This window comes from Anoplophora glabripennis, unplaced genomic scaffold (assembly GCF_000390285.2).
Source record: "Anoplophora glabripennis isolate ALB-LARVAE unplaced genomic scaffold, Agla_2.0 scaffold283, whole genome shotgun sequence".
NCBI lineage: Eukaryota > Metazoa > Arthropoda > Insecta > Coleoptera > Cerambycidae > Anoplophora > Anoplophora glabripennis.
The window spans coordinates 1-60,081 of NW_019416379.1; the positions used below are offsets into that span (position 1 = coordinate 1).

The 60,081-nt window shown below is 32.3% G+C and overlaps 3 protein-coding genes across 6 annotated transcripts; 2 read left to right on the forward strand and 1 right to left on the reverse strand.

Moving 5' to 3' along the window:
- Nucleotides 1-1,743: 1,743 nt before the first annotated feature.
- LOC108909064 (advillin-like) lies at nt 1,744-18,735 on the forward strand (the record flags this gene model as incomplete). The annotated part of the gene is made up of 12 exons (XM_018713295.1): nt 1,744-1,943; nt 6,502-6,715; nt 6,811-7,086; nt 7,480-7,693; nt 15,704-15,951; nt 16,200-16,380; nt 16,434-16,670; nt 16,727-16,858; nt 17,824-17,979; nt 18,077-18,183; nt 18,237-18,434; nt 18,499-18,735. Coding segments are annotated over 12 exons (2,277 nt in total), but the record flags the coding sequence as incomplete, so codon positions are not given.
- A 2,091-nt stretch (nt 18,736-20,826) lies between these two features.
- Nucleotides 20,827-51,189, reverse strand: LOC108909065 (rho-associated protein kinase 1). Of its 4 annotated transcripts, XM_018713297.1 has the most exons (11): nt 51,055-51,189; nt 50,527-50,776; nt 44,572-45,150; nt 42,220-43,569; nt 40,259-40,560; nt 39,446-40,201; nt 39,074-39,393; nt 38,656-38,951; nt 32,344-32,566; nt 25,773-25,846; nt 22,373-22,453 (listed from the first exon to the last, which is right to left on the reverse strand). In XM_018713297.1, the coding sequence occupies exons 2-10, from the start codon at nt 50,708-50,710 to the stop codon at nt 25,810-25,812; spliced, it is 4,047 nt and encodes a 1,348-aa protein (XP_018568813.1). In that variant the 5' UTR covers nt 50,711-50,776; nt 51,055-51,189; the 3' UTR covers nt 22,373-22,453; nt 25,773-25,809. The 4 variants fall into 4 exon arrangements, with proteins under 4 accessions (XP_018568812.1, XP_018568813.1, XP_018568814.1 ...); XM_018713296.1 differs by lacking the exon at nt 25,773-25,846 and having other exon boundaries at nt 20,827-22,453; XM_018713298.1 differs by lacking the exons at nt 22,373-22,453; nt 25,773-25,846 and adding an exon at nt 29,780-30,076.
- A 1,338-nt stretch (nt 51,190-52,527) lies between these two features.
- LOC108909066 (putative ATP-dependent RNA helicase DHX33) lies at nt 52,528-59,438 on the forward strand. Its single transcript, XM_018713300.1, has 6 exons — nt 52,528-53,134; nt 53,245-53,490; nt 53,545-53,729; nt 53,815-54,084; nt 55,467-56,262; nt 58,921-59,438. Exons 1-6 carry the CDS (start codon nt 52,694-52,696, stop codon nt 59,119-59,121), a joined length of 2,139 nt encoding a protein of 712 aa, XP_018568816.1. The 5' UTR covers nt 52,528-52,693; the 3' UTR covers nt 59,122-59,438.
- Nucleotides 59,439-60,081: the final 643 nt, after the last annotated feature.

The window sequence follows — 60,081 nt, forward strand, 5'->3', positions numbered from 1 at the left end:
CACCGCCCGTTTCGCCCTTCCACAAATAAGATCCACTTCTTATTTGTGGAAGGGCGAAATGGGCGGTGACTATTAGACGCCTTCACTATACCCATCCTTGTCTATCACATGGATTTCTATGGCTTACTTTATCGCTCTCACGTAACTTCAGATAGACCATCGGTACTTTCCTACCCTGTATATAATTCTTATGAGAAGTTAATTGGCAAATAAATTAGTGGTGGAAAAACCAACCCTTAGGTATTCCAGTTTCATAAAAAAAAGAAATTGGGTTCAATTAGGGATTGTGAAAAAGGCTGAAATTGGGAGGGGGAAATAGGGAGGCCTAAATTTTGAAGCTTCGTCACTGCTGAGAAAAATGAAGAATTATAGTAGGTAGAGTCAAAAAGTAGTAAAAGGTTAATAAATACAAAAGAAATTAAAAGGATATCAGCAAAAGCGAGGCCACTTGTGATTTGAATTGAAAATTGGGATAATGAAATGAAATTTTTGAATAGTATTTTAACAAAATTTATATAATCAAGATCACAATGTACAAACACAAATCAACAAACGGGAAAAAGTTTATTTAAAATAACAAACAAAGAGAATCTTAAATTTTCACGAACAGAAACTAAATTTCAGTTCTCTATAATTAAAACACTATCATTTAAAATCAGATTTAGAACCAGACTTTGAAATAAAAACATTATTTTACAAATTCACTTCAGATTCCTTGTTTTATGCTTCTTATTCCAAATCAACATTGCCGTAATCTGAAAAAACTGGAATTTTCAAGAAATTTAATAGATTTAGAAACATCAGAAAAATCTCAGGGGGTATCAAATTTCATGGGATTTTTTAAAACTCCAATTGTAATTGGTTTTTATTTATGAGGTGCTGTTACTGGGAGCTGCTTTGCTAAAAAATTCGTTCCTGCAACACTTTGATTCTGCAGCCTGCGTCGTTATGTTTTATATTTGATTGCATTAAATTAGTTTAAAGCCTAGTTTATACATTATTGACCAAAAACTTCACCTATTTTTCAAATAATGTTACTTTCAATGTCATTTTCTTGTAAACCAAAAATCCCACATGTTTATCCTTGTTTAGTATTCAGACAATTAAAAAATTACTAGAAGAAATTTCTCTCTAAATCCGTAAATGGAAATGTTTCCCATTTGGTGCAAATTTTATGGCGGATACTGTACTGTACTTTTGATATAATCATATTTTGTTGAATATTTACATGTAAGATACTGACAAATAAATAATAATTAGAGAAATGATAGTCCCTAAAACTTACCATTTATCTATATACATGGAAAACATGGAAACATCAGAGAATTTCTTGAACAAAATTTGCGGCATACCTTGTTTTGATCATCCTGAACGTAATTAAGATCTTTAATAGCTTGTTCTAAAAGCAGAAATGGTCTAATGATTTTTTTTTAAATTTTTTTCCCGTGATCAATTTTTATATATATTTTGGACCTTAGATTTAATTTTTTCACATTGATTGATTCCACATCGTCTGATTCATACATTGAGCATACAAAATTTCGACTCAATTCATTTACTTAGAAGATTTTTAGACAATCTTTTTTAACTCCACTATCCTTTATCTTAAACATCAAGGCTTCAGGGCAAATGCATCAATGAAACTATTCTCAAATTTGAAAAGAACGCTCTGTTATTTTTGACAAGTTGTTGTTTCACATCCTGTATACCTACCTTAGTTTTTTCTATATCTTCCATTATCAGACTCGAGAAGTGAAAGGTGGTTGTATGGAGTACCACATCCATTTTTGGCTGGGGTCTCGCACAAATCCAGACAAATCTGGAGTGGCAGCATACAAAACCGTCGAACTGGATAACTTCCTGAACTGTTGTACAACTCAACATCGCGAGACCGAGGGAAATGAAAGTCCTAGATTTTTAAGTTTCTTCAAGAATGGCCTCAGGTGAGTAATTAATAGCAAAATAAGAATGTTTATGTTTTAACATCTAAGTGTGTTTATATTTTAATGGTAGATAATATGTGTTTATGTTTTACTGTACGGCGTTTATAACTCTGTTAAAACGGAAATGCATTAAAGAAATGACACACTTGCAACAGTAACATGTTCTAAATTTGAATAAACCTGGTTCAGTCGGTCTAAAAAATCTACTAATATCTAGCACATAGGTATTAGGTATAGTTTAATTAAATGGACCTTTATATCGCAATTTGGTCAAGTTGCCTGAAGTTTTTTATATAAGTTAGTTTGAGGTAGGTATATAAAAAGAATAAGCGACAGTAATTTTTTTTCAACCCCTGACCAGGGGTGAAAAAAGTTAAAATAAAGTGGTTTTTTAAGATAACTCAAAAGTAGTAAGAGCTAGAAAGAAAAGTTTCTTATAAAAGTTGTAGAGCATAAAATTCTACATAAAAATGGTCAATTGACTTTTTGTGTACTATTAAAACTAACAAAGCTAGGGTGGCTAGGTTATGGTAAACATTATAAAAACAAAGAAAATTTAACAAAAAATTTTATTGCAATTAAGGTATAGCCAGTGGAAGTAATTCCAAGTTTTTATAAAGAACCTCAGAAAATAAAATAATACGAATAATTAACTTTAAAATAATTTATGTATTAATAAAAATATACCAACAATCAACGCAAAAACTGTTTTTAATTATTAGGTTATTTCCTGTGTCTTTGAGTGGTAGTGCCAGTTTCATTTCGATAATTATGTATTATTCAAATATATTCTTGACTAGAACTAAAGGATATGCGTTACTTGTTGACATGTTTTTGTGTTTCTTTGGAGCATTACACCCATATCTTTATTTATAAGGTATAGTGGTTTATTTGTGGATATATTTACTAGAACGTTTGCATAATATATAACAACCTCCTTTCACACATTATGAGTAGAACAGGAACATACGTACAGGGTGTCAAACATTATTGAGTCAGTGCTACTTTTGTCCAGAACCGAATGAAAAAGCTAATACAAAGGTAAACTGAAAAGTACACAGAAAACAATGTCACTGGTTACAAGCGTAAATTCTTAACAAATTTGTTGATAATAATTTCACCACTGTAAAAATAATCACAATGTAAAGAGCGAATTTTCACATAATCTGTTCTGTCTCCATTTTAGGGACAATTCTGTGAATTTTCATTGTTTCTTTCATAAACTCGTGTAACTTATCTAAAAACATACCTATTTAAGTTTCAGAGTTAATTGAAAATTGTCAAAAAAGCGTAATTTGACTGTAGATCATGAAATTCAAAAGCTAAAAGTAGGTGCAATTATATGTTTCATAAGCAAACTATAAGTATTTATCTTAACTGTAAAAAATCTTTACTCTTTCTAAAAAATGAAAATACACCTATAAATGGAGGTGTTTTAATATTAATTTGAAATACATATATTATGAATGAAAATATAGTGGCACTGTTTAATTATACAGGGTATTTGTAGATAAGTGCGAAATATTTTAGGGGTGGTTCCTGAAGCTATTTTGTGAAAAAAAGTTCATATAAACGTAAATCGAAATATACTTCGTTTCTGAGAAAAAGATTGCGAGAATGCCACAACCTTAAAAAAATGGTACGCCACTGGGTTTTTCCTGCTTTGATATTTTTTTTAGAAATCCGTCATCAATTCTGAATGAAGTTGGCGCTGTCAATTTTTTTCGTAGGATGCACCGTTTTTGAGAAAAAAAATAAAACATATTTGATTGTATGTTTTGTTAATCTTTTATTTAAAGGTGGAGGTAGAAATATTCGGATCACTCCAAAACATACACATTTACTCCTCCAAAGCGGTTTTCAAATTTCGAATCAATATCTTCAATCCTCTTTGAAATAATTGATAAAAATAAATAAAAAATTAAAATTTAAACACTGTATCTCGGAAACGAAGCATATTTCGACGTACGTTTAAATAAACTTTTTTTATAAAATAACTTCACCAACCACCCCCTAAAATATTTCCCACAAACACACACACTCCCTGTATAATTAAAGCACTTTTAATATTCTTGTCGTCAGTCTAAGTAGGTATACAGTACTTCTTCGTAAAATTTTTAATTATTATAGCAATTACCTTAAAAAAATCTCTTACACACGTTAAATGTTAAATGTTTTTTGATTATACGTATTAAATTCTATGCACACTGAAAAATGTAAGGAAATGTATTTTTTGAAAATAGATTTCAATGCTGAGTTAGAACAGAAACCTTTCATATAGGATGGTCCTTAACTACGTACTTTTAGATAATAAAGGAGGTAATTCAACATTACTTTGAAGAAAGAAAACAGGATGTTAAATTAAAAAATATATATTTTTGTCTTTATAACAGAAACCGAAAGAAATAATTTAATGAAATTTTGTACGTTGCAGTAGTTCTTAGAAACCTTCATTTCTGATTTATCAAATAATTTTGGAAACCGCCAATGGCGTAGGTAAGGGTATGTAAGTATATTTATTGAGAAAAAATGGTAAGTCACTGATTTTTTTCAAATTTTGAAGGCATATCCTTATTGTTTCATTAAAAACAAAAAAATTAGTTTCCCTTAAAATTTTGCTAAAATAATATTTAAAGGGGGGCTCTGAAAATTACGAATAGTATTTATTTTAACATCTTAAATCAGTATTTTTTGCTGTTTAGGAAACTAGATATTACTATTTTTATAAATTGATGCCACTCTTTACAAATTCAGAAGTGACAGATACAAGTTCCGTTTATGGCCTTGCAGCAAAGCACATCGAATTTATTAGCATAGATGTCCCCACTAATTTCACTTCGTGCAAACATCCACCAACGGCTATAAGAGACTAAAACTTTCGTGATTTTGTAATATGTACTGATGTCATTGCAAAACCTAAAACAGTCGCAACACCTCATTTAGAAAGTGCCGTACTTTAATGAACTATATTATGGCCAAACGGAAAAAAAGTATTTGAAAAATTGATGCTTTGTTGATTGTAGGTGACCAAACAATTTGAAAGATTATGAAATATTATCAGTTTTATCCATATCTATTCAGTGTGCACAGATTATTCCCATATGATTCCATATAAAATTTGCACAACCGTCAAAGGGCATATGAAAATTCTTACGCGACAAAAATCGTTTCAATCATTGGAGATTACCTTATTGGACCAATCTTTCTTCCATTAAGATTAGATGATACATACAGCGGCTTTATAGAAAATCAATTGCCGGTCCTTATTGCCGTTGTTCCACTTAATTTGCGATACCGTTTGCGGTTTATGCATGATGGAACACCACCTCATTTCAGTTTAGTAACTCGGGAATATCTTTACGAAGTTTATCAAAATAGTTGGATAGGCTTAGGCAGAGACGCGGTTCAGACCAGCCAACCGTGGCTCCCTAAGCCGTTGGACTTATATACTTCCTTAGGAACAGTCGAAAATTTTAGCATTGATACGAATACGTAGACTGACGATGTGTAGGGTCTAAGAAAGCACATAAGAGAATCGCGAGAATACTATTTGAAGCACTGTCGGTATTCTTGACGAGTACCTACGTCAGACGATAAACATATGTATATTAGGACTGTTAATGTTATTAGTGGACACTATCAATAATAATGTTTGGTAAGTATAAACATTTTAATTTCACGAGTTAATTCTTTCGCAACTCGTTTGAGAACGACTGTTCCTAACTAAATTTTAAAAGAGTTAAAATTAATTTTCTGTTTTTAATAAAACTATAAAGACTTGCCTTAAAATTTTGGAAAAACCAGTGGAGTACCATTTTCTTAACAAGTACTCCATTAGATAAAATATTTGATGTCAGAAATAAAAGTTTCCAGGAACTATAATAGTAGTGAGGGTTGCCTTCGCTGTACAGCAAAAATAAAACGCTCTCTCAACGGTAGAAATAAGGTATTTTTATTGAAAACTAAGCTTGTGAAAAAGACGTGTTGTCGGTTTGAGGGTTCGCTGGAGAGTCTCCCTTGGTGTGGAGTCGCTGGCAGAAGTACCTGGTCCTTGGCGCCAATCTGCCGGGGTCGTCTTCCGGGAACCTTGGTGCGTCTGGGCGGCGCCTCGCTGGCGCTCTTGATATTGTACTTAAAAAGGGGTCACGTGCGAACATGTGTACCCACAGTAGGTATACAATATTTCAATTAATTATCTCTTCCGGTTCATGTTACATAGACAAGAATCACTTTCTTTTTCTGAAATTTAACACCCTGCAACTTGGAAACTAAGCCGCATATGACATATACCATATTAACTTTTTTATTGAGATTAACTGAGGAATCACCCCCTGTATCATCGAAACGTACTTATGAACCACCCCAGGTATATACTTGAAGTCTATTGGGTAGAGTACCATTTTTACTTTATGTATATGTACATATATACTTTTTTTTCATATTACAAATATTTGGTATACGAAAGCTGCAAAAAATTTTAAATAATAGTGTAGAAAAAAATTTCGATATCAGTCTTTAAAAAATAGCCATCTAAGTAGTTATTTACACTGTTTTTTAGAATATTGAAACCTGAGCTTATTCAGAACAATCAAAATTTTCAAGCGAGGCTCTACAGAGTGAAGGGAAAGAGGATACCGGTATTGACAGAAATGCCAAAACTGTCGTGGGACTTTTTCAACAGTTCCGATGTCTTCATAATCCACACACCAAAAAACATCTTCGTTTGGATTGGTAGAGCAGCCAATGCCATCAAAAAATTACACGCAACCAAAGTGAGTGTTTGAAAATATCTTCTTCAAACGTTAGGAAGTTATTCCTTTATGTTTAATTTGAATTGAGTTGTACTACTTTTACATAATGCTTCCAGATTTCAACAGACTTGAAAGACGAATATAAAGTCAACAACATCATATTCCTAGACGATGGTTATGAAAAAACTTTATCTGATGATATGAGGAAAGAGTTCAGCAAATATTTGCCACTAGAGAAGAGAATGATCCTCCCAGAGAATCAGGATGGGGATGAAAATGGAAACTACCAAAGATCTTCTATAAAATTGTATAAATGTTCAGAAAATAACGGAAAATACAGAGTGGCAGAAGTCGGTGTCGGCCCTTTTCATCCCTCAGATTTAAATCCTGATGTGAGTAAGAGAAATTTGTAACTCAGTAAACAATTTTGTTATTCCTATGGGCTTATATGCTTATATTTTCATTTAATGTCTATTGCAATTCTCTTTTGTCATATAAATCATTGATATAATTACAATTGAACCAATTCAAACAAATTTTCATAAAATTCTCATGAAATGAAGTCATATGTGCTATTTGGTACCAAATATTTATGTATTTTAAAAATATATCTCCATTCAATATTTATTTAAAATCAACTATCAAAAACAAAACATTTTTAGGATTTATTCGATTCGATTTGTACACGCATATTTTTTGAAATCGTTAAATAACTACGTATAAGTACAAAAATATTTGTTATTTAAAGGGTGTACCAATCTTTAATCGTTGTTTCATTGTTTCAGGACGTTTTCATCGTCGATCACGAAGTAAATGGAATTTGGGTCTGGGTGGGTAAAAGAGCGAACGACAAGGAGAGAAGCGAGGCCTTAAGGAATGCCAGAGGTTTCGTAAAGAAAAAGAAGTATCCCAGCAACACGAAGGTCACTAGAGTTGTGGATGGATACGAGCCCGTTGAATTTAAAATGTTATTTTCGTCGTGGAAGGACGATCCCAAAGGTGGGTCGCATTTTTAGCAATTACAACACTTTCTCGTTCTTACACTTTTAGAGGAGCTGGTAAACGTTACACTGAAAAAGTACATTTAGTCCAGACGGTATCTGTTTGAAAAAGCCATATTTGGGTGAATCGTATATCCACGGAAATTTTTGGCTTTTTGGCTTTCAAATATCACTAGAAATGTAAATTTTTCTATGCGCATAAAAAAAAACGTGGGCTTAACTTTTGGCGGCACAATATGTTAAAAAAATGCGAAAAATGTCATATTTTTCTTCCTATTTAATTATGTATCTTTTCAAGAGTTGATTTTAGGCGAAAATGGAAGAGGAAAAAAATTTTTGCAATTAAATTTTTTACAAAACATGACAAATCGAATGAATCATGTTTATTATGGTAAAAATCAAAAAATCGCAAAAATGTGGTTAAAAAACAATAATTTTTTTGGGGTATTTAAATTGGGTATAGGACCTTTATACTTGGCTCAAAAAAACCTCATGATATGTAGAATTATCACAGCAAATTTCATCAAAATAGGTTCTATAGATTTTGCATAATAATTTTGCAATCCAGATTTTGAAAAAAATTGCAAATTTTCAAATTTTTGCACAGTAAAAACCAAGGCCGCTCGATGCTTGAAAATTTAATCACGTATAGAAGGGCTCTTAAGCTTTACAACTTTTTTTGAAAATTTCGAATCCGTCAATTAGGAGAGCTCTGGCGCTTGTTTAAACATTGGTAGAATTTTTGTACTTATAAGCAATTAGAACTTTGTGAATATTCAATCAAATCAAATTTTTTAAAGCAGGTTTTAAAAGTTTTTGGAAAGACGCTTCTTTAAAAAAAAACAGAATTAGTTACGTAGTTATAGCCGATACAATTTCGAGCAGGCCAAAGCGGCCGCGCTCTCTGCTTCCCCCACCACCACCACCCGTATGATTTTCTTGAATTTCTCGCTTGCATAAATAACTTTAAACACGTTTTAAAGTAGGTTGCCAATGAAGAAAAGTATTGTAATCTTAGACCTGGTAAGTACTCGGAATACCAAAGGTATTTTTCGAAAAATTAGCCCGGATGTCCCAGTACATTTAGTGTAAATGACGGCTATAACTACGTAACTAATTGATCAATCGATCTGTTTTTTTTTAAAAAAGCGTCTTTCCAAGAACTTTTAAAACCTGCTTTAAAAAATTTGATTTGATTGAATATTCACAAAGTTCTAATTGTTTATAAGTACAAAAATTCGACCAATGTTTAAACAAGCGCCAGAGCTCTCCTAATTGACGGATTCGAATTTTTCAAAAAAAGTTTGAAAGCTTGAGAGCCCTTCTATATGTGATTAAATTTTCAAGTATCTAAGGGCCTTGGTTTTTGCTGTGCAAAATTTTGAAAATTTGCAATTTTTTTTTAATCTGGATTGCAAAATTATTATGCAAAATCTATCGAACCGATTTTGATGAAATTTGGTGTGATGATTCTACATAACATGAAGTTTTCTTGAGCCAAGTATAAAGGTCCTATACCCAATTTAAATACCCCAAAAAAATTCCCTAAAAAGTATTGTTTTTTAACCCCATTTTTGCGATTTTTTCGATTTTTACCATAATAATCATGATTCATTCGATTTGTAACTAGTCATGTTTTGTAAAAAATTTAATTACAAACATTTTTTTCCTCTTCCATTTTCGCCTAAAATCAACTCTTGAAAAGATACATAATTAAATAGGAAGAAAAATATGACATTTTTCGAATTTTTTTAACATATTGTGCCGCCAAAAGTTAAGCCCACGTTTTTTTTATGCGCATAGAAAAATTTTCATTTCTAGTGATATTTGAAAGCCAAAAAGCCAAAAATCTCCGTGGATATACGATTCACCCAAATCAAAACAGATAACAGATAGTCTAATTAATAAAATTAAATACTGAACATCCCGCGAATTGAAAAAGTTTATATAAACACGCACTATTTTCGAGATATACGAGAAGACATTCAAATTTTGTGGAAAACTTTTTTTTTAATTTCAAAAGCGTTGATACAGTTTTTGCATTTATTATTTACATCATGCTAGTAATGTACTTCAATTATCAGTGGTGTAGATGGGGGGTTTATCTGTTTATTTAAAAAATGACTGACTATTTTGAAAAAACTTGTATACTCTCTTACAATAACACTTTTGCCTAAAAATATCTCGTCAAATCTCCCTTTTTTATAGTTTGGAGGTAATTATTGCATAATGATGATTATAGTTTTCTTTTGTTTTACAGAAGAAACATTCGGTTTTTAAACTCAACTTAATTAACAAATAGCTAAATTTGAACACGTCTGGTATATCAAAATAAAAACATACCTAAATTAAATATATAAATATGGCAAACATAACACAGGCCGACAAAATTTGGCCGACTCTAACCCAGAAACCGGAATGTACTTTTCCGAAATATTTTGATCTTAAAGTACTAAACTTACTCTTTAGAACGCACTTGATTTTATCTCGATATCGCTTTTGGTCTTTGAGAAATCGCATGTTGAAATTTAGTAGTTTGTCTTATTTCTCGATTTTTGAATATGACAACCTAAATTCATTGGCACCCGGTAGTAGGGATCTTACATGTTTTTGGGGTCGCTGATGATGAATCTGAACTCCAAAATACTCTATCACTTCAAATTTTGCGATAAACTTAAAAAAAATGTCTAAAAATTTGATATAATGGTCGATTTTATGCATGTACTATATCAGTTTGGAAATACATTAATACGCTCCCGAACTCATAAACCCTAAGCCTATAAACCCTTAGCCCATAAAATCCAAACCTACACCAACTCCAAAAATCGAGAAATTGTCAATCTACTACATTCCAACATGCAATTTATCAAAAACGAAAAATGATATCGGGGCAAATCCAAACGCGTATTAAATTAATGGTTTCAGCACAAAAAATAAAATACCTTTCCATGTAACATAACCTCAAATATGTCAAAAATCCTTTGGGAAAGTATGTTCATCTTGTTGGGTTAAAATCTTGTCAGCCTGTGTAATTTAACACTGTTGTAGTACGAATAAATAAACAAAAAATAGCGGAAATTGATTCAGTTTCGGGAGAATCGCACCAAACTCACATGAATACACGTCAAAATAATAAGAATAAACTTGTTATGTGATTTTCATCTGTTTTCAAGCTATGACGGATATTTCAATAAAACAAAAATAATTTTCTACTTATTCTGTAGATGAGCTCGTTCAGATGTTATACTAGCACTGGGAAGCTTTCTTGTTTCGCAGTTTTTTTATATGTATATAACATTTACAGACACTAAAAAAAAACAAACCCGTAATTGGAGTGAATACGGCCTAGTAACTGGGCATTCATGTCTTTGATATGAAAAGTCAACGCTAATCGCGGTTAGTAGTTGGATGGGTAATCATCCGGAGAAGGCTCGCGATGCTCGTCCACCTACTAGTGGTCTGTATGTTCACAGAAGCTATACAAATTTAGGCGCTGTTTGTATAGAAAAGTGGGGATTCAGCAAAATTTCCTGCGGGTTGCTCGTCTCTTGGCGTCGGTGTTTAGCCATAGTTGCAGAAATAGGCCGACGTAAAATAACCAAAAAGCTAAAAACTAACACCGTAATTTCGATTCCACCATTTTCAAAACCCGTTCATTCGATTAATAATTTCTAAAATAACGAAACGAAAACTAAACCATTTAGATACACAGGTTCCCATGGTACATCGGCCGCTGCGTGAGAGCGATAAAGTAAGTCATAGAAATCCGTGCGATAGACAAGGATGGTTACATTGAAGACGTTTCATAATCTGAATAGTCACTCCCACTTCTAACCCGAAACGGTCGGTGACTATTCAGATTATGAAACGTCTTCACTATAGCCATCCTTGTCTATCGCACGGATTTCTTTACTTTACTTTGTCGCTGTCATGTAAAGGCAGATGGACCATGTGGATTTTCCAGCCCTGTATATGAAGGTTAAGGTTACATTTCTTCATCAGATTAGCAGATCAAGTAATCCGCAGATATTTTTACTGCTTACCTGTATTTGCTCTGCCGACAACTCGAATATACTGACGGGATATTAAGTTTCACTTCATTTTTTTTTAGTCCTGTAAGGTTCACTGAAATGTGAACACGTCAATGACCGCATCCGTGTATTAAAATATCTAATTTCAATAAGCCGCAACTCGTGTATGAAGACATCGGTTGACGGCTGGTCGTTGTCGTTGTGATCCCTTTCTGTCTAATATGTCAAGCGTGAATAATGTAATGTGCAAGATCTCACGGAATGGACTATTGTTAGTGACACACTTAGGTGCTTTTTTCCATTATGAACTGCGTTGTTTTAAAAATAATGCTAGTGACCCTAACGAGGAGAAAATTGAAGCAATTCCACGCATTTTCACCGTGGACAACAATAGTGCGTTCTTTTGTTTAAAATTAGTGTTATTAATAAATTCTACTACTAAATCTAAATACTACTAATAAATTCTGCTTCCAAATTCTACACTTAGCTTAGATAGATTGAGGACAAGCAATGAACTGGTAACAATTACATTAAAATATGTTGTTTAATTTACTCATATTTTTCTATACCTTGAAATATCTATTATTTAGCTTAAAACAATAGAATAAAGTTAGGCCAATTATGTGATACAAACTGAAATTTGACACTTCCATGCTTAAAACGTCTTAAATTTAAATTACTTTCTTCTCTTAATAGGCCAGGAAATATAGAGTTGGACGCGACTTTTTGTTTCGACAAGCTGAATTTATCACTATAGATGCTAAATATTATGTACAATAACATATTAGTATCCACAGCCATAAAAATGGGGGGAAGATTGGTTACAGGGTGGTTAATTGTATAATTTTTACATAAATTTACATTTTCCGCTTATAACTTTTTCCGTTCATTTCCACGAGAAAACAGTAAAGTATTTTTTTTCATCTTCAAAAGACCTACAAAACTAGTCCTCGAACGTCTAAAAATATTGATTAGATCAAAAGTTATAATCAGAAGAAGTTTATTTATGACTTTTGAATGAAACATTTATAAACTGCGTTATTATTACCAGAACGTTTTGCCATCGCATCCTCTCATTCCTTATCACTGTCTAATAACTCATACGAAATCTGGAATCGGTAAGTTGAATAGTTTACTAGTTATGGCCTTATAAACAAATTAACTAACTATTAGTCTGGACGATCCCGAACATATTCCACAATCGCACTGATTTTTTTCAAGGTAGATTTCATAATAATACATTGAAATCTATCATTTTTTTTTTAATTTCAAATTTGCAACCTAGAAAGTTTTTTTTATTTTTTAATCTTAAACGCACGCGCGTGATATAGTTATATATTATTACATATTCGGAAAGCTTATGAAAAGAGCTTCGAGTTAAAAAAATCGTCAAGATTCGTTGAAAAACAACGGAATTACAGACTGTCAAATATATTATTTTCAAGCGATTTTCGCTTTTTTATCGTCATTTTCTTGGGACTTGCTGTCGTTCGCTTCCCCCACCCTTCCGCCGCGCCACGGTTCACGGAAAATCAAGCGACCCACTGACTTTTGACAATATTTCTTATGCACTTAACATACTTCCACAAATAAAATATTTTCTTCCGGGAAAGTACTCGGGATGCCGGTTATGACAGTATTTTTCTTTGCCGCTACCATCCTAATTTGTTTAACAATAGGCCGTCAACTTTGACAATCTGTAACTTCGTTGTTTTTCAACGAACTTGACGATTTTTTTAACTTAAAGCTCTATTCATAAGCTTTCCGAATATGTAATAAGATATAACTATATCACCGTGCATCATATATTTCATTTTGCAACTAATGCTAAAAAATAAAAAACTTTCTTGGTTGCTTTGAAATTTAAAAAAAATATATAGATTTCAATGTATTATTATGAAATCTACCCTGAAAAAAAACAGCGTGATTGTGGAATATGCTAGGAATCGTCCAAACTAATAATTAGTTAATTTGTTTATAAGGCCATAACTTGTAAACTATTCAACTTACCGATTCCAGATTTCGTGTGAGTTATTAGACAGTGATCAATGTTGCCAACCTCCAGAACGCAAATTTCTTCATGACAATCTTTAAAATACGTCACATTTCGTCACCCTCTGCAAATTTGAAATTTATTGCATATTGTTTAAATAAACTGATTTTAAAACATGTAATAAAATGTTCTATTTTTAGTATTTTTATTAACAAATTTGAAATAAAACAAAAATAAAACCGCTATAATCTTTATTAAAAGAAATAAAATATATAAACCTGAAACAAATAACAGTTTAAAATAGAACAAAAAATTAAAGCCACTTTTTCTATAGTTATATTGTAAAAAAAGGAAGGATATTTAAGCTTAAAACTGATTAAAAATTGCTTTTGTAAAAATTGCACAAAAAAATTTAACTCAATTCATTGGCATTAAAACAAATTCTTACTTTTTATGTTTATACAATTACCTACATCAATATGTTGTTGCGCTACATTGTAGTCACTCATAGACTGTGGTAGTCATGGTATTACTTATATTAGTTGATTGGTGCTTTGATCTAACTACACAAATAGAGTTCAATAGATCTTCTCCCATTCTATTTCTTTTTTTCGATTTAACATCATTCATTATAGAAAATATGCGTTCAGCCTCTACATTGGAATGGGGCAGAGTCAGAACTAATTTAGCCAAGTAGGCTATATTTCTAAATAAATATTTACCATTAAAATTGGAAACATTAAATAAAAATTCCCAAAACTCGGCAACCGGCATTTCTTTCATTTTATTTTTTCATCATCAAAATGATAAGGTAGGTTTAGGTTTCTCCATTGTCTTTCTATATCAATAACTACATGTTTTTTTAACAAAGGCGTAAAAATGCCAGATACAGAACCAACTAATAAAGTTGTTCTGTTTTCACTCCATGCCTCTCTAACATTAATAAAATACAATTCCTCAAAAAATTTGCCATTGCCAATGCAATTTCTTGGCATAATGTTGGGTTTTTTATGAACCACAACACAACAGTGAAATACAAATATTATAAATAAACATTAATGTCCACTAATGTACTTCGAAAGAAAAATCGTCACGAGAGTAAATTCTTCGTCAATTCGTCAATAGCAATTTTTCCTCATAAAAAAAATTATCACTTTGACGAAAGATCGTCACAGTTGGCAACACCAACAGTGATAAGGAATGAGAGAATGCGATGCCAACACGTTCTGGTAATAATAACGCAGTTATAAATGTTTAATTCAAAAGTCATAATTAAACTTCTTCTGTTTATAACTTTTGATTTAATCAATATTTTTTGACGCTCGAAGGCTAGTTTTGTAGGTCTTTCAAAGACGAAAAAAAAGTACTTTACTGTTTTCTCGTGGAAATGAACGGAGAAAAGTTATAAGCAAAAAACGTGAATTTACGTAAAAATTATATACAGGGTTGGAAAGTTCCCATGGTTCATCGGCTGTTACGTGAGAGCGATAAAGAAAGTCATAGAAATCCGTGCGATAGAGAAATATGGCTATAATGAAGGCGTCTAATAATCACCGCCCATTTCGCCCTTCCACAAATAAGATCCACTTCTTATTTGTGGAAGGGCGAAATGGGCGGTGACTATTAGATGCCTTCATTATAGCCATCTTTCTCTATCGCACGGATTTCTATGACTTGCTTTATCGCTCTCACGTAACGGTCGATGAACCATGGGGACTTTCCGACTCTGTAATTAACCACCCTGTAAACAATCTTCCCCCCACTTTTATGACTGTGCAAACTAATATGTTATTGTACATAATATTTAGCATGTACAATAGTGACAAATTCAGCTTGCCGAAACAAAAAGTCGCGAAATGGTCATTTCCCAGCTCTTTTTCCTGGCCTAATATCCAAAATGGGAATTGCGATTCCGAATTCTCATTAAAGTCTAGCATAGACTTAATTTCCAGATACCTTATTTTATAGGAATACTTCATTTCAGGAGCAAAGCCTTCGATCCTGGTGTCGAAATACGACGCCCTGACGATGGAGGACCGTCCTAGCCTCGCTGCTGAAACGCAACTAATAGACGACGGAACCGGAAGTCTCACAATTTGGCGGATAAAACAGTCGCACATCGTCGAAATACCCAAGGAGCGTCACGGCTACTTTTTCTCGGGCGATTGTTACATTATCTTGTACACTTATCAGACTTCTTCTGAACAAAAGCATTTGCTCTATTGTTGGCTGGTAAGTAGAAAATTGTTCTTCATCCCAGAAATTGACACGAAGTGAAAGATTTTTCCATTCATAATTCGAACGGATGAATTTTTAAGACGATACAAATGAACTTTGTAATTTTAAAACTGTAAGCATAAGAACAATCTGAAAATGACCGTCAAAATTGATCCTCCAGTCAACTTTTGCGTTTGTCTCAACGAGATACAACCCGTATCCTACCCTTACTGTCTTTCAAATTTTAATAACTGTATTTCCAGGGTTTACATGCAGGCCAAGAGGAAATAAATAGCACGACTCTAAAGTTAAATGAAATTGATGACGAATTAGGTCAGTTGGGATTTCAAGCAAGGATAATTCAAGGCCGAGAAACAGCGCATTTTCTGCAGTTATTCAAAGGAAAACTGATTGTTTTTAAAGGAAAGGGAATTGAATATGATGGTAATTAATAAGCTTTTCATATGAATTAACATAATGTCGGGTACCTTTCGCAGATTCGGGAAAAAACTTCAAGAATCCTTCCCAATATCTTATTCAAGTATTCGGATCCACTACATATTCAAGTAAAGCGTTTCAAGTCAGCCTTAAATCCTCCTCGCTTAATTCAAATTATTGCTTTGTATTAAAAAGAGGAAAGAAGTTGTTTATTTGGTCCGGCAACTATTCAACTGGTGATCAAAGAGAGATGGCTAAAGGATTTGCAGGAAAAGATTTTGAACTTGTACTAGAAGGTACCATATTTCAGCTTATCACTTGTATAGTTGTAATTATGAAAACTTATTTTTAGGAAAAGAGAGAGACGATTTCTTCAATTTACTTGGGGGTAGGTCCCCTTATACTACCCAAATGATAAAAAATGATAGTGATCCAAGACCACCAAGGCTGTTTCATTGTAGTTCCACAAGTGGAATATTCCATGGTATGTTTCAAAATTCAGGATGCTTTTTAAGTTGGGGATTTTCATTTCTATCTGTCATTGAACTCAATAAAACAAATTTAGCAAATAGAGCAATGCACGACGGTAATATGAGGTGTGTGTATGCAAAAAAGTTAACCTCTCTGAAAGACAAAGTTTGTGCTTCCTTATTCGTATCATGTTGCTAAGGAATTGTTCTGAGTCGGCACAAAACGCATATTATATGTTAAAATTAATAAACACAGTTTTGGTCCTTCGAGCCGGATTAAAATATCTCGTTTGAAAAAGTAATTACAAAATAAGTAATCGAGTCAGTAAAGAGATACTTATCCAAGACAAACTGCAAGAGTTTTAACAATGTCATAGCATTGCGATTGGAGCGGTTTTCTTTGCGGTTTCATCCAGTAGCTAGGTTTACTTATATCGCGCAAAGGGCTCAAGAAACAGGCCACCTACAGAAAAATAGGGATGGGAATGCTGGAAGAACAAAACCACCCAAGAGTGCTTGCAGGTCGAAGAAAATGCTTTAGATATTGTTGAAGAAAATCCTATAACAAGTACCGGATATTGCACAGCAAGTTCAGGCGTTTTATTTTTTGTTTGCAAAATAAAGTTTTCTAAACAACTTGAGGATATGCCTTTAAATATAACCCAATCCTTGTAATTTACAAATAAAGTCGTTCCATCTGCTCCCAACAAATTAAGCTAATACCATGGCTTCCAAAATCACCCCACTGTATTCTACGTGATTTTTATCAAAGAGATTTACATCTTACCTTAAAATAAAAACTCCTACCTAACAACATGCACAAGTCTAGGATACCCGAGTGATAGCTTGTGCGAAAAATAAATTCGATTAGTTTTTTATTTTCGTTATTTTTGAGTTTTTAATAAAATGTTATTTGAAAAATGTCCTTCCTTATTTGAGAGTTCTGTCGTGTTAAAAACAAAACACTTTTTTTTTCTAGCTGAAGAAATTGTCTTCTTTACCCAAAAGGATTTGATACCAGAACATGTGATGCTATTAGATACAAATGATTCCGTTTACATGTGGATTGGAAAATTAAGCACAAGGGAGGAACAGAGGTTGAGTATACAAACGGCCATTGAATACTTGCAAACAGGTACCTTCTAACTTAAAATATAAATACTATCGTTGAGTGAGAAATACTGTTCTCACTTAACGATACTATTTACTAATATCAAATCAAATAATTTTAGATCCAGCAGGACGAGACATGAATATAGCCATAATACACGTTAAACAGGAAAGAGAACCGCCTACTTTCAGAGGATTTTTCCCATCTTGGGATAAAAAATTTTGGAAGGTTTGAAGGATTTAAGCTGACTACAACACTTACTATAATTTTTGAAATTTTAGCTGTACAAGACTTTTTCAAAAATAAGGCAAGAAATTGAAATGAAAAACACAAATATTACTATTAAGGAAAGTAATGGAATCAACCACCACGATATATCAGGCCACAGCGAATTTGATCAGTACGATAAATACCCAGTCAACATATTGAAAGAGTCAAATGACAAGCTCCCGGCAAGGATAAATCCATTAAATAAAGAAGTAAGTATCAAAGACGATAGCAAATTAATGCTATAACTGTGTAAAAATTAATAAATGTTTCCAGTTGCATTTAACTCATGACGATTTTGTATCATTATTCAAAATGCCTTATGTGGACTTTGAAAAACTACCACGTTGGAAGCAGCAGGAAATGAAAAAGAAAGTTGGCTTATTTTAGAGTGTAGACATAGTCATTACTTTAGTTCCATTATACTTGATATACATATACTGTATTTATAGACTTATTTATTTTATTTTACATGTATTTCTAGCAATTTGATTGTATTTACAAATTTTTTATCATATACCATATATTTTTAAATAAATAATCTCTTAAACCGACTTTTTGTTACAAACTATTTAGAAGAAGCTAGAATTGAACATCTACCAAAATGCTCAATAACTAAAAAAAGGAAAAAACCTTTTTTCGGTAGGTATAAAATATAATTAATTATAACAAGTGACTAGGTGTAACTTTTTGTTAATAACCTAGTAAATGAAAAAAATTTCCTAAAAAATTGCGTTCAAATTAAAACTTTGTTTAATCGTTAGTTTAGGCAAAAAGAAATAATATTTCCCAAAAAGTATCGGTTTAAAACAACAACATCATTGTTTAACTCTTTCAGTCTCAGTGGTGCATAAAATGTACCACCGTTTTTTATTCCTCCAGGTCTTGGTGGTACATATTTTGTACCAGAATTTTTTAAGTACCTACATTTAAAAATTATTTAACAATCATTTCCCTTCAGCCATAGTTTTACAGACCCTGTACCACCCCCCCCCCCCAGGAGTCTGTGAGCTAACACACGATCACAAAATCAGCTGTAATGTATTTAGTTTTAAGTATTCTTTACAATAAAATCATTATAATTCACAAAAGCTATAGTTTAATTTTTTGTGACGCTTGAGTAAAAAAAGTAATATAATTTCTGTGCCTGAAAGAGTTAAACAATGATTATTATGTAAAAATGACCAAAAATGGAGTTTTATAGCTGTATTAAAAAGCACTCTCCAACAGTTTTTGCTTTTGTTTATACTTGTTTTCAAAAAACGCTTCATTTGAGACCTGCTAAATTAAAATCCATTAACAATTTGTTTAAATAATTGCAAAAAACCAGCGAAATTTGAATTTGCTATAAATAGAGGAAAAGAGCATAAATCGTCTCTAAACTGCAGTAAAAGTTGTATTTTGTTACGCTCTGTGAAACCCTAAAAATTTGGTAAAAAAATATTTGTGTTTACGAGTTTTTGCATCTGTTTTTTAGAAATAGCATTTTTTCAATTGCAAGAAAGCGGTTGTTAACGTTATAATAAAGGGCTTTATGAGGGCTCATTTGTTTCGTCTTGACTAATATTTTCAAAATATGCGATTGGAAATTGTAATTTCATAGACTAACCTCCTCAAAACGGCGTATAAACAAATAGTGTAATTTGTTTATAAGGTTTTTCGATAATAATTTTGCGAAGAATGAATATTTTTTAGAGCCACTTTGATATTCGCAATCCTGGTAATTTTCCACGAATTTAAAAAAAAATTGTTCTAGGACCATTTTTAGCCGAGAAAGCGTTTTTTTTTTAATTCATAACTTGTTTATTTATAAACATTAACAATAAGACTTGAAATTTCGGGAATAAACATTAACAATAAGACTTGAAATTTCGGGAATAAATCAATCAACCCTTAAACTTCATAATAACGGTTAAATATATCGCAAAAAATGCATTTTATAGTAATTTTAAACCCTCTAAAAAATGTCCTCGAATACATTTTTACACCTGGAATGTGGAGGAGGAAATAAGACAGAAACGTTCCAATGCTTCAGATCTTAACTGCCCGAAAATTTAGCGATATCTCTGGTAATTGTGGACCAATTTTAATGTTTTTTTTAATCTGGGGTAGCGCACGAAAATAATAACAACTGCATGGTCCATTTTGTAATAATTAATTATTAATTTGTTATAAACTATTTATTTTGTAAAAAAATTTTTTAGGTAAAAAGGTAGGTAAAGTATAGTACGTAATACGTGGTGTAATGCAATTACGCACTCGCCACTACGCAGCGTCGTGCGTAACTTTTCAATTCGTGCGTAAAATGCTTTTTACAACACTTATTACGTAATATACTATTAATTTAGCAGGTCTCAAATGAAGCGCTTTTTAGTACATCTAAAAAACTCCATTTTTGGTAATTTTTATAATCATTGTTTAAACAATGATCTTGTTGTTTTAAACCGATACTTTTTGGGAAATATTATTTTTTTGCCTAAATTAACGATTAAACCAAGTTTCAATCTGAAACGAACTACCTTTTGATTTACATGTATCACAAATTTCATTTACTGGGCTATAACCAATACGTGAAATTTAAGGGACAAAATGAAAAATATCATCAATAAATAAGAACAATTTATTCTACAATTGTCCATTTTGGTTTATAGTTTGTGTACATAAGGCAAAAATCTTAATACCTACATTACATCACCAAAATCACTTTTTAAATTATTGTAGTCATACAAAAGTATCAACTACTAAAAGAAAAAGAATAAGGCACACACTGCATGATAAAAAAAAACACCCAATTCAAAAAGTCAAATGTTAGTTAACCTTTAACTCATTTAACCAAACTCAATGATCGGTACAAATATTTTAAAGTGGTTTCCTTTTACAATACGGGGACCTTTTGGGAAAGTTCGTGATCACTAATATCCTTATATTTGACTTAAAGAAACGGGATTTTATAGGTAGAATAATAAATACATGTACATTAATCCATTTTTTCTTTAAAATATTTTGTACAATTCAAAACAAACAACAAAAAAATATACAAAATTAAATAAAGTACTGTACTTTAAGGAATGTCATGATAAAACGCCCCAGAGTGTCGAAGTATTTTCAAAATATTGTAAATATTTTCAAGCCTATTATACTAACGAAGAAATTAAAAATTTACTACTTATAATGATATGTAATTTTAATTCGTATAAACTTAATACATACTGCAAAATGCGACTGGAAACACTTCTTATTTCACTCTGGGAAAACACATTTGTCCCAAAAAGAATTTGTTTATTACTTAAAGTGTACTTACTGAGATATTTTTGAGAAAACATACAGAGGTATGTAATTCGAAATTAGAATATTCTCTTTAGAACAAACGTAGAAAGCCGTATGATTATTTACAGTTCTGTAGAATAAATGTTAGCCTCAACGAAACATCATTAGCACCTTTTTCCTAGCAGATTACTAAAGATAGTCTAGTAAACCAATATTGTCACTAAAAGTGTGCACTGTGATTTTGATTAATTCCTCATTTCTTCCATATACCTCACATTAATCAGTCACAAAATCCTCTTACATTCTTTCTAATACAGGAGTACAATATAAATTTTCATCATTCATTTTCAAAATAAAAGTATTAATCCAGAGTACTCAAAATGTCACCAAAACAATTTCATAGACTAGAGGTAATATCGTCTACACCTGAGGCTGGTGTCACAGTAGTTTTAATTTTTTTACAAGTTCTAAATTGCCAGTTGCATGGCACTCATAAGATAGACTTGAGCATTACTAAGATTTATGAAACACAAAACCAAACCGAATTTAATCGCAACTCTATTTACTAGACTAAATAACAATTCTAATTTAAAAAAAAACAGCAACCTAACTTTTCCATTATTCAGGAAACCGTGAAGCTTTCGATTAGAATAACTAGGCAATACTAATTTTCAATTATGTTACAATGCATGATTATGTTCTAATTAAGAACTTTAGTGCCTCTGTAAATAGACTATCTAAATATTTAACAAGATGTTCTGATACAAACTTGCAACGAGATAGATATCACAGATTGTATCAAATAAATTAGTGATGAAGAAAAAAGCGCTTTGTAAATGAATGGGATTTTTCAGTAATGGGTTACTTTAATTGTCATTTGCTGCTCATAGATGTATTAGCAGGTAGAGTAGCAGATCTTTGTTGGGCATTCAAGTATGGCTTCAGATTAGAACGAGTTGATTCCCTGTTAATAAAACACTCGGTATTAGTTTCTTCATTCGGATTACATGAAAGATGAACGTGATAGCGTACAAAATAGGAACAAAATTAATTAAAACTTGTATATTTCAAAAAGAAAGTCGCCTTTCGTACAGACGCTGACAGTCCCCTGATGAATACACTTTTTCAGTTTACAAACCTGACCAGCTAGATATTGTAGTATGAGACCACATATATGGCAACAGATAAGTTCTTCCTACTGCTTATTAAAGACTCGTGAAAAGAAATACTGACATCAGCACGCTGACTATCAGCAATTATTCTTGAAGAGGGCTAATTCTTTGGCAATCGGATAAGAGAAGAAATTTTCATGTTTTTTTTATAAATTTCCGTACTAAAATAGTAGTTTTCCTTTAGTTAGTACAGGTATTACAAAAGAGTAAATCAAACCGATAACCAGACATACTTTTGGTAAAAATAAAAATAATGGGACTTAATGGTATTTTTCATTTACGCACTTCCTTTTAAAAATATGGATGTCAAAACGAATAGTATAAAAGATTTTTGTTCATAATTATGTTGTTTTTCAAATATTAAGTTAAAACATAGCATAGACCTTTATCTTTTGCCAACACATCTTTGGCAGTTTTGGTGAAAAAAAAAAACACCCTTTTCCCGTTGATGCCTTTGGATCCAGGATATTATTTTTTTTATCAGAAATTGTTTTTTCCACCCTTGCAAAATTTTGAATTATAAGATATTGTAACTTCTTGCTTAAAATTCTTAATTATTTTCGACAAAGATTAATTTCGACGAACATAGCTTTAATTATGACATATTTCTGCATCTAATGGCCAAATTAGTTTTGGAATAAAAATGTTTAATTTTTGTTATTTCCATCTAATTTATAATTTCATTTGTTTTTATACAGGGTGTCCCAAAATTAATGCAACAAAATTTGGTCACAGATTCTTAAGACAAATTTAGATCCTTATTTTTTATTTTTGCCAAGTGGCCCCCTCTTTCGGAGTTACAGCCCCCTGAAATCCGCCACTAAGAATGTTTTTTTTTATGTGTCAGAATCCTGTTGTACGAGAATCACTAAATTTGGTACACAGGGGTTTTGTGACATGTGGAATCTGATGGTGTTACGCTTTTTGGTGGGGAACCCCCTTACTGCAATTTTTCGTGGGCCCCCTTGTCTTTGAAGCCAAAAAAATTTGGTCGCATATTTAAATTTATTAAAAATTATTAGTCCCCTAGAAAGCCATTAAATTTTTGTATTGATACTTTTTTCATAAAATGTACCTAATGTTTTCGAGAAAAATGTTAAAATGTGATCGAGTGCATATCGTGATTCGCCATTTTCCTCAAAAACATTGTATTTTACGAACAACATATCAAGGGACAAAAGAGTTTCTAAATTGAATGGCTTTCTAGCTAACTAATAATTTTCAAAAAATTTAAATTTGCGACCAAATTTTTTTAGTTCTAAAGACAAAGTATCTTAAGGGGGTTCCCCGCCAAAAAGTGTACCAAGGTTAGTGATTCTTGTACAACAGAGTTCTGAGATGTAAAAGACTATTCTTTGGGGCAGATTTCAGGGGGCTGTAACACCGAAAGAGGGGCCACTTGGCAAAAAGAAAAAATACGGATCCCCTAAATTAATCTTAAGAATCTATTACCAAATTTTGTTGCATTAATTTCCAGACATCTGTATATCTGACAAAAGCTTTTACATAATTTTTTTGTTTTTCTGTTTTTTTTTTGAGTTCTAATATTCTATTGAAATTAATTTATAATCCAAATTATTAAAATTTCTCAAATTACGTTAAATAGATGATGATATGATTGATAAAATGATGGTTGTTCAGGATGTTATTTCGTGGTCTTTGCATCTAGATGCTATCAGTTACAAATTTACATTTGATTTCATTTTTAAACCTCCTGGTGTTCATTTCGGTTCTTGTTGTTGATTCTAAAGTAACTACAGACGGAACTGCGTTTTAGACAATATTGGTTCTCTGAGACATTCCATAGAGGCCTCTTTGGTCACATCCAATGCTTCCAAACGTTCACCTTTTTTCATTGTTAGCATCTTCAGAAGCTTTGGATGTGACCAGTTACAAGACCACTAGGCAACTTTTTAAAAGACTACCAATGTCTGACGAGCGGTTCTGTCCGTAGTGGCTCTAAATGCCCTAGAACCAACAAACAAGAACCAAAATGAACATAAGGTTGAGAATAGAGATTCTCATAGTGAATCTGCTCCACAGAGCCTAGCCCGAGAACAAGGTCAAAGACTCCTAGATAAGGCTAAGGAAGTACAATGTACATGACCAGGTATATAGGTTAGGGCATATCAACCCAAAAAACCATCTTTTTTAGAGAAAATTAAAGTCAAAATACCATAGCTTACAATTTTCTTTAAAAATACCGAGTCCTAATGGAGTCTAAAATAAAAAAAATCACATATCCAAAGAAGTTACAATGTTTTGAAAGAATGAAAAAAATAAGAGTAGAAAATGTCTTATAGTTTGGATAAGACAATATTTTTAAATCATAAGCATGGACAGGAAAAGTTTCAGTCATTCGTATTAAGGCCACATTTTTCTCTGTTCGTGCAAGTATGTTTTTTTTTGTCCTAAATTGAACAAAATATGTATCGGCGTTACGTAAAAATTTGCAAAATTTCAACAAAATGTTACGAAAAACTTTTTTTTAATTGTAATTTTGACACATCTTGAGAAGCAGCTAAATGAAAAACGGCACAGAGAAAGTCCCACTATTTTCATTTTCACCCAAAGAACCTTCTATTAATGGTTGGACTTCCTTTTTTCTAACACCCTGTACAACCAATACCAACTTTATGTTCAAATTTAACAGCCATTTTGTACACTATCACATGAAAATTATACACAAGTAAAAATAACTAGCACACCGTTAGTAGAAAATTTCACTAACCTTCTAAGTTTGATGTTAGGAAAAGAATAGATGAGATGGATTTATGCCAGATAAAATTAAATTTCTCTCATTTTATAAGACTGAATCATGCGGAGTTATCCTCAATGTAACCTTATTTGGGAAATTTAAAGCTATGTTACAAAAACAAATTAGAAAAAAGTTTAACACCATAACATTTACATTTGGAATATTCAACAACTGGGGACAATGTTGGCAGTTTGTTAGATCAGATTAAACACTTTTCACACGAAAGAATTTTCATACTTATCTGACACAAATTTGATTTGTTTAAAGTTTTTGCCTAACCAAAATAGAGATATTTGATTGAAAGAAAAATCGTAATGTGCGACAAATTTCTCTATAGTGGCCGTTACTTTCACCATAATATATCCCAATTGTCATGCTAGCTATCCATGCTTAGTAGTGGTCCCTTATTAAAATGGAGTAAGTTCGGCTGAAAAATCAATTACACTACTTAAAATAAAAAATCTACAACTAGCCACTAATGACTAAAAAATATAAAAAAGTGTTTTATTAATATCTGCTAGAAGTTATTAGTACTACAGGTGTTAAGAAACCTGAGAATGATTCATGTTAAGGTGAATTCCTCTAATTTAATTTGCACCAAAAGAAAAAAAGAGAAAAAAGAACAAATAAAATAGTGGTTTACTAAGAAAACACCAATTTAATTTCAAAGGACTGAATTCTTAAATTTCTCAACATACTAAAAACACTTACCATTTTTCAAGATTAAACTTTATCTATTTGTTACTGTAAAACGGATGCAACAAAATAAAAGTTAAACACAATAATGTTAATATTTACGAGTAGTTAGATCATCCGTGTAACCATTTAATTTAAATTTTAGAATTTTTGTCTTAACTGAAAGTAAACATATTTTTGTTTTGGACAGGGTGTAACTTTAATTGGAGGTCAGTTTTTTAAGGGTAATAATATGTGTTCCCCAGAATACTAATCTGAAATAGTTTTTAAATCTGATAGTAATAAATCATTTTTTGTCCATTTCCCCACTGGGTAGCTTCTGTACTAAACTAATGCAAAAAATTAAAGGATCAAAAGAATTTCCGAAATTTTCCCGTGATTTTTGACAGACTGTATTTAGGTGAGAAATGGTCGTATCGTCGGGAATTAAAAAAAAGCATTTTAAAAATCATAAGATTCTAGTTTTTAGATCTTTCAGTGAAAATTTTTTAGAAGCTACGGTTGTCATGCGATTCTAATAGCGCGACAAAAAAATTTTGCATTTTTTTTTCTGTGCACGGACTTGGAAAAAATTTTTTCAGCTAAGCCATTGCATGGACCAGATAGCCTGTTTATTCAGCTTCAATTTCCTTTTTTTCGATACGACCATTTTTCATTGAAATATCGGACTTTTAATGGAAAAGGATCATTTTGTCTTCAATCATCGATATCTCGGCGACAAATGGTCCTATAGAGAATTGAAGGGCAGTTTCGAAAACTGGAATAAATTTCGTATAACATTCTGCCGTAACTATCCGGAAAAAAATTTTTTTCATCATTTACACGAATTTTAAAAAACTGAAAAAAAGGGTAATTTATGTTTTTTTAGAAAATTGATCGCTAAATTAGAAATATTCATGAAATGACTAACGTTAAGCATGACTTTTACAGTTCAATATACCCAGAAGAACCCTGTTAAGTTTCATCTCGATCTAGCGAACAGTTTCTTTATTGTTTCAAATAGTCAAACTTTTGAAAAAAATTAAAGTGTCATGTTTTTGAACTTAAACACTTCATAATCATGATTAAAATGGAAAAAAAAGTTTTTCAGGTTTTCTCACCACAAATGTTTAAATTGAAGAAAAAAAAAATATTTCGAAAAATTTTCGAAATTTTTGAAATTTTTTTGGACAACCTTCCGGAGATTGAAGAAAACAAAATCTAATTGTTTCCAGCATAATTTGGCTTTTCCATCCTATGCTTTTGTTCATCAACTTTTAATCAAATTAGATTTCGACCACGATTCATACCGTTTTTTGAGACAAATTTCTAATTAATTTTTGTGCAGTCTGTAATCACTTAAAAAAGAGTTTTTTCCAAAACTACCCTTTTTCTTTGAAAAAAAAACNTAGATCATCCGTGTAACCATTTAATTTAAATTTTAGAATTTTTGTCTTAACTGAAAGTAAACATATTTTTGTTTTGAAGCACTGTATACAGGGTGTAACTTTAATTGGGGGTCAGTTTTTTAAGGGTAATAATGTGTTTCCCAGAATACTAATCTGAAATAGTTTTTAAATCGGATAGTAAAAAATCGTTTTTTGTCTATTTCGCCACTGGGTAGCTTCTGAACTAAACTAATGCAAAAAATTAAAGGGTCAAAAGAATTTCCGAAATTTTCCCGTGATTTTTGACAGACTGTATTTAGGTGAGAAATGGTCGTATCGTCGGGAATTAAAAAAAAGCATTTTGAAAATCTAAGATTCTAGTTTTTAGATCTTTCAGTTAAAATTTTTTAGAAGCTACGGTTATCATGTGATTCTAATAGCGCGACAAAAAAATTTTGCAATTTTTAAAAAAAAAAAATATTTCGAAAAATTTTGGAAATTTTTTAAATTTTTTTGGACAACCTTCCGGAGATTCAAGAAAACAAAATCTAATTGTTTCCAGCATAATTCGGCTTTTCCATCCTATGCTTTTGTTCATGAACTTTTAATCAAATTAAAATTAAAGTTCAGATTTCGAACACGATTCATACCATTTTTTGAGACAAATTTCTAATTAATTTTTGTACAGTCTGTAATCACTTAAAACAGAGTTTGTTCCAAAACTACCCTTTTTCTTCTCTGAAAAAACACATTATTTTTTTTTCATTAATTTAAGTTATTGGGGTGAAAATGTGAGAAAACCTGAAATAAATTTTTTTCCCCTATTTTAATCATGATTTTGAAGTGTTTTAAGCTCAAAAAACGTGACCCTTTAATTTTTTTCAAGAGTTTTGACTGAAACAAAGAAACGGTTCGCTAGATCGAGATGAAACTTTACAGGGTTCTTCTGGGTATATCGAACTGTAAAAGTCATGCTTAACATTAGTTATTTCGTGAATTAATAATTTAGCCGTTAATTTTCTAAAAAAACATAAATTACCCCTTTTTTTCCTGTTTTTTAAAATTTGTATAAAAGGTGAAAAAAACAATTTTTCCGAAAAGTTGCGGCAGCATATTATAGGAAATTTATTCCAGTCTTCGAAACTGCCCTTCAATCCTCTGTGCGATCATTCGTCGCCAAGATATCGATGACTGAAGACAAAAGGATCCTTCTCCATTAAAAGTCCGATATTTCGATGAAAAATAGTCATATCGAAAATTAAAAAAAAAAGGAAGCAGAAGCTGAATAAACAAACTTTCTGTTCAATGCAATGGCTTCGCTGAAAAAAATTTTTCCAAGTCCGTGCTCGGAAAAAATTAAAAAAAAATATTGCAAAATTTTTTTTCGCGCTATTTCTTAGAAGTGCATGATAACCGTAGCTCCTAAAAAATTTCGACCGATAGATCTAAAAACCAGACCCTTAGAGCTTCAAAATGCTTTTTTGAAATTCCCGATACTATCATTTTTCACATAAATACAATTTGTCAAAAATCACGGAAAAATTTCGGAAATTCTCTTGACCCTTTAATTTTTTGCATTAGTTTAGATTGTATGTGCGTGCTCATCATGTTGCCTGTCATTACCTTTTTAAATCAACTTTATGAAAAGTGACAGAGAATGAAACTACAATGGAAAATATTTTTGTAAAAACATATTCCTTTTGTATGATTTTGCGACATATTTTAAAGTCGCCATATTCTTTTTATGTCAATGCCAACAACCTGCTGAACATTAAAAAATTTAATCAATTAGGAAAGTGTAAACTTACGAAGTTATTTATGTCACTGTTTAGAGATGGCACATTGTGTTTGTGTATCTTCATTGTTAAATTTCTGTGATATTATGAAGAAACATGCATATGAATCAATAAACATGAGATTTGACAATGCATCCCATAGCTGTCAATTGGGTATGCGCTTGCGACTAGGGTGCATGGTGCTTTGAGGTTACACTAGCCTGTACAGCAGACGGGTATAAAAATTATGAAAAAGAGGTTAAAAAAAAATCCAGTTTTCAGAACGGAATTTGAGAAAACAATTTTACAATGTTTGTAAAGGTCAAAGGTAACCATATAAGTATAACCACCATTCAAAATTACACCCAGTATATAAAATTTATTTATTTATTTAGAACATTTTCATTGTGACGAATAAAATTAAGGTTACAATTAAAATTTCCTTTTTTATTTTCCGTCCGGATATGAACAAAAAGGTAAAAACGAAACAAACATAAAAGAAAACTAAAATAATGTCTAAATTTTATTTTCAACGTTATTTAAAAAAATACAATAAATATAAAGGATCTCCTTAGTTACAAATGCCGAGCATGCAAAAATAAAACATAATACTTATTTACATTACACTAAATCTTAAATACGATGCATGTTGGGAGTTAAAAAAATACATTTACCAAAAAAATTAGTACTTTTGAGCAAAGCTAATTTTAAGCTATATGAATAACGTAATTAAAAACTGTCTGAGTTCCATTCCGTGGAATAACGACAAATCTCATAATTAGGTACCTCACTTTCAACAGGATGAGTTTTTAACTTATACTGTAAAAAAATAAAAAATAATTGTATTTGAAAAGTAAGAGGTCATTTTTCAAAAGGACTTCAAAATTTTTTTAGCCTTTTATTCCATCTTGGGAACTATTTCTATAGTAGATCAGGAAAGGAAACATTTTGAAATTTATTAATTACTGATTTTATTGTAGGAAACTTTTGGGAATGATAATACAAGAGGCGTCTCATCTCTTATCAACAAATAGGTCAAAAATTCGTAATTTTTTGTTCTACGCTCTACTCTCTACGTTCTTACTGTAAAAAAAATAATAATCTTAGCAAAAAATGTTCAACAGACGATTTGATCTAGAGAAACTGTGAAATATTATATCCTTAAGAGATGTGCAAAAGATGGGCCCGATCGGTCAAATAGTTTTTGCTAAATTCCATTTATTTATCCCATTTTTGCAAAAAGGCCCTATTCCGGAGGGACTAAAAAAACATTCTTTTTGGGCTCATTTTCTTCGAAGGGACACCAAGTATCCTCTAGTTAAAAAAAATAATTTTTTCGAAAGCTCACAAAAAATCTACAAATTGAAAAAAAATAAGGTCCGGAGTTAGCAATTTTTCTTACAACTAAATTTGAAATTTTTTTTAATTTTTTTTTAACTATAGGATACTTGGTGTCCCTTCGAAGAAAATGAGCCCAAAAAGAATGTTTTAGTCATAACCCTGCCCCCGGAATAGTAATTTGAAAATGGGTCTTTTTTGCAAAAATGGGATAAATAAATAGAATTTTGCAAAAACTATTTGACCGATCGAGCCCATCTTTTGCACATCTCTTAAGGATATAAACTCACATTTTGGGAAAGTTTGGTAAGATTTTATTAATTATTTAAAAAGTTATTAACAATTAAAGAAAAAGCACTTTTTCCTTTTAATTTTGCAATAAATTTTTTGTTTATAAAGCAATTTTAACTTATAAAGTCTCATTTTAAAGATGAGTTTCTCTACATCAAATCACCTGTTGAACTTTTTTGCTGAGATTAATAGTTTTTTTACAATAATGCGTAGAACAAAAAATGACGAATTTTTTACCTATTTGTTGATAAAAAACAATGACCCTATACTTTTTTCATGACCCACGAGATGAGATGCCTCTTGTATTATCATTCCCAAGACTTTCCAACAATAAAATCACGCCCAGTAATTTTCACGATTTCTCGATAATTTTTCACCTTTATTTCTTGGTCTATAGGGTGTAATTAAAATTCTTGCACAAACTCAAGTAGCAAATTATGTCACAAACTAATAAAAAAACTTTGTTTTAAAAAAAATAACCGAAGAAATACATGCAAATAATTTTATTCATGAAAAATGTGATTAATTGAATTATGTATTATTATTTCAAAATGTGAATTTTTGTACATCCTATAAGTTTTTATAGTAATAGTCTATATTTCAAATATTTTGGAAGAAAAGTGAAAGGTCACCATTGAAATTACATTTTTTTTTTAAATTTTAACATCCCATATCCTGAAAGTTAAGCGTCTCCAGAAAAGTAAAAATTTTTTTTGTCAATTTGTAACAGAATTGGTCACTAAAGTTTAAACATTTCTAGTTACATCTTGTATAGGTCGTCTCAAGCAAATGTGAATAGAAAGTCTGTGCAAATCTTTGTATTGGTTTCCTGACTACATAAGAAAATATCCGTAATACCGAACACATTTTTCTTTTATTATCGTGAACAAATTTGAGGCACATTTGAAGGAAAAATAGGAGGAAATATCGCGACATCAAAACTGAAATAGACGAAGACGGCACAGTTTTACGTTAATTTATACAAACGCTATGTAATAGTCAAAATTTAGAGCCCAAAAAAATCAAACAATTATAGCACATTTAAAGAATTTTAAATCGCAGGAAAACTAAACACACAAACTTTAGTAAAAAAAAAACAAAGACAATTAGCAACAAATATTCCCTTTACACTTTTCATTAGCAAAAATTTAAGACGTGCCATTTCATTTTGTTTTAAATAATCGAGATTTAGAAAATATCACCGCTCTAAAGTTAGTCAATATCAAAAATTTGAAAATTGCGATATTTCTCTTAAGAAACGATGAGCAAATGTTCCTAAGACCTAAAAATATCCTGTGAATCACAAACACGAGTATTTCTTAACTGCCAAGCGAGAATAATCTGCTATTCATTCTACACCTAATGCATTAACCAAGCCGAGATTGAAAAGACCACAGCTAAAGAGAGAGATACAGCACTAACGTCATGCCTCAACCGTCAAGAAAGCCGTCACTCACCTAGGGGATATCTTAGCAGAATCTATGGCATTTGAATTATTGGCTTTGAACCCGCATTTCTGTATTTTCCTGCTCAGTCTGGTGACCCATTGCTTCTGCTCCTCCTGGGACGCGGCCAGGAGCAGCAATTCTTTGGCATAGGAAGGATCGTAGTGTAGCTTGCAAGGAGGCACGGTGTCCTCCTTTCTATCCAAATGGTCCTTGTGAATTTTTATCCTACATCCTGAAATGGAAATGGCTCTTTCAAACACAAAATCTAGTGATTCAATTTCAGTCGCTTGGAGAAATTCAATTTCTACCAACATATTGACATTTGTTTGTACTGTCGCTCTTAAATGCGATACAAGCCTGTCGCTTCTTTGTTTTTTGACCGATTCCAAAATTTTTTTTTTAGATTATAGGATAAAAAAAACTCTATCTAACTATAATGCTGCTGTTTTTATTAATGCAATTCAGGGCCAACTCTAATTGGTATTAGCGATTATCACCAAGTTTCATCAAATTCGATACATCTTCAGACGAGCACTAGTTGGCCGTGTATTGCATTAATAAAAAACAGCAGTATCACAGTCAGATAGTTATTTTTTACCCTACATTTCGTAAAAAAAACTATTTTAGTCGGCCAAAAAATAAAGAAGTTACAGCTTGTATTACATTTCAGGACATGGAGTGCTTGCCTGAAGATGTATCGACTTTGATGAAACTTGGTGGTAAGACATTTTAAGGGATACTGAATGAGAATACGTAATCTGCTTTTTGGAAAAAAATTGCTAATACCAATCAGCCTTTTTGATGTTAAGAAAACGCGTCCTAGTTGACCGTGAATTGTATCAATAAAAACAGTAGTCACAGTTAGATAGTTTTTTTAGCCTACATTCCCAAATAAAAATTTTTTAAATCGGTCAAAAAAATGAAGAAGTTACAGGCTTATATTATATTTAAGCGTGACACCCTGTATATAACTTATAATAAATTTTAATATTGTTAATTTGATAGAAATGTCATATTTGAAATTTAAAAGAAAATTTTTAGAAAAACTAAAACGGTTTTACAAAACTATAACAAATCTGAATAAATCAATTCTTTCATCGCTAATTAACTTCAATAATATACAGGGTGTTCTGAATTGCATGGACCAAACTTACTTGGTGATAGAGAATTCTCCAGAATAAGAGAAAAGAGGGCAGGAAATGCTTAGTTTCTGAGACATATTCAAAACGTCTTATATACATAATCACTTTTCATCGTTCGTAAGATGAAATAATAATTATGAACTGGAATTAATTTAGGAATAGATACAATTTCACTCCATCTTTTTTAGTATGATCAATACCACTTAGACCACCAAAGTCTCACACCTGATGTTCATGTCTTTAGTTTCTCAAGAAATCCTATTAAACGTCGTAGTTTTAGTGCTCACCAATTTCATACACTGACATTATTCTATTAAAGAACTGAGATTTTTTTTATATTTTAAAGAACATATCCTCGTTGCGACATGCATATTTTCAGCAAAACGCGTTAAATACAGAATTATTCGATAAACGACATCAAACTTCGTAATCTGGTTAAAAACATCTTATTTTCTACAGAATTGTGACTGTCTAAGGGAAAAGGTAAAATTAAAAATATTTGTTCTAATTTTTAAATAAAAAAAGGCTAAGAAACAGTTTTTAACGCTACTGAACAATTTAATACAATATATGTCGCATTTTGAAGGCGCTACGTCGATACGTATTATTAATAGTACGTGAATTTCCTAAAATAATTTTAGAATAGTTTTATTTCAAATACTATAGAGATGTTGAATAAGTTTCTGCTATTGTCCAACAGATGACGTTACCAGAACTGCGTGCATCTAGTTTAAGATGGTAACACACTTATAAAGAAGTATGTACTAAAAGCAAGCTTGAAATTCAGTGTATATTATTTCGCCGAAGTGTAAACTACTTTTCTCTTCATAGTAAAATTTCGTGCCGAAAAAAGAGTATTTGCGGGGAATTTTACTGTACTACTTTATTCAAAAGAAATATGCAGTTAAAGCACCCAGAATTCTTGTTGAGAGTTAAGGTGACCATGCTCCGTCACAAACGTGCAGAGATTGTTTTAGACCCCTCAAAAATAATTATTCTGATGTTGAAGATAAGAAACGCTTTGGCGCACCGAAACAGTTTGAAGACGAAGAATAATTGAAGGAATTATTTCATAAAGACTCATGTCAGACGCTAGCTGAACTTGTAGAATCATTAGGAGTTGATTATACAACAGTTTCGAAACGTTTGAAAGCCAAAAGATGTCAAACGACGTTTTTGTATGTGTGAGCAGTTGCTTCTACTACCAGGTAAAGTTTGGTCTATGCAATTTCGGCCACCCTAAAGATTTAAAAAAATTATCTCTTGAAAGGAAATATCCTGTCTTTTTTGGATATTTTCACAATTTTCGCAAGTCAGCAAAGAAACAAAACTAATGTTTTAAAAACATTAAGAATTGCAAAGCAAAAGAATAAAGCTTGCGAGAGCTATGTAACAGCTTTTAAAACAATTTATTATTAAATAGCAGTGGCATAAACCGACTTTAAAAGGTGGCAAGGGTATTATTTTTCATAAGTAAAGTTTGCTAATTGCAATATACACAGGGTCATTCACAACTCATCCAAAAAAATTTGGGAATAGATGCGGCATGAGAAATGGAGTCAATATCATAAAAAATTTTTTGCAAAATCCTTATAGTTACCAAGAAAAAAATTATTGAAGTTATAATACTTTCAACCATTACATAGCTGGAAAACTGTAGTCTCTAGCGTCATTCGTAATAGGCGTGGAGAGCCACGTGACCTCAGTAACTCCGAATACAGAAATCCGATTTTACAATCGTCGTTGCAATAGTGTTTACAATAGTTTTTTAGTAGTTAGTGTCAAAAATGGCTTGCGTGTATAGCAACTCGGAGTTGATGGATATGATTTTAATTTATGGCGAAGCAAGACAACATTTGTATTAGTTCGTAAAAACTGAGTAAGACGTACCCAAATGTGTTTACACGTTGGTGAACAAAATTTTGAACAGTTGTATCAACGGGTATGTCAAATTATTTTACTTAAAACCAAAAATTAATTTTATTAATTAATAATAACAATAGCGGCAAAACCAGTTGAATGTGCTGATATGAAATAGGTGCTATATAATTCTGTTTATTTCTTTACTTGCAAAATTCTTTCAAGTTTCTGTCTGTTTTTATCATACTACCGCCATGTCGGTCGCATTGTGCGAGGTCAGATTTTACAGTGGACCAGTTTCCAGTGCTGTGCAGAAGTGTATGTTTAAATCATTTTCGAACTGCCCTTTTTGATTTTTTCTTTACAAAATTGTATATGTAAGAGTCCCCTGTACATCCAATTTTTTTTTTTTTGAATTCTGAATCACCCTGTATATACTGTTGTTAAATTTAAAGGTCTCATTAGATTATAAAACCGTTAATCACTGAATTGAAATTTTAGTTAAAATTTGATTCTATTAAAAAAAAAACTATGAAATATAGTAGAACCTCTCTATTGCTGCCGTCAGTTAATGCAGGCCTACCAATAATTTGGTATTTGCAGACCATTTGTGCAGCGTTACGTACATGACATAATATGCATTATATTGTCTAATATGGAATTTTGAGTATACCCAGTTTTGGTGTTTTAAATCTCTAATATGTGTAAAAATATAAAAATTTTAAGGTTCTAGTCTTAAATAAACGAAAAAATACCACTGTCTCACAAATAAAATATTTTCGCGGTAGTCACAAAATCAAATAACCTCTTACCTTTTAAAAGAATAATACTCGAGTCGAATTAGAATTTCAATGTGAAAAAATTATTACTACATTTTATTGCACGTTAGTAGCCCGTTACAACAAAGTAAAACGTGCAAAACAGCGTTATATACAAATTGTCCCAGGGCCAGGCAAAAACCGCTCGGGAATTCACTCTTTTTCCATTAAATAGAGCTTATTTTTATGGTAATTTAAAAAAAAATTTGAAATCAACTATGCCTCTTTGATCCCAAGATAGCTTTTTTTTAATAACGTTAATTGTTAATTAACATATTGCACCGGAATTTTAGAAACAATTAAAAAAAGGGTTAAACTTTTATTTTCTTGAAGTTTTACATTGATAGCTCACGTAATAAAAGCGCTAGCACCAGTAAAAGTTAACGTTAATGAACTGCACGCGAGAGGAGCGCCGGGCCCGCGCATGCACTTGAACGTCGCCCTCGCCAGATTTTTGACTTGAACGTTTCAAATTTGGTTCAATGTTCATGGTCAATCGAATCGGCCTTTGGGACACATGTTGGTCTTTGGATTGACCGCCTTCTCCATAAATTTCTTCAACATCCATCACTTTTTGCAATAATAATGCACAACTTTCGAAAACTTTTCGGGGTTCCATCTTTATTTTACAGTTAACAAATTAGCGAAAAATTACTCTAAGTACCTTAAGTTATGGGTAATTTAATTGCCTACAACATAAAATTACTAATTTTCCGATAAGTTGTCTAGATTGTCTAGATGTAGCAATAAAAAAAGTGAAAAAACTCGTAAATTTGCGACTTATTCGCAATTTGCCAACGTAATGTTACTTCTTTCGAGTTATTTTTTTGATATTTATTTCTACATAGCCTTCCCCGTCATAAAGTGCCATAAAATGTTTATTAATAATTTTTCAAGTTTTCAGGTTTTATGATCTAATTCGACTGGAGTATAAGTATAAAATGAAATAATATATATTGTTTTTAGACAGGCTTTGTAATTATTTATAATAATTCTTTAATATTCCGGTATTTCTAATAACACAGCCACTCAAAAAAAAAAGTTGTCTGTACTTTGCATGCAACATATGTTATCCGTAGTATTTTTGCCTCCTCCTGATCAAGAATCCGGTGTCAGAATTGAGCTATCACATCACAGAAATTTCCTAACCTCAAAAAACAAGTCAAAAATAGCAAAAATTCTCGAAAGTGCTAGGAAATATACAAAAAAAAATTTGTAATTTCATTTCGGATACGTAATTAGTGACACCGAAAATCCCCGTATACCAAATTTGGCGCGAATGTGTTATTTTTTAAAATTTCAATCGGCCATTTTGGATCCGCCATCTTGAATTTTGTAAAATTGACCTCGGATCCTTGACCAGAGACCCCGAAAACATCCGTATACCAAATTTGCTGCGAAGTGCCCACTGACGCACCAATGTCGGCGACAAATCATAAAATTTGAACATGTATATTGCACAAATCAGGGTCTACTTCCTCATTTTGAATGTCTAGAGGTGGCTCCAGTGGATCGCCTAAATCGTTTGCAAAATCTTCCGGTAATTTTTCTACTCCGCTCCACTCGCTCCCTGAATCTTGAAAAGGTTCTTCATCCGAATCACTATAATATGCCAAAACCAGCATTTCATCTTCAGTAAGCTTTTTTGGGTTTCTTATTCTAAGTTGTTGTGCCCCAGATGGCCCTGGAACGCCATTTCTTGTAATAAAATAAATGTCCCGGACCAAGCGCGTAATTAACTTTATAGAGGTTTTAGCAACGTGCCCCTACCGTATCTAGTTCACAACCATGGTGTCCGCTCCTAAGCGGGTCGTTATATCTTCAACCGTCAGAGCTGACACACATGCGGCAGGGGCACTAGTCGTGGAACCCGACCACCGACACTGTGCCGGCATGGGCAGCTAAAGTGTTAATTGACCCGTTTTTTTAGGTTAGAAAAAGATCCATCAATTCTGGCCGCAGATTAACGTTTGGCGGGGCCTTAACATTTGAACAAAGAAAAAAAATTTTTTTTAATATTTTTCCTAGTACTTTTTCATAAATTTTTGCCATTTTTCACCTGTTTTTTGAGGTTAGGAAATTCCTGTGATGTGATAACTCAATTCTGACACCGGATTCGTGATCAGGAGGCAAAAATACTGCAGATAACATATGTCGCAAGAAAAGTACAGACAACTTTTTTTTTGTGTGGCTGGAGTCAGTCAGTCAGGATCGAGAGACCTCGGATAAGTGAGATTCTGTTGTAGATAGAATTTGGAACTAATCATAATTTAAAATTGTTAGAGAAAAGCAAAATATTTTATGCAATTCTTAGAATGTCACTTGACCATTCGAGAGTTCTTTGAATACATTTGACCTTCGATTTTGGTGACATATATATCCAAATTTTATTTATTACTTCATCTAAAGTCTCACGAGGAAATCACAGAAGAAAGATGTAGATTATTTACAATGAACTGGAAACACTACATAAATGGGAGAACACTTAAACAAACACTTACGTCTACATTCTAAAGCAGGTGGGGGTCTAAACATATTCCACATTGGTTTCGGACAAACCTCACAAGTAGTCGGCATGTGGTAAGAGATGCTTAGGAACTCATGACCTTTGTGCACGATGCATCCGGGCTTATCCTCGAAGCTCCTTATGGAACTGACGTCCAGGGTGTTGCTCTGTTCCTCGGTTTTCCTCGCCTCGCCCTCTCCCGCGTACAGCAACTGGAATATTCGAGGGATATCTTTGGAATCGGCTCGAATCACATCCCCCTGGGTCACCGACCTCACGTGGAACACTTTACTGGAAAAGCAAAAAACTTTATCCCTCGAAATTCTCTTCTACTAAAAACGGAAGACATCTTGAAACGATCCAGCTCGAAGGACCAAAAAAATTTTTTTTTCGTGGTGAAGATTTGTACTTACCAGAGATCGAGTACAATCACAGGATCGGAGTTCAGCTTATCATTATCGGAATTATAGAAAATTATTTTTCTACTAGAAACGACGACGTACTGCTTCTTCCAGCCGTGCCTTCTTATATTTTGCTTGGACGGAATAGACAGCCACCCCTCGAACACGCAGTCTGAGTTTAGTTCGTCGCCGTCGTTATCTGCCGAACTCAAAGAGGCCGTTTCACTGTTCAAAGCAGACAGTTTCAATTGGAGTTGCTCAATTTCGGCATCTTTGCTGTCTAGTTCCATTTGCAGGCGCTGTTTAGCGGCAATTTCTTCATTGAGTTGAACCTAAAGAAATCACAAATGTAATCAATTAAATATGAATTTTACAAAAACTTACGTTTATGTCTTGAACGTTCTTGTGGAAATTGGTAATCATCTGGTTATACTTATCCTTCTCTTGACTTAATTCTTGCTGCAATTTCTTCAAGTCCTTCTCTTTCCTTCTCAGATCGGCACTGGAAATCTTCGATTTACCTTTGCCGGTATCCCTCAGGTCCTTCCTGTTCATAATTTCGTGCAACTTATAAACAGCCTGTTGTTTGAGCATCGACTCGGTTTGCAGCTTAGCCTTCAATTTCTCAATTTCTTCATTATTACCAATCTTCCTGTTGAATTCTTCTTGCAACTGTTTGAATTGCCTGTTGAGTTCCTCTTTTTCCTTTTGCAACTGCTCATTCAATTTCTTATATTCCAGCTCGCGGTCTTTGAAAGTGTTTATCGTCACTTCTTTCGTGTTTATCTCATTCCTGTGTTTGGCAAGTAAGTCTTTGAGCTCGAGTTCCTTCATGGTCTTTTCTTTCTCAAGGTCGGCCACCGTCTCTTCAGCAATAGATCGAGCAAGGGCTTCAGAATCCGCTCTGGCAAGCGCTATCTGGCACTGGTGTTTCAAAGAGACTCTCTCCTCTTCAAACTCCTTGTTTATCCTATTTTTCTCGTCGACTTCCTCCTTGAGTTCGTTGGTTTGGGTTTTGTACAGGGTTGAGAAGTACTGCTCCGTTTCTAAGGATTCCTGCAATTCCTTCATCTGGAGTTGGTCCCTTTGCCAATTGCTTTTCACTCTCAGTAGTTCTTCCTCAAGAGTTCTCTTAAGTTCCTGAAAAATAACAATTCATCAATCACTTTCATAACTACTTTCAGTGTAATGACTTACCTGCAACTTAGTTAATTCCGCAGTTAACTGAGATTCTCTTGCTTTTAATTTGGCGAGTTCAGTAGCTTGCTGCCCGACTTCAGACTGCAAGATGGTCTTCTTCTGTTGTTCTTGTTCTATCTGACTATGAAGAGCTTTAACTTTCTCGACTTCCTGCCGATATTCCCCTTCCAGTTTCTGCAACCGTTGCTGGATTTGCCTGTAGTCGACCGACAACATTGATATTTGCCTCTCTTTTTCTTGTGAGTTCAAGTCCGCTTTTTGTCTTGCGCTCTTCTCTTCGTTTAGTTTGGTCTGCAAAGCTGAAAAAATTGTTTATTGGTCAGCATTCAATAAAAAGCAATGAAAAAGGTCATCAAATTATTTACCAGAAATTATCCTTTCCATTAGTTCTGCATGAAAAAACATTGAACATTATTTTTGATTATAAAATATGTCTTAAATACAAAATTAAAAACATAACATTGGTAGTAAAAATAAAACTTGTAATATCAACAAAAACAATAAATTTATGTCTGGAGTGTAGTTACATTGTTATCTCCAGATTTTTAACGTTTAACTCATACTAAATCGGACCAGATAGTTGTGTTTATACAAGTTTTTAATGATGTCACAATGTGTTTTATTTATGACAGTAACATGGTAAAATATACTTCTTTATTACTTGTTGAAATTAGCAATAAATGTATATGCATTAACTGCTCGTTTGCCTGTCTTATGTTTCATATTAATAAATTACATATTAGAACTGTTTTACATGATACTACACAATTACATTATTTAAAATTTATTTAAATAAATTTATATCACTGAAATTTATATAAAATTTGTATAAAATTATGGGTTTTGAGATTTTTTGTACTATGAAACTGCATCTATATTACAGTTTCAACAGCTACAATTTTAGGTTTGTTCATTAGCTGACAATTTTTTCTAGGAACATAATTTTTTTCTTCTAGAATTTTATTTATGAGACATTTTTAAAATTGGGATATTCATTCAAGTTTAATTAACTTTAAAAAGAATTTTGAAACTAAAAAGTGACAAAAACGTTCCTGAAATAAATCTTGGCTAGATAAGAGTATAAGGAAAGGTACTTCAAATATTAAATAGAGAACTGAAAATAGAAAGTTATGAAACTCAGATGTTGGAAATTTGGGAATAGATACGGCATGAAAAATGGTGTCAACATTGTAAATAAAAATTTTGTAAAATCATTATAGTTTCTGAGAAAAAAATAAGTTGTAGTACGTTCAACCATATTACATCGCTGGATAACTAAAGTCTTTAGCGTCATTCCTGTTGTGCACTTTACGCAATGTGTCTGGAGAGTCACGTGGCCCCAGCGACTCTGAATACTCAAATTCGATTTTGCAATTAGTATTAATGTTTTTGTGATAGTGTTTACAATAGTTTTTTAGTAGTTAGTGTCAAAAATGGCTTTGGTGAAAATTAGCTAAATTAGAAACATTTCTAATTTCTCACAAACCAGTTTTTTTTTAATTCCTTCAAAATGAAGTTTTTTAAAAGGATACATTTTTAAATTAACTGAATGTAAATAATCCTATATAAAATTGAAAACTTTAAATATAAAATAATAGGCTTTTAAGAAAGAAAAATGTATGAAAATAAGTTATTGACAATAATTATAAACATTGATTGTAAAGCAATTATTGAGTCGCAGGGAAAATAAGTCCTTTTGAATATTTTATGGAAATTCTTAAATGAGACCTTTCGATTTAGGGTCGCTAACTTAGGTATTTTTGGTAAATGAATTGTCATAACTACTGCTTTAAGATAAAGTAAAATTACGTCTAAATATTCAGATTTTTTTATCGCTATTACACATTAGAATAGCAGAAAATATTTCTTGCAACAAATGTGTCCACAAATTTTGCAAAAAAATATTGTTGCGCAAAAAATTTCCATCAATTTTTTCCATGCTTGAAAATTAAACTTACCTTTCACTACTTCTAAATTAGCCTCCTCTTTATTAAGCATCCTGCTCTTCTCCGTTTCTTCATGTGCTTTTACTTCCTGCTGGTACATGTTCTGAGCAGCCTTCAACTCCAAATCTAAACTGGCGCATTCCTTTTCTAAAAACGAAATTCTTTCAGTTAACTGACTGTTGTCAGCTGCGGTTTTCATCTCTTTCTGTCGAAGTCTCTCCATCTCCGCATTCAGCGACTGTAGTTTGTTCTCGAGCACCATCTGTTGGTCAGAAGCTTGAGACCTAGAGTTCTTCTCTTGGGTCAATTGGTCTTGTAGAGAAGCCACTTCCGACTGAAGACTGTCACGCTGTGACTGCAGGGTTTGAAGCATTGTTTGATATTCTGTAACTTTGAGCTCTGAGCTAGACTTTGCCATCGTCAATTCATTGGCTTGCTTCCTCAATCTCTGACAATTTTCAGTCTCTACTTTAAGTTTCTCTTGCATTTCGTTCACTTGTTTTTCTAACACGTGGATTTTGTCGTTATGCTGCTGGTTGTTGTTCATTTCCCTGGTACGCTTGTTTTGTTCTTCTTCGTACCTTTTCTTTAACTCGGTCAGCAGCTTTTCTGTGTTTTTTCTCTTCTCGCTTTCACATTCTGCTTTACGTTGCAGTTCTTTGCAATTGTGTTTGAGTAAAGTATTTTCTTTCTCGTACTTAGTAGCCTCTTCCCTTAGATCACTTTCTCTTTGAGCTATCGTTTCTAATTGAGCCAGTAAGATTCGTTGTTTAGCCTCTAACGTATCTACATTTGACTTCTCCTGCTCTAATAGCGACTCCAACTTAATCACTTGAGCATTTATATTTTTACTATCAATAATCGCATTAAGTGCTTTATTATCTACTGCGTCGCTGGTCAGCAACTGATAATCCGAGTTGTATGTAAAACCTATGAACGGCAGGTGGTTCCCTACAAAGCTATTTGGCACAGGAAAGACCTCCTCCGGGGTTTCGTCCTTCTCGTAGTCGTCGAAATTACTGGTGTCGTCATCGCCCGTAAGTTCAGGTACAACCGGAGGGGCCATATCGCGTAAATTGTCAAACGTCCACTGTTCGCTATTAATAAAAAATGGATGGTTCTTTATTTCGTCTACACTATTCCTCCCTAAACGCTTAGTTCTATCACATAATAAACCCTGTATCAGAGATTTCGCCTCGTTTGATATTTCTATTTCTTCGGGAAACGATAAGTTACTCTCGTGGTACATAATTTTGTTGTAGGTGCCGAGAAGGCTGTCGGCGTAAAATGGTGTTTCTCCGACGAGCATTTCATAAACAAATATGCCCACCGACCACCAGTCACACTCTCGTCCGTATATCCCTGTTGAATTTTGAGAAAAATTAGATTATATATTTTTTAATACACTTAATTATATCATATAATAGTTTAACGAAGTTTATCTGATATGGAATCGACAAACAAATATTCATAAAAAAATTAATATAAACTTATTAATATGAAGAAAATTTTCAAAAAAAATTAGGACTAGTTTGGATACCTAAGAGACCAGATATTAAGAAAATAATTTTTCACGATTTAGTACGAAGTCTTATGAGAATGCAGAATTTTCTGGTCTTTACACTTAGAATGCGCAACAATTGACGAACACAGAATTTCCACAGCAACTTGTATAAATAGGAAAACGACATCTAAGGAACCATATGACAGCTCGTAGAAATCGATTAGATACTTGTAAGTTACATAATTTATAATAATTCTCCTTCAAACTGCTGTCGTTGACTAACTTAATTTCCATATGCGTGATAGCGGCAACGCCGCGATTCTCGACGTAGCATATTATTTGAAATTCGCAGGTGTGACATACGATGTAAATTTCAAGTTTAAGCATCCAAACAAACAGAATGATCGAACACGAGCGAGCGAATGTCGAGCTCAGCTCACCAGCCAAGTGCAACGTTGCCAAATCTAAAGGCTTACTACTTTAGTCACTAGCAAATCTATAGAAACTCTCAATTGACTTTAGACGTACCCGATAAACCTCCTTAACAGAATTGAAAAAAAAAAAAAATTGGGGTCCTCTTCAAAAATTTCATTCATTTTTATCATCATACTGTGTATGTATAGTCTGTATTACATATTATTTTGAATATGAAATTTGATATAGACCTCAAAAACATAGATTTGCCAATAAAAAAACATGTATAAATTTAGTTTATAATCTAATAACCGAAAGTTATAGAAATATACTGCAAATACCATTACTTACATTAGTACACAACAGTTTACTTATTTAACTAAAACTGAATTAAATTTGTCATCTACAAAAAAAAATAATAATAATAGCAACAACAAAAAAATTACCTTTTCCATGGCTCTGAAGCACCTCCGGCGAAATATAATCAGGTGTGCCAACCACGTTGTTAGACCTAACGAGACCATCCTCATCCATTCTCATACAAGTGCCGAAATCGGCCAACTTCAAATGGCCGTACTTATCCAGCAACATATTATCAGGTTTGACGTCTCTATGAACGAAACCCATAGAGTGTATAATGTCTAATGCTAACACCACCTCCATCGTGTAAAACTTAGCCCACGTTTCGGGTATGTCATAGTTTGACATCAAGTTGACGATGTCACCGCCAGGCATGTAATCCATCACCATATACAAATGTTTCGCATCTTGGAATGCAAAGTGTAACTGTACGATCCACTCGGATTTTGCGTGGGCCATGATATGGCGTTCTTCCCAGAAGAACGCCGAGTCGGAGCGTTTGATTAAGTCGGCCTTGCTCAGCCTCTTCATAGCGTACACCTGTCTGGTGTACTTGTGACGGACTAGTTGGACTTTTCCAAAGGCACCCCGACCTATTACCTTGATGTGCTCAAAGTCATCGGTTTTCATGCGAAGGTTGATTATATCACTAGCGAATTCATCATCTACAAGGCAACACAATAAGTATCAGAGACCTAATGATCTTCGCAGTACCATACAGAACAAAAACCAAAAAATATTAGTGTCTAAGTTATATAAAAAAGATTATATAGTACATATAAATTGTAATGTAATTCTCAAAAGTGTGGAGAGTCATTAAATTCTGAGTCACTTTTATAATACAAGGTAAGCCTTAAATGTGCATTTATATTTCAACACACTGTATTTTGAAATTAATGATTTGCAGACTTATGTCCGAGCTTATCTCTATATAACCTATTCTGGCTTAAATTCACCCAAAGAACTGTCCTTAAAGTTTCTGTACATAATAGTTATTTAACATCTTGTATGTATATTTTGACAACTACTGTGTGCATAAAAGATAATGCATCCATGTGTCCCATGGGGAATTTTATATAAAAAAAGACCTACATATTTTGGTTTCTTACTGCAAGTTAAATCTAACTCTAATGCATTGTGACGAATCATAGTTTAAAAAGTAACTGTCTTTGTGAGAGAATTAAAATTAACTTATTATATCATTGGGTTGATGTGTCGATTTGTTTTCATTAAGTGTTTTTCTTTTAAGTGCCTATAAGTTTTAATTGATATTTTAAAAATATTTTACAGCAGAAAGATAACGTATAATAACATAGGCAACACTGTGTACATTTTTGCTAATCATTAACGCCAGAGTAAAGTTGCTAGTTAAAATTAGTGCTGGCAAAAACCGGAAAAAGTGAAACCAGCTAACCAGGTTCCGTAAAAACCGATTTCAGATAAAACCGGTTAGGGGAATAGCGAGGCAAATAGTGGTTAAAAACGAATATTCTAAAACCGGTTATTCGGTTACTCGAATAATTGCTAAAAACAGATATCTGAAAATCGTTTTGAAAAACTGATGAGATATTAATCACATATTCACATATTTTAAATTTTTAAAGTTAAATCTAATGTTAAAATTTAAAATGTTAAAACAGTTAAGACAGTTACACTTAAACTGTGGTTCTTCAATGTATTTACATAAATGGGTGTGGGTGATTGTTTTTTTATCAGATCCAAGGATCAAATATAAAAATAAATTGGATTTCCCTTAATAGTTCAACTTAATTTTTATAGTAGGTATCTACTATGTAGCCAATATCAATAACTACATAACACTAAAACTATATTATAGTGTTATGTAGTTATTGACATTGATAGAAATAATTCGATTAATCCCATATTTGAATGAACAGATTATTGAATAATCGGATATTTGAAGAATCGAATAACCGGTTTTCGGATTTCGTAAAAATCCGAATTATCCGAAACCGGTTAACCAAAAAACCAATTTCAGTTGCCAACACTAGTTAGAATGACAATAATAATTATTTTATTTCGCTTTCTATTTGACCTTTTTCTACTTTTTTGCTCAAAATTTTTCTTTAACATCTGACACAAATATTAATTTGCAACTTAAGCACAGTTTAAACTTTAGTCGACCTGGTACAATTGGCCACAAACGTATATATGTATAAAGTTCCAAGTCTTATTTATAACCTAAAATTAAATTTGAAAAAATAATTTTTATTCTTAAAAAATACTTTCAGAATCAAATATCTGGGAAAAAAGTGACTCCGAATTTCATGGTTTTTTATGAATCGCTTTCTAAAGTTCTTGTTATAAAAAAAACTTTGTGGTTGACTGCACAATATATGTACCATTTTTTTATAGAACTTAAATATCTCTTTCAATTTCGAGGCATAGAGATCGGGACTTTTAAACGGAATAACCCTGTATAATATAGAATAAAAAGGTTAATTTATCCATAATAAACCGTGTGAGAAAATACCATCATGATGTTTTCTATAAATCTTTAACTATCTAAATCTTCTATGCTAATAAAAAATTTTAAAAAAGTTTTAAGCAAGCATATTTTAATTTCGAGCAAATTTTAAACTCGATAAATTAAAAGGTGCTACAACATATTAGGACTGGTTAACAAATACAGGGTGGTAAAAAATTCTGCATAAAATTCATATTTCCATTAAACAATTTTTTTTTCTAAAAACGGTGAGACCCGTCGATTTTTATTTGATCCAGGACACCTTGTTATGTGGAAAAAATTTTTTTTTCGATAATCCACTTAGGCAGCGATGACATAATTTTTTTTTTTAAATGACAACGCATATTTTTTTCGTTCGAAATTGATGACAGTGATAATTATCTAAACAACGGTGTGAAAATTTCGATGTCTTACATAACAATTTTTTTTAGAAAAATGCACCTTAAGTTCTTATAAGTGATAATTGTCTACTTACACTATTAATGGCTCCGAAAAGGACAAAGTTGACAAAATTACATTTCAAACGAGTAAAATTACACTAATGTTTGTGTAAGTCTAGCGAAATTGTTCGAATTGCCCACCCTGTACCATTTGGCATTGTCCTAAGCGTGTGTAAACGCCGTCTACACTTCGTTCAAGCATTCCCGGGTCGATTTGATTTATTTCAAAACGAATACGGTTTTTAAGTTCTTCCAAATCACCTGGTCTGTTTGTGTACACACGCGATTTCAAATAGCCCCACAAAAAAAAGTCTAGAGGTGTTAAATCAGGCGAACGCGGAGGCCACTCGATTGTTCCGCGTCGCCCGATCCACCGGCCAGTAAACGTGTTATTCAAGTACTCCCGTACTTGCACTCCATAATGGGGCGGTGCACCATCCTGCTGAAACCAAATTCTTTCCTCAGGAATATCAGGATCCTCGTTGTTCGGGAATAACTCTGCTAAGCTTGGGACCAAATCGAACCGCAGGAAATCCAAATAGCGAGCAGCAGTTAAATTTTCCTCGAAAAAATACGGGCCTAAAATACGACGCCCTATTATTCCCGCCCAAACGTTCACCTTTCGGGGGTGCTGATGATCTACTTCTTGCACCCAGTGCGGGTTTTCCTGAGACCAATACCGGCAGTTATGTCGATGCACCGATCCATTAAGATAAAAAGTAGCCTCGTCAGAAAAAATTATGTTCTTGAGGAAGTCGGGGTCTCCGTTACATCGATGCATTAAATCTTCACAAAAGTGGAGACGGCGGTCTGGGTCGTCCTCAGTCAATGCATGTATCAAGTGACCCTTATAGGGGTGAAATTTCTCTTTTTTGAGAAAGTTCACCACAGTTACATGTGAAATATCATTGTTCAATGCAATCGACCTTGTACTAGAATGAGGGTTGTCCTGGAGCTCCACCAGGATATTCAATCTAGTTTCATCATCTACTCTAGGACGACCCGCACGAGGAGCATCTTTCACACTACCAGTTTCCTCAAACCTTGCCAGTACCCTACTAACCGTAGATTGCGTAATTGGTGGTCTGTCAGGGTACGTTGCATTAAATAATTGGCAAGCTTCTTGATGGGTTCGTAACTTATCGCCGAAACCAATCATCCTCAAAATATCAATTCTTTCGCGTTCACTAAGTTTTGCCATTTCGAATTAAACGATTTCACCAAAGAATGTTAAATCGGTACTGATTTTTAGTCTTCAATATTTCAGGTAATCTACTCCTTTCAAGTAAACATTTCTTTGGATCTTTTTTTTTTGGGGAATTTATCGGCAAACTCGAAGACAAAAAGTCGACCTTAATTTGCTACATACTATTTGGATTTTGTGCGGTTGAACTTGGTTCTAAATTTTGCAGTTTAATCAGGATCCTGACAATATCTGATGAATAATTCCGCAAATATTACATAACACCAGTTGCAACTTAAGTTATCTGAAATGCTTTCTGCCGAATAAATTTTTTTCTAAGGCATTTGATCCGTAAACAGCAAATTATTGCATTCAAGAACTTAAGGTGCATTTTTCTAAAAAAAATTGTTATGTAAGACATCGAAATTTTCACACCGTTGTTTAGATAATTATCACTGTCATCAATTTCGAACGAAAAAAATATGCGTTGTCATTTAAAAAAAAATTATGTCATCGCTGCCGTAAGTGGATTATCGAAACAAAAATTTTCCACATAACAAGGTGCCCTGGATCAAATAAAAATCGACGGGTCTCACCGTTTTTCGAACAAAAAAAATTGTTTAATGAAAATATGAATTTTATGCAGAACTTTTTTACCACGCTGTATAAGAAATTTGTGACAGAAAACATAATGTTATTTATTATATCTAATCAACAGCAATCTGTTTTTATGCTTGTTTACAGATATCTTGAATGATTATGTAACATTGTTTATTTTATTTGTTCAAAGATTACATTATACATATAATCTCGCAAAAAGAAAAGGCGATATTTTCTAATTACTTCATTGCAATTAATCCAACTAAATATATGAAGAAATACGAGATTGGAAAGTTAAAAGTAAAAAGTATTAGTACCTTTCACCGTTTGTGACCTTTTTTTTTAAAGATATGTGTCATTTAGTTTCTAAATTAGTCTCCAACTTGGAAGCTATTCAAATATTTTTTCTAAGTCTATATTAATCGACAACATTCAAAAATATAATATATGGCAACAGGTACTACTCTAAAAATAATTTTGATGCCTATTTTCAACTTAGCATTGTTATATTTCAAATGTACCAGTTTCAATACTATTATATTAATAATAAAACACAAATTAGAGTAACATAAATTGATAGTAATTTTACCATTCACTTTGTCCAGTATCTCAACTCAAATAAAAAAAAAACATACTGATGGAAAGTAGGTACAAATGATCTAATACACAAATATCTAAGTATATTGCCAAGAAATTATATTATTCCCAAAAATTTCAGATTTTTTTTACATATTAAAATAATTATTAGTTCATCATTAAAGATTGAATTAAAAATAATTCTGTGCACATTAATATTTTATTCATAAGTTATAAGTAATTTTCTCTGTGTAAAAACACTAGAACAGTTTGTTAACGCAACGTTAAAATAAATGAATTTATTCATATACATTTTGACAACAGTTACACTGTGCCCAACATTATATTTTAAAGCAGTAATAATATTCTTAACAGGAAATTGCCATTAATAAACATCACATTTAATTAACTTATTTACATTCAGCACTAAATTATTTTTAGTGTTAATGGGTTCATAATCCACATCATAAACAATAGTTAAAAAATTAGGTACTAAAAAACACTTCATAATAATTCTGAAAACATAAAATATTTTCTGAATAAACATTAACAGACAAATGTTTTTCTAGTGGATAAATGTGGGTAATAGGTATTTACTTATCATTCAGTAGCCTCAAGTAACGATTAGCTAATTTCCATTTTATCTAAATATTTTTAGCATGATAATTGCGAGATAATATTTTACATTTTTTATTGTGCACTTAAATATACTATGACACTTAAAGTAAATCTTTGTATGTAGGAATGCACTTACATCTATTTAAGTAAACCTCCACATTTTTCAGTTTTTTTATGGCAGCATGGTCACAATCGGTATACAGGGCTTGCACCGTATCCAGTAGAGAATCAATATTACCCTTACTGTGAGGATCTTGAATTCGCTCCTCCAGAAGACGTAGTCTTCTTTTCCTGTCTTCGTCATGTATTATATCCATCATGACGAGTAAATGATATTAATGAAAATATACTATAAAACAGGCGAACAGTAATGTGATTCTTTGATTCTGTAATTGCAAATAATAAAAAGGGTGTTTATAAAGTTTGTTAACATCAGGTTACCTAAAAATGCCAATTTTTAAGTTAACAATTACACCACAGTTTCCAAAATCCGTCCTTCTTTTGTTCTTAATAATAAAATAATAAAAATGAGAAGTTCGCCACATTTAAAATATGGGGAGAACTTTCACGGTGATTCGTTAAAATTCAATGAAAATTGTGGTCCTGTCAAACATCTACTCGAAAATTTTCTCTCTTTGTGTAAAAAACGTTAAATTACATTTACCTTATCATTACAAAAATGTGGAAGACGAACTTATTATCCCAAAAGTCATACAAATCACTAATAACTATTATACATATAAAAATTATTAAATAAATCTCGGATTAAAATCATATTTACTTTAAGCGAAAAGCAGCCATTTTATTAATCATTAGATTTGTTTGTTTGTCGGCAACCGTTAAAACTCGACGCCGCGGCTGAGATAATAAAGTGTACACGACTTACTCTCTAAGACTACCAAGGAAAAAATTTTCCAGTTCAATATCACTGTTTCAAAATTAACAGACAGTTTCAATAAAATTTTTAACGCCGTTAGTATAAGTTCACGTACAAAAAACATTATTAAATATTTCTCAAAAACTGAATGGTTCGGTTTTGATTCCAAAAAATCCCTCTGATATGCCTGTTCTGTTGCTGCATACGTAGGTATGTACGTATTGTTTTTCACTTTTATAGCGTCTACTTTTGTAATTGATACTTGGTCAGCGTAGCTGCATACGTAGGTATAAGATTTTCTTTTGGCTTTCCTCATAGAGAAGACGAACTAAATCTTGTTTTAAAAATACACATATGAAATGATCAAGTGGGTATAATCGAGGACTGAAAATTACTCTTCCTATAAGAAGCTATAGAAAACTCTACCTAATCTATATGCTGTGTGCTTGTGCAAGATTTCTAAAGGGACTTATAGAAATCTTGGTGCTTGAGTACTAACTGTAGATGCGTGCGCTTGCTGCTTACTTATTTTCTTTTTGTATCTGGTGTCCCATATCACGTTTTCTGTCATGTGCATATTCTGATTAAATTCTAATATACAAAGAAATATTACTATCGCGGCAGTTGAAGTACAAAATTGCTTTTCATAATCTGATATTTGCACATTTTCTTGTAAACAAAATTTATAAATCAATTTATTAGAAGTATATGCTTTAGCTCCAGCACACAGAGCATAACTCTTTTATCTATGACAGAGCAAGTGTTTGAGCTTGTTTTGAGATGGTATCAAATAATTTACAAGTGAGGCATAATTAGCGTTCAAATTTATTTTCGACCAAAGGGGTTCAACATTTAAATATGTAATACATACTATTCTGCCACTTATAAATTACATTATAAGTATTGTTCCAAGCTTCACTGTTCCACAGTTGGCAGCTTCGTATTCGCAATTCAATATGCAAGCACTAAAATTGTATCTAATTCATTATATCTCTTCGACCTGTATCAAATACGAGAATCAGTTCAAACCGATGACCGATTCACTTCAATTTATTCTCAATTCGCATTGATGCGCTAAGATGAAAGTATGAAATGATTTTATATTGGGATCCGCATGAATCGATTCCCACTAGAGATCCCTATGGTTTATACGTATGACGTATGATGCGGATCTTGCCCACTTCTAACAGTTCTAACTTATAGCATCAGTGGTTGGAAATGACAGTTAATTTTCTAACCTTTCTTTTGCTATTAGTTTTATAGTGAGATTCTGACAACAGTTTCAGTTACTGGTTTTACTCTTTCTTTTAAAGAAAATGCTACTAATAAGGCTGACGGATTTTCTTATTATTAATCTGAACTTGATGAGTTGAACAAAGTTGGTGTAATTAATTTAATTGTAGACATTCACGTGGTTAACCTCAAAATGGATTCAAAATATAATTTGGGAAATAACAGCAAAACCACTACAATTTCCAAATTTCAAATGAAGTTGAAGCCTACACCCATTATTTTTAATAACAAAATTGGGCCTCCAAGTCCAAAGAAAATGAAACTGAATGATAAGGAGAATAATAAAGGCACTTTGAATTCTATCACTAACTTTCAAAATAAGCCTAAAATGAGTATACAAGATCAAAGGAGAAAGTTGCCAGTGTTTGAAAAAAGGAATAGACTGTTAGAATTGATAAAGAGACATAAAACTCTTATAATTTTAGGAGAAACTGGTAGTGGCAAGACTACACAAATTCCTCAATACATCAACTCGGCTAGATTACAGGAAAATGGAAAGATTGCCATAACACAACCTAGGAGAGTCGCAGCTATAAGTGTTGCATTACGAGTGGCTCAGGAATATGGACAGGGGGTAATATTTAATTTTGAATGTTATTAATCTGAAAGTAGTAATTTTTATAATAATATTTGATAGCAAATTATAATGAAATTAGTTTTGTATGTAAATATTGTTTGTTCCAGATGTCAGTAGGTGATGCAGTTGGTTATACGGTTAGATTTGAAGATGTGACATCTAAAAAAACCAAAATTAAGTATTTAACTGATGGTATGTTATTGCGTGAAGCTATGATCGATAGACTGTTAAATCAGTATACTGTTATTATTTTGGATGAGGCCCATGAGAGAACAATTCATACTGATGTTCTATTTGGAATTGTCAAGAAAGCTCAGAAAATTCGAGAAGAACGAAAGTTATCTCCTCTAAAGGTAAGAATAATAACGATAAATTTATGTCCCTAATAATTTTCCTCGTTCTTGTAGATAATAATTATGTCTGCTACAATGGACGTTGATCATTTTTCAAGATATTTTAACAATTGCCAGGCTGTTTATTTAGAAGGAAGGGCCTATCCGGTCAATGTATTTTATACTGTCAGACCACATGATGACTATCAAACTAGTTGTGTTGCAACCTTTTTCAAAATCCACAGAGAAGCTCCTCCTAAGTGAGTATTACCTTCTGCTGTAGTTTTAGTATTCACAGTATTTGTGTAGACTAAACCATGATTTAAATAACTTTTATACTTGTAGTCACGATGTTCTGATATTTTTAACTGGTCAAGAAGAGATAGAAGCTTGTGCTCATCAAATTAGGTTACTCTCGAAAGATCCTGATGTTCAAGGTCCCCCTATTAAGGTGTTTACTTTATATGCTGCTCAGCCTAGCAATCAGCAAATGACTGTGTTTCAACCCTCACAACCCAATACTCGGAAAGTAGTTATTAGCACAAATATTGCAGAGACCAGCATTACAATAAGTGGTATAAAATATGTTATAGATGGAGGAATGGTCAAGGCTAGGTAAGTCAGTCTCGCAGAATTGTTCCTTTGCAGCATTTTATATGCAATAGCTAACCTCGAAGAAGTTTTTTGGTTATCAAAAAGTAGTTGTAGATATAATAATCGTCAGTGAGCATTTTTAACACATTTATGTTAATGTTAAGATTTCACATGATTTAACAACAAATGTTTAACACATCAAATATTTTAAGCAATACTTCTTGTGTTCACAATATTAACCACTGAAAGCTTACTTTGTTAACATGTTGAAATAAATTGTGGTTGGACAAATCATAAACAATTAAGATAATATCATTTGTAAATTGTTGAGTATGCATGTTGTAAACTTCAGTAAGAATATAAAATTTGGGTTGATGTAAAAAAAAGTCAATGCTCAATATTCATTGTATCAATTTACAAGTACAGTGCTACAAATTTTGCAAATCCATGTGCTAATAAACACATGCTTCTATACGACGTTCGAAATTCTGTCACCAAAAACACCACACATTCACTGAAAATCGTTGCTGGAACCGACATCTCTGTGCAACATGAAAATTTGTATCATACCAATAGCCATTGTATATGCCGGTTAAGTAATACTGCAACACACAACACACGTGCACAAGATGCACAGGGTCGGCTTTCATGTATGGTTAATTTTATTAATTAATTTTCTCGAAAACAGGAGCATTTAGACCATCAGTTGCTTAATAAAAATTGCTCATTTTCCTGCTCTCTGTTACCTTTTTCAAGGAGCTCATTTGTTTCAGAAACACCCTTTATGCCGTAGAACATGAATCTATTAGGTTATTTTTCCCATGGGTATTAAAAGTATGTCTGTCAGAATGATTCCAAAACTTTTGTATTTGATCTTATATACAGGGTGTTAAAAAAAGAGTGTAAAATATTTAAGGAGGTAATAGTATGAACCAAAATAAACAGTACAAACAAAATAATGTGACAATTGATACAAAATGCAATATTTTAATAAAATATTTCTCCATTAGTTTATGTAATAAAAAAACTATGTATTTTTGCAAAATATACGGAGTAAATACAGTGAAGCTTAGTAATAACATCACAAGGGACATGTGAAATCGTGTCGTACTAAACTAACGATGATAAATTGAAAGTTATTATACTTATATGAAACTGAACTTAAGGATGACAATATGTTGCAATATGTCAGTCATTAAAGGCACAGTTTTAGTAAGTAGACTTGATTGTACATTGAAGAATTTAGGGCCAACGAAATAACGTCTAAAAATTTGTATATCTGATAGAATTACTAACATGTACTTAGTACTTCCCTTAATCTGACGATTACTGGTACATTTATCTTATGTGATGTCCATAAAAAAATATTTTGCAAGTGTATGCATTGAGCTAATTGTTAATAGGTCTTTCCATCCCTCAACTGGCCTGGAATTGTTAAAAGTGCAAAGAATCTCCCAAGAACAGGCATGGCAAAGAACAGGAAGGGCTGGTAGGGAATCGGAAGGATTTTGTTATCGAATATATACGAGATCGCAGTTTGAACTGATGAAGAAGACTACAGTCCCCGAAATACAAAGAGCAAATCTCAACAGTGTCGCCCTACAATTGCTGGCCTTAGGTATCCACGCGTTACACTTCGATTTCATGGACAAACCTCCCAGAGAGGCGATTGTGGCCGCGTTTGACCAGTTGAAGCAACTCGGTGCAATAGAAGATATCGACTCTATAAATTTAACTCCCCTCGGGAGGAAAATGTCAAAGTTTCCACTAGACCCTCGCTTTTCAAAGATCCTTCTCTCCAGTCAACAGTACGGCTGCCTCGAGGAGGCTCTGTCAGTGATCGCTTTACTGAGCAGCGAATCGATTTTGTTGTGTCCCCATAACAGGCGGGAACAAGTCCAAAGTATTCGACAAAAGTTCTGCTCTGCTTACGGGGATCACATAACGCTCCTAAATGTGTTCAGGGAGTTTAATAATATTGGGCAAAATAATAAGAGATCGTGGTGTCACGAACATTTTATTAACATAAGGAACATATTGCATGCGAGGGAAGTTAGGGCACAACTGGAAGAAATCTGCAAGAAGTGCGATCTTACTGTTTCCTCTTGTGGCAGTCAGATGGATCAGTTGAGGAAATGTTTGTTGACAGGTCTTTTTACCAACGTTGCTGAATTGCACAGGGATCGGCAGTATATTACGGTAAGAATCTATTCAATAAATACATTCTTTTATTACCAAATTTAATGTTACTGTTGTAACCTGAGGGGTTACTTCTTTATCCATCTTTACGAACGGTACCATAACAACATCAGTTTGTGAATGGGAGCTCATAGATTGTCATTTAATTATGATATGTGGGAACTTAGAAATATTGTACGTTCAAAGAATGAATTTCAGTCACATTCTTTTGCTCACGTATCATTTAATCCATGGGTTGGTTGTACAGGGTGTTACACTCTTACTCAAGGAGTCACTTAATTTAAATAACAAGAAAACACCAGAACTTCCTAACGAACGTTTTTTATAACTGTATAAAATTCAAACAAACAAAATAATTATAACACAACGGATTCAAATAAACAATATCAATGATTCATTTGCCCGCAACAATGTAATTTCTGGGATTTAGATTACCCATTAATAGATTAAATTGCTTACTGGATGTCTTGACCATCTTTTATATTTATTTATTTTTGTAAGTAATATGTTTGTATCTATCTAATAATTTTGTATACGGAAAAACATTTTGACAGTTACGTAACCACCTGGTAAATTTAATAAGTAAATAAGTAAATATCAAATTGGGAACATATTCTGTTCTTGCACCATAAATGACTTATTGGGCATAACATTATTTACACAAATATCACTCTAACTCAGATTTAAGGTGTTTTATATAGTCAAATGATATACCTACAGGGTGTTTCTAAAGAAGTGCGAAATATTGTCGGGAGTAGTTGCCGAAGTTCATACAAACATAGATCAAAATATGCTTCATTTCCGAGATACAGTGTTTAAATTTTATTATTTTATTTTATTTTTATTAATTATTTCAAAGAGGTTCAAAGATATTTACTCGAAATTTGATGGTAGTATTTTATTTAGAAATATTCACAGCAACCTACTAGATAATATATCAATAGAAATTAAAAATACACAACATGCAATAAAATGTTTTTTGTTTTCCTCAAAAACAGTGCATCCTACAAAAAAATTGAAGATACCAATTTCATACAGAATTGATGGCGGATTTCTAAAAAAATATCAAAACGGGAAAAAGTCAGTGGCGTACCATCTTTTTTATTAAAAAAGGTTGTGGTATTCTCACCAAACACCACTGGTGCAAGTAGAAATATTCGGAATAAAAATAAATAAAAAATTAAAATTTGAACACTGTATCTCGGAAACGAAGCATATTTCGACCTACGTTTATATGAACTTTTTTTCACAAAATAACTTCGGCAACCACCTCCTAAAATATTTCGCACATATTTACAAATACCCTGTATATATTCATAAGTTTTTTGCCTCTACTGAACAATTTCTGTCAGAAATCAACTGTAAAGTTGGGGATAAAAAATTTGTGGTTAAAGAATTAACACATTCAAAGTAGAGAACATAACGTTTTGTAGGAGCTAAATCAAAATTGAAGGTGTAACATAATTATTTTCAAATTTCATTTCAAAATTCTAAAAACTTTAAATTACAAAGAAAAAAATAGAACAATATATATTTTAAAACTTTTAAACCCATGATTAGATAAATATTAATATTTTCATTCCTGCTATCCATAGTGAAGTGTTGTATCATTAAAATAATGGTACGTACCTCTTGATGCCTTGATCCGTTGCGAGAAGTGCACTCCTCGCTGGCTTGATCCGTTTTTGCGCTAACGTATATATACATATTCAGTTTACAATATAATTGCGGTCGTCACAAATGGTATACTGCATTTATATTCTAAGAAAATAAAAACAAAACAAATATAATATTAAAATTGTTGCAAATACATATAATTCTTGCCATCAGTATGTAGAAAAGGAATTTGGATTCCCGTGTTACCGATAAATGGAATTGTGGGATGTGTAATACCTGAATACGTCCATGTAACATCTAATAGTTCCGACCCTATATCCTGAGTTAATATATTTGCTAATTCACTATAAATTGTTATAAAGAAGTATGTAGAACTCGTGAAACACATGCTTATACCATGCTAGTCGCTATAATTATATCTTAGTGTGCAACAGATACTTGCAAGTAAACTTTTCCGTCGTAAGCAGATATACACACAAATTATTTAGCAGCGTATATATCCATCAAAATCACTATCTATTAACTTTGCTCATGCCAATTATATATGTCAAAAGCGATCAAAAGGTTAAGAATCGTTCTGTGTATAACAATGATTATTTTTTGATAAACTATCTTTTCTAGTGATGGGCATAATCAAGTAATTTTGATAATCAAGTTATTAGTACTCGACTACTTCTAATAATCGGTGCACACATATGTTTGCATTAGTTATATATTACTTATCTAGCTAAAAAAAAATAAAGGTCACGCATTTCAAAACTTGAAAATGTTTTCGTTTTATTCTAAAAAAAAACAAGGTCACACAATCAGTGACTACTTGCAGTATGCAGCAACATTTAGGGGCGCAGCCGCAGGGTATAATCACTCGAGTGGTGAGAGTGAACGTCTCGAGTGATCTCAAAAATTGAGTACCACATGATTTTTCACTCCAGATCTCCCATCACTCATCTTTTCTTAAACAAAAACTGCTTTATAAATATTTTATTTTAAATAATAATGAACCTTGTGAATTTCAGAATTAATTTTTATTTCCATTTCCAGTTGGATAAGAGGCAAGTAGTACAAATCCACCCGAGTTCAAGCCTTCACGGCCAACAACCCCATTTTGTAGTTTTTACGGAAGTGGTGCAAACAAACAAATGCTATTTGCGAGGCCTCACTACAGTCGAGAGTGAATGGTTGAATGAAATAGCTCCAGAGTATGTCAAAAGTCATAATATTAGGTTTAATAGAGATAGTTGATTATACTCTTTTGTATAATAGGATTCAAAAGAGCTTTTACTTTCCATGTTTTATTTTTTATGTATATTCGAGTTTTCCAGAGCTTGTTGAAAAAGTTGGAAAATATTTGTATTTTATGCTTGGTTACATTTTAAATAGCCATCTTATAAACATGATATGAATATATAAACTTTGGATTATAATTTATTTTTTAGCAGGTTTTACACATTTTGTTAGTACCTACTTGCAATTTTGATCAACGTTCCAGATTTATTAAAATTTGTTGTTCTAGTACAAATTAATTATAAGAGGAAAATCAAATATAAACCGGAATTCTTTCTCCAAAAATTTATTTTTACATGTAATAGGAAAATCAAAGAAACCTTATTTTTCTACATAGTCTTTTTAAAACACATTTTTCCCACCACATTTTTTCCCATCAAATTGGAAGTTTATACGTCCTGTCATCGCAAAATAAAGCCAGTCATGTTAGAAGCCTCCCAACGTTTCATTCAAAGGGCTTGTTTACCGACCCTGATGTTTACTGTTCTGACGTTCTTACTTATGACAAAGTAGATTGAGGTAGTCATTTGAGTGGTTTCTCCCACTCCTGATCTCATCTAACTAATAACGGGAGGGCGAGGTGATTGGATTACCTCATGACCGTTGGGAAAAGAATTTTGGATTATATTAAAAAATTGTATTTTTTCCATAATAAATCAATGACAAGTTTCTTGATATTATAGCATCATCGTGCACAATTTGTTATTTTGTTTTATATAAGTAGGTATTAAAAATGCTATAAGGTGTAAAATGTGAAATAAAATTTATATTACATGCACATGCGTAAACAGCGATGTTAGATTTTGAAAGCTGGTTCATTATCTGTTATACTGATCCAAACCACGATAATCTGTACATAGTACGTATGTAGTAACGGATTTTAAAATCTTACACGTTGAATAAACCATATATTAGGTA

Coding starts and splice junctions, on each gene's coding strand:
- LOC108909065 (XM_018713296.1), bottom strand. CDS start 50,710: ATGATGGATATAATACATGACGAAGACAGGAAAAGAAGACTACGTCTT. Junction 45,151..50,526: donor GGAGGTTTACTTAAATAGAT/GTAAGTGCATTC, acceptor GTTGCCTTGTAG/ATGATGAATTCGCTAGTGAT. Junction 38,952..39,073: donor GTGATTGTACTCGATCTCTG/GTAAGTACAAAT, acceptor TTGCTTTTCCAG/TAAAGTGTTCCACGTGAGGT.
- LOC108909066 (XM_018713300.1), top strand. CDS start 52,694: ATGGATTCAAAATATAATTTGGGAAATAACAGCAAAACCACTACAATT. Junction 53,135..53,244: donor CTCAGGAATATGGACAGGGG/GTAATATTTAAT, acceptor TGTTTGTTCCAG/ATGTCAGTAGGTGATGCAGT. Junction 56,263..58,920: donor GGGATCGGCAGTATATTACG/GTAAGAATCTAT, acceptor TTCCATTTCCAG/TTGGATAAGAGGCAAGTAGT.